Source organism: Schistocerca gregaria, chromosome 2 (assembly GCF_023897955.1).
Source record: "Schistocerca gregaria isolate iqSchGreg1 chromosome 2, iqSchGreg1.2, whole genome shotgun sequence".
Classification (NCBI taxonomy): Eukaryota; Metazoa; Arthropoda; class Insecta; order Orthoptera; family Acrididae; genus Schistocerca; species Schistocerca gregaria.
The window spans coordinates 671,413,540-671,485,628 of NC_064921.1; the positions used below are offsets into that span (position 1 = coordinate 671,413,540).

At 38.8% G+C, this 72,089-nt stretch overlaps 1 protein-coding gene across 2 annotated transcripts; it reads left to right on the plus strand.

Annotated features, from left to right (window-relative positions):
- The first annotated feature begins 12,348 nt into the window (after nucleotides 1–12,348).
- Nucleotides 12,349–53,491, plus strand: LOC126334719 (dual specificity mitogen-activated protein kinase kinase 6). 2 transcript variants are annotated; one of them, XM_049997241.1, is made up of 7 exons: nucleotides 12,349–13,224; nucleotides 13,336–13,387; nucleotides 14,615–14,780; nucleotides 36,797–37,033; nucleotides 49,584–49,763; nucleotides 51,692–51,909; nucleotides 52,541–53,491. In XM_049997241.1, exons 1-7 carry the CDS (start codon nucleotides 13,218–13,220, stop codon nucleotides 52,677–52,679), a joined length of 999 nt encoding a protein of 332 aa, XP_049853198.1. In that variant the 5' UTR covers nucleotides 12,349–13,217; the 3' UTR covers nucleotides 52,680–53,491. The 2 variants fall into 2 exon arrangements, with proteins under 2 accessions (XP_049853198.1, XP_049853199.1); XM_049997242.1 differs by lacking the exons at nucleotides 12,349–13,224; nucleotides 13,336–13,387; nucleotides 14,615–14,780 and adding an exon at nucleotides 21,616–21,739.
- Nucleotides 53,492–72,089: the final 18,598 nt, after the last annotated feature.

The following is a 72,089-nucleotide window of genomic DNA, read 5'->3' on the forward strand; positions in this document are numbered from 1 at the left end:
CACCTAGTAGAGCCCTTGCCTGCAAAAGGTAAAAGGTTCTGAGTTCGAATTTCATACCAGCACACTGTTTCAATCTAGTGTGATGTTTCATATCAGTGGGCAATCCGCTGCACAGTCAGAATCTCATTCTGGAACCCCCCCCCCACACACCCCAAGGCCGTGGCTAAGCCACGTCTTTGCAATATTCTTTCTTCCAGGAATGCTAGTCCCTTACATTCCATAGAACAGATTCTTTGAAGTTTGAAAGGTAGGAGATGAGGTATTGGCACAAGTAGAGCTGTGAAGATGGGTCATGAATCATGCTTGGCTAATTAAGTTGGTAGTACATTTTCCAGCTAAAGGGAACGACCCCAAGTTCGAGTCTTGGTCTGACACATATGTTTAATCTGCCAGCAAGTTTCATATCAACACACAAACCACTGCAGAGTTAAAATCGCATTCTGAATATTTATACACTTCTAGATGTGTTTTGGACTCCATATATTTTAATAAATTATAGGAGTGGTCAGTGAGGTACCTTTCATTTTGTTACTAAGTATATGGGAGTTTCAAATTCCCTGTCTGAAATCTATCAACAATCTGTTATAGTCTTTTACATCATAATGCAGAACTGCATTCTGAGCTATAGGTAAGGATTCATTGTTGTATGAAAAGTTTTAACATTGTGGTAGCAAACTGTACAGTTTACCTTTAATTAATTCTTGTTATGAACCACAATATTCCATTATGAAGTAAATGTTTTGTCATATATCCAGGAGCTGCCTTAGCGCTGGTGGTGGTTCTGCAATGTTATCGGCTGTGAAAACATTGTCACGAGAAATTCCAGAAGAAACTTTGTTTAAGGTACATAATTTACGTACCAATGTAGATGTATCAGAATGTGACAAGTGATATATTGATAGTGGCGCGATACATCACGTTACAAATCGTCAAGACTGGTATGTTTTATACACTCCTTTTGACGTAAACAGAAAATGGGCAGTGCTAAAAATGATGTGTATATCGAAGCACTTGGGAGTAGTCATATTGAAGTTGAAACTTTTAATGGAAGAGAGTGGACCAGACGATATTTTGGAGATGTATGTTATTGTCCATATGGTTCTTGTAATTTATTTTCTGTTAAAAAGGCTGGAGAAAAAGTTATTGATCAAAGTATCAAAAATGATGGTAAAATATGGTCATTTTACAGAGACAATATTCCAATTGCTATTGCTCTATCAAAAGCGAGAATGAACTTTATCACTTGGCAGTGAAAGTGATTAAGCAAGGAAAGTCCTGTGTAGTATAGGAAACACTTCAATTGTGGCATGCTCATAATATCAATGTAAGGCTAGACAATGAAATATGTGAAGATTGTATGCTAGGTTAACATCATAGGCTACTTTTTGGTTCATGAGTTGACAAGTCAACTAGCCCAGGTGAATTAATCTTCGCTGATGTCTGTGGCCCAATGGAAGAAAGTGATTTAACTGGCCATCGATATTTTCTTGTTTTTAAAGATAACTTCTCAGCTTCAGAGTGACATATCTTTTACAGAAAAAGGATGAGTTAAAGGAGAAGTTGCCAATATTTATTGAGATGGCGAAAACACAAGCTCAATGTACCATTAAAGAACTGTGGACTGATGGTGGCAAGGAGTCTGACAATAAAGATGTGAGAAGATATACTGAGTCAATTGGATTGAGACATTCTTTGACTGTATGAAATATTGAAGCAATCATTGAAGAGTGATGTTACGAAATTAGTTGTTTTATCGACTATGAATGATACAGAAACAACTAATTCTAATGATGACGAAATATCAAAAGAAAATATTACAGGACTGGATTATCAAGATCATGTAGAAGAGAATGAAAATGCACATGGTAATCACGTTTTGAGGGACAGGAAACAATTTGAAGGCCGATGCGTTATCTAGATGAACCTGAGCGACCCAAGATGATGATGCTGAGAGAAGTTCCAAGGAACTATGATGAAGCAGTGAAATATTCAGATGTAGAAAATTGGAAAGCTGTAATGGATGAAGAAATGGACTCACATCAAAAGGTTGGTACTTGGAAATTAGTTTATTTACCAGCTGGAAGGAAGGCTATTGGAAATCGATGGGTGTTTGCAATTAAATTGGATAATAACAATGACATTGTACAGCACCAAGCAAGGCTATTTGCAAAAGGGTTTAGCCAAAGGCCAGGGCTTGATTTTTCTGAAACTTTCAGCCCTGTCATTAGGTTTGAAAGTCTGAGAGTTCTCTTGTATGTTGCTGTGCAACGAAATTGGAACATCAAACAATCTGACATTAAAACAGCATTCTTGAATGGTAAACTGGAAGAAGAAATTTACATGCAACAACCACAAGGTTATGATGATGGCACAGGCCGTTTTTGCAGATTGCTTCGAAGCTTGTATGGACTGAAGCAAGGAACAGAATCTTGGTGTGAGTGTTTAAAGTTATATCTTAAGAAATCAAATTTGCGAGAGAGTAGTGCTGATCCTTGTTTGTATTTTAATGAAAATTTAATCCTTTTATTTCAAGTGGATGATGGATTGATAATGGGACCTGCTGAAATAGTTCATAATTACACAAAACAATTACATGACGAGTTTGATATGGTAGTATGTGAAGTGGATTGTTATCTTGGCTTGCAAGTCCAAAGATTTAATGATTGTATGAAGATTAATCAGACTGCATATGTGAAAAGTGTTAGCCAGGTATCATATGACTGATGCAAAGCCAATATCATTACCAACTGAGCCTAGATGGATACCTGGTAATTCACCACCAGCTACTGATACCGACACTTACCGAGAAATTATAGGCAGTCTCACATATTTAACACTGGGAACACGTCCAGATCTAGTTTATGCTGTAAATGTTGCTTCAAGAGCACAAGATTCGCCTACTGTAGCACACCTAAAATTAATTAAACGAATTCTTCGCTATTTGAAGGGTACAATAAATGATGGAATTCAGTATAGGAAAACGAACAAATCTGCTATAGAAGGTTATAGCGATGCTGATTATGCAGGTGAAACATTGACTAGACGTTCATCAAGTGGAGTTTTAATGAAGTTATATTGTGGACCAGTAATGTGGAAAAGTAAATTACAGAAATGGAAGCTGAATTTGTTGCTGCCAGTGAGGCAAGTAAATCTTTAGTATGGCTTGATCTTTTATTGAAAGAAATTGACATTGTTGAAAAGATTTAAGTTCCTACTTCACACAATGACAATCAAAGTGCTATTAAATATATCAAAGGCGCAGGATTCTATGAATGCTCTGAGCATATTCAAACATGCTATCAATATGTATGACAGTTAGCCAATGAGAAGAAGATCAATGTCGAGTACGTTTCAGCACAAGTTCAGGTAGCTGACATTCTTACTAAGGGCTATCAGCAAAGAAGCTATCAAGAATGAAAACTTTGACTAATGAAAGTAAAGACTGAGTTAAATTCTTGATTTTGTGATGAAATATGAACTTGTGGGAGAGTGTTAAGGGATTGTAAATAATATTACAAGTTCATGTCTGTTTCTGTTATATGTGTACAAGTATCTTTGATGTATTTGTTCTTTATATTAGAGATCTGTGAAGTTTTAAAAATTTTTAGTTGTTCTGTTTCTGATATTACGTTAAGTTCTGGCACTTTAACATATCTTTGCGCAGTCATTTAGAGGTTGGATATATATTGTTAACGTAAGAAATACATGTCCAAATTCTTCAACTCTCCATATAAAGAGAGCAACCTTTTATGTTCTTGGACACGCACTGATCAGACTATGCAAATTTCTTTGCTTGCTGCAAATTGCTGTAAATGTCGTGTGTGCATACGACACTAGTTCCAATCTACTGCTCGCCTACCATCTGTCGGTCTGAGAAAGAAACTTCAGCGACAATCGATTACATTCTCACAGCCTCAGAGTGTAAATTTGCAATGGAGAAAATTTGTTGTGGTTTGTGTTGCACAAAATTGAAGAAACAGAAATACCGATCAAAATTATCTAGACAGTGGGTGCTTCAGTGAAGGTAATTTTCGCACCTAAATTTACCTCTTAGGTTTCATGGCGTACCCGACGACTGACGAACTTACTTTCGGATGGACTGGGATGTAAGGTGTCAGGCAAATCCAACACCTTACATGAAAACCCTGACATAATAAGCAAATCTACTAGTATGTCACATAGCTCCGAATAAATCGTGACATTAAATTAACCAAAGTAATACAAGTAACGAGTGAGCAAATGGAATGCCACAGACTAACACAAGAATGCCTAAATGCATGTCGTACCTTCCCACCGTGAGGCAGACGCAGTTCCGAGGGGAGAAACGAGGACAGAAGCCGAGAGCAGAACCGTGTTAAGCTAGATAAGGGAGGGGCTGGGCACCCACCCCGTGAGCCTATCTGTACGACTATACAACCCGCACGTTTTAGCGTGAGGCTTTTTCGCGTCTCAGGTACGTCAAGGATCACCCCCAGCCCATGTTAAAAGCTAGAGCCCTCCAGAAAAGCAGTATAGATCTTACGATAACACAAAAAGGGCCACTACCACCCGCAAGTTTTAGCGTGAGACTTTTTCGCGTGTCTGTTACATTAGGAACACTCCCCAGCCCATGTTAAAAGATAGAGCCCTCCAGAAGAGCAGTATAGATCTTACGATAACGCTAAAAGGACCACACCAGCTGCAGGTTTTAGCGTGAGACTTTTTAGCGTCTCTGTTACGTTGCAAACTTTAAAAAACATTGCTCCACCACGAAAAGTATAACGTTTCTCATTGGATAGACAGAATTTTTGTAGGCGGAGCTTAAGGTTAACATTGAGACCCTGATTGGTCAGATGAAAACATAGCCAGATAGTTTTTTTAAACTAACTTCGGTAAATTGTAGTAAGGAGAAGTTAAGAGAGAGTTGGTTCCGAGACGGCGAGCTGGACGGCTGGTGCGCCGGCCGCTGCCGCCCTGACGCTGCCTAAACACCGACAAGGTAATGAACGCACGCGATGCCGCATTTTTGAGCGCATAAGGCTTCACTCAGAACTGCAGAAGACTCATCTGTTACGCCCCCTTTTTGCGTAATACTAGTGTTGATCGTTAATTAAAACTAATGGTGTTCTCATTTGCCACTTGAAGTAAAGATCTGAAACGCGATGATTTTTCTATTTTATATTTATTGAGAAGCCACATCAGCCACTGTAATTTACGACGGGTTAGATAAGTAATTAAAGATAATTGAGGGTCACTGTAGACCATTTTGATAGTTTTCTCTTTTGTGAAACTTAATTTAAACCTAGATTATAGATGTGATATGGCATAGGTCATCCTTCGATCGCTTGTAGAACTTGGAAACCCATTTAGGGAATATTCGTTCACATTTTTGTTGAACGCTTTTGGTTTTTACCATCCTGTATTAAAACATTTCCTTTTATCAATAGTGCAATTTATAAACGATGTTTTGTGATTAGAATAAATTTCCAATGGTAAACTTAACTGCTTTTTCGACGTTATTTTACCAGCTAACTAAAAATAGGAAAGCCTTGAACCCTTTCCACTATATTTAGTTAGAATTAAGATTCTTTTACAGGGAATGCAGTGGAGCTGACGCTGAGATCATTTAGTATTTGGTTATACCATCGCTAGTCTCACTGAACTCTTCTGAATTCTACATGTCATGTGTGGTCTGGCGTCTCCTTACCAGCAACAGGTCCCAGGTTCAAACTAGTCAATTCCCTAAAAAACACGGTCAGAGCGTCGTTGCGCGAAAGTGGTTGGGAGACACGATATAGTACAATCAGACACCACCATGAATGTTTAGAGGGAAACGTATAATTATCTCTTAACATTCACAATTTCTCGTATGATATGAAAAAATACTTCTTTGACGACTGCAATTTCTCCACATGAGAGGCTGGCGATGACAAAGTTCTTGGTAGCCAGAGACACACCAAGGATCTAGAATTTTGTAGCACAGTTTCGAAACAAGTATGGAGTGAAATCATACCCTACATATGCGAAGCTATTTAGGCTGTTCTGAAAGAGGACTTTATGTAGCCATGTAACGCACCTCAATCTCGTAATATATCAATTCTGACATGTTAAACATGATACTTTTACAATTTCAGACATATTTGAGACGTATAATTCGTGTTCTTGTCTCGATCGCTGTAATCCTTGCGCTTAATTTTCCGGAAACATGCATGATTCGTAGATCTTTTACTCAGTTCAAAAATAAACTCTCTAGAGCACTAACGTGTATCTGCCAATTTCAAATTCGCTGTGGAGACACGGACAAGAAACACTAGACTGAACAAACAGCTGACTCAAACTCGTTCTGCACATCAGATTTGCGGGGATCGCCTGTTCACTCGCTACGATTTATCTGCGCAGATGTGATTGGTGCCCTAATATTTGAGTAGTTTTGTTCAAATCTACAACTCCCACAGCCAAGTCTACGCGTCTCTTATATCTGAGCAAATCTTCTGTGCACATTTAACAATCTGTTTGCCAAGTTGTGATGTTTGCCTTCCTTGGATAAATTTCTGTGAACTCCCAAGGCTTTTAGCCATTTATTAATTTATTATTGGAATTTGCGCAGCTCAATAAGTATTATGGAGAAAAAATGACATTTTACTAATAACAATATTTGCACATTCAAGAACAAAAAAATTTACAGCGAACACAACAGAATAATTAGCGCACACAAAGAGTGTTAGACAATGCCAAATTGGTCTATTTTACACAGTGCACTTAGTGCCATCACACACGAAATATATTGTTCACACAATTCCCAAGATAAACCAAATAGTCCCACAATCTTCTCAAACTTCTCCCTTTCCAAGGGTTTGGTCAGAAGGTCAGCTAACATGTCTTCTGTGTGCAGATAGTCCACGGCAATGTTCTGTCGCTCTATGTGGTCCCGAATGAAATGGTGCCGTATATCAATATGCTTTGTCCTAGCACTAGTAGCATCATTTTTAGCTAGGTTTATGGCTCTGTTATTGTCACAGAAGATGGTTGTAGGTTCCTCAATTAAATTGGGTTCTATTTCACTTATTAATGTTCGTAGCCATAATGCTTCCTGTGTGGTGTAAGATAGTGCCATATACTCGGCCTCTACGGTGCTCAATCCAACAGTTTTTTGCTTCTGACCGGACCATGATGTGAGGCCTCCTATTAATTTAAAGCAGCAGCCAGTGGTGGAGTATCTGTCTCCCAATTCACTCCCCCAATCCACACCGCTATATGCCTCTAGTTTTGCGTTACCATCTCTCTGGTATTTTAACTCATAGTTTGAGGTTCCTCTTAGATATCGGAATATCCCCTTTACAGCTTTCCAGTGCTTTTCCTTTGGGTCTCTGCAATATCTGCTCACTGCATTGGTGGCAAAAGCAATGTCAGGTTGCGACATTTGAGACAAATATAACAGACTACCTACTGCTTCTAAATGAGGAACATTCTTGTCACATTCCACATCAGTCTCATTTACACTTAACTTATCTCCTACTTCCATTGGAGTACTTATTGGTTTGCAGTCACTCATGCCAAATTTCTTTAATATTTTTTTGGTGTATGATGATTAACTTATGCTCAATTCTTGTCTTTCTTCATCCTTAGTAATCTGCATACCTAAATAACGACTGATTTCTCCCAAATCATGCACCTTAAATTTGGTTTGCAGCTGTTTCTTGAAAATTCTCATTTGGCCTTCACTTTCAGTCAGGATAAAGAAATCGTCCACCCATATCGCCATTAGTATTATTTCTTCTCTTCTCCCTTTATATTAAATGCTGGGATCTGCCTTGGATTGCTTCATATTAATATTTATTAGAGTTTCGTGTAGACATCGATTCCAGCAACATCCACTTTGTTTAAGTTCATAAATACTTTTTCTCAAACGCTAAATCTTTTTACTTTCTTATCTGGTTTTTATGGCTTCCCTTGGTGGAATGACATATATCTCCTCTTCCAATTTCCAATTTAAATATGCCGTTTTAACATCCATATGATGAATTATTAAATTTAGTTTTACTGCCAAGGCTAAAAGATATCTCAATGATGCATACTTGACTACAGGTGAAAAAGTTTCTTCGTAATCTACCCCTTGTTTTTGTGAATATCCTTTTACCACAAGTCTTGCTTTGTATTTTGGTGATGAGCTTTCAGGGTTCTTCAAATTGAATACCCATCTTGCCTGCAGTGGTTTCATATCTCCTGGCATATCTACCCATTCAAAGGTTTTGTTCTGATATAAAGATTCTAATTCTCTCTTCATCGCTTCTTTCCATTCTTGAGAGTTTGGGCCACTCATTGCTTCTTCTGCTGTTCTTGGCTTATCATTAAAAGACCTGTGCTGTATACATCTCAAAATCCGGATATTCCTTCAGTTTTGGTACACGAGAAGAACGCCTTACATTGTTTTCTTCATTTTTTTCATCCTCTAACTCATTGTCATCATAAATTGTATCCATTTGTCCTTGGCTGGCGTCTTCCTCTTCTTCACTTTCTATTTCCTCACACAAGAGTTCACCCTCTGAACTAGGCGCAGTTGACTTAGTGGTTTTACTCTCTTTAGAGTCCTTTCTACACTCCTGGAAATTGAAATAAGAACACCGTGAATTCATTGTCCCAGGAAGCGGAAACTTTATTGACACATTCCTGGGGTCAGATACATCACATGATCACACTGACAGAACCACAGGCACATAGACACAGGCAACAGAGCATGCACAATGTCGGCACTAGTACAGTGTATATCCACCTTTCGCAGCAATGCAGGCTGCTATTCTCCCATGGAGACGATCGTAGAGATGCTGGATGTAGTCCTGTGGAACGGCTTGCCATGCCATTTCCACCTGGCGCCTCAGTTGGACCAGCGTTCGTGCTGGACGTGCAGACCGCGTGAGACGACGCTTCATCCAGTCCCAAACATGCTCAATGGGGGACAGATCCGGAGATCTTGCTGGCCAGGGTAGTTGCCTTACACCTTCTAGAGCACGTTGGGTGGCATGGGATACATGCGGACGTGCATTGACCTGTTGGAACAGCAAGTTCCCTTGCCGGTCTAGGAATGGTAGAACGATGGGTTCGATGACGGTTTGGATGTACCGTGCACTATTCAGTGTCCCCTCGACGATCACCAGAGGTGTACGACCAGTGTAGGAGATCGCTCCCCACACCATGATGCCGGGTGTTGGCCCTGTGTGCCTCAGTCGTATGCAGTCCTGATTGTGGCGCTCACCTGCACGGCGCCAAACACGCATACGACCATCATTGGCACCAAGGCAGAAGCGACTCTCATCGCTGAAGACGACACGTCTCCATTCGTCCCTCCATTCACGCCTGTCACGACACCACTGGAGGCGGGCTGCACGATGTTGGGGCGTGAGCGAAAGACGGCCTAACGGTGTGCGGGACCATAGCCCAGCTTCATGGAGACGGTTGCGAATGGTCCTCGCCGATACCCCAGGAGCAACAGTGTCCCTAATTTGCTGGGAAGTGGCGGTGTGGTCCCCTACGTCACTGCGTAGGATCCTACGGTCTTGGCGTGCATCCGTTCGTCGCTGCGGTCCGGTCCCAGGTCGACGGGCACGTGCACCTACCGCCGACCACTGGCGACAACATCGATGTACTGTGGAGACCTCACGCCCCACGTGTTGAGCAATTCAGCGGTACGTCCACCCGGCCTCCCGCATGCCCACTATACGCCCTCGCTCAAAGTCCGTCAACTGCACATACGGTTCACGTCCACGCTGTCGCGGCATGCTACCAGTGTTAAAGACTGCGATGGAGCTCCGTATGCCACGGCAAACTGGCTGACACTGACGGTGGCGGTGCACAAATGCTGCGCAGCTAGCGCCATTCGACGGCCAACACCGCGGTTCCTGGTGTGTCCGCTGTGCCGTGCGTGTTATCATTGCTTGTACATCCCTCTCGCAGTGTCTGGAGCAAGTATGGTGGGTCTGACACACCGGTGTCAATGTGTTCTTTTTTCCATTTCCAGGAGTGTATTTTCAAAGAATATTACATCTCTACTTGTGACAATCCTTTTAGTCAATGGATCCATTAATCGGTAGCCCTTTGAATTTTCACAATAGCCTACAAAAATATACTTTTTAGCTTTCGGATCCCATTTTCCTCTTAGCTGTTTTGGAATATGTGCCATTGCATCACACTCAAAAACCCTTATATTGCTTAGATCAGGTTTCTTTCCTAACCATATCTCATAAGGGGTTGTATTCTTTAATGCTTTTGTAGGTGATCTATTGTTCAAATATACAGCTCTTGACACTGCCTCTGCCCAAAATTCTTTGGATAATTCAACGTCAGTCATCATGCTCCTTGCTTCCTCAACAATGGTCCTATTAGCCCTCTCAGCAACCCCATTTTGAGATGGGCTATAACTTATGGTTGTTTGATGCCTGATTCCCTTTTCTGCCAGATGTTTCTTCAATTTCTGGTTAATATATTCTCTCCCATTATCAGACCTAATGATCTTGATCTTCTTTTCCATCCACCTTTCAACCATATTGCAATATTCCTCAAAGATATCACTCATTTGGTCTTTAGAACTAAGAAAATAAACATGAGTATATCGTGAGTAATCATCAATAAATATAAGAAAATAATTACTCCCACCTATGGATTCACACTGCATCGGGCCACATACATCTGTGTGGATTAACTGTAAGACTTCTGTGGATTTACTCTTACTAGTCTTGAAGGGTAACCTTGCTTCTTTTCCCTTCATACATGTCTCACAATGATCCTTGGACACACTAAAATTCTGTATTCCCTTTACCATATCCTTTATTATAGACATACTCTTTCTATTTAGATGTCCAAGCCTCCAGTGCCATAAAAAACCTTCTGCTGGATGTACTGAATCACTAATATTTTTATGTTTACTGTCAATTGTATCCAGCTTAAAAATACCCCATTCGTTAGTTGCTGTAGCTATAACTTCACCACTTTCACTGATTACTCTTGCACCCTGCGTGTCAAAAGTGACTATTTCCTTTCTTGACAAGTTCCTCTACAGACAGTAGGTTAGTTGTCACAGTTTTCACATAGTGAACATTGTGTGCTGTAACCATATCTGATTCACCATTTACACTTACATGTAGATCTAGTTTCCCAGCCAGGTGACACTGGAGCTTGTTGCCATCAACAGTAGATATTCCCATATGAGACTTATCTTTGATGTCATAAAGAAATGATTTATCTTTAACAATATACACAGATGCGCCTGAGTCTAAAATCCATTTCATATCACGATTACTCATACCACCAAAAGAATAAAAACATTAGAGTGCCTTACCTTTGTTATTGGTTCTTTTCTCTGGGCTATCAGTAACATAACTCTTTTGCTGAGTGTCTGATCTTGGTCTCACTTTTTCTTTGCACTGAGACGCAATATGTCCCATCTTCTGACATTTATAGCACCTACCGATTTCTTCTTTTTGTTTTTCAAGTAGAGAGCAGACGCACCTTCCTTCTCCAATGTACAACAGCTTGGAGCACTCTTTACGTCCTGCAGGATTTTCACCTTAACACAGTCGCCTGTGATTGGTATACCCGAGCTTTCAAGTCCCATAATCACAGGTGCATACTTTTCGGGCAGTCCTGCCAACAGCAATGTTCCTATCCATTCGTCAGCGTTCTCGAATCTGATGTTTCTCAGTTGGTTCGACGTGGTTATTATTTTGTTAACGTATTCGTCTACACTCTTACATTTGTCCAGACTAGTGGTAATTAACTCGCGTAATAATCCTACTTTTCTCGTAAGACCACCATCCTCGAATGCACTTCGTAAATTGTCCCAGACTTCTTTCGCTGCAGCAGCTTTTTCAACATGAACATAATTCACCGAATCAATCAGTAATATCAATTTTGATTTTGCTTTCCTATCCTTACTTGAATAATTCTGATCTGTGGATTTCATTGTCCCATCTACCACGTACCATAGGTCGTCTAAACGTAAATACGCTTCTACTGCGAACTTCCAGGTTGCATAGTTTTCGCGACCTATAAGTCTTTCAATCTGTGGAATTTGTGTCGCACTCATTCTTAACGGTAACTTCCTTTTTATTGCCAAAAAGAACACCGAAAAGTGGCGCGAAAAAAAAATTTCGATCGTCTTGTAAGGATAACTTGCACTTCACGTAAATTGGAACTTTTCCAATACTTTCTCCCTACTATTGGAATTTGCGCAGCTGAATAAGTATTAAGGAGAAAAAAGGACATTTTACTAATAACTATATTTGCACATTCTAGAACAAAAAAGTTTACAGTGAACACAACAGAATAATTAGCGCACACAAAGAGTGTTAGACAAAGCCAAAGAGGTCTATTTTACACAGTGCACTTAGCGCCGTCACACACGAAATATATTGTTCACACAATTCCAACAATTGTCAACTACCATATGGTCTATTAGCCTAAGTGATCAGTTGATTATGAGAAAAATGTTCTTAACATAAATCCAGGTTGGCAATATAGTTAGCTGTTCTTTGAGTTTCGAGGTATTCAGTAACATAAATGAAAGAGTAAAGGTTCCATACTTCACTGCTTTTCATTACCTCAGCGTTAGATATGCAATGTGATTATTATTACTATAATAACTTACCATTTGTTTTTTAAAAGTGAAAAAATTCCTATTTTGTATTTGTGATTCCGACTTCAATTGGCACCAAGAAACTTGAAAATAATAAAAGACTATTCAAGAAATGTGTTGCCTTGTGATATGCTGCACTGCAAAAATGTTCTGTGCCACGGCTGCCTGGGCAGTCGGTCATGATTCCGCGCTAGAAGCTTATCTCTGGCCACAGATTTGACATTGAAATATAATAAGTGGAGGCTTGTTAATGGCGGTGAAAATAGTGGCGGTGTATATTCGCGTACCCTTATTTGTTGTTATGTGAGGATGTAGATGTTGGTGGTTGTTAAAGTTCTGTGTTCGTGAGGAAAAGACTGTGTATTTCTACTACTACATGCATGGAATGTTTGTCACAATATTCTGGTAGTGAAAATTTGGCGTTTTTCTTTATATTTTACTGTGACTCGTTTGTTATGGTTGATTAGAAAACGTACTTGGTATTGACCAAAACGTAGGCAGGAGAGCTACGCATGTAGAAAATCGCAAAATTTACGAGAAATTTGAGGGTTGCTGTTTATAACGGAAGTAACGAGGCTCCAGTTTACGTCGCTGCCAGACGAAAAAATAAATCATGACAGGTGTAGTAATTTATCTAAATACATTTATAGATTTTAGTAACTTAGTCTCGAAAAGACACATTTTCATAAAAAAAAGCTCCCATACTAAATTTATCTTGTTATTGTTTCTAGCTCGAAGAAAGACGGTTTTGAAAGTAGTTGTACCCGATTCACCGCCAGTATTGTAAGTGCCCTATATTTGTAAGGGAAATTTGTTTAGTCATATTGTTTTTAAGTTTAATGAATTTTTCGATGCATTAGTTTCGTACATCTCATCAATAAATTGTCAGGCTTGTCATAATACATTGAGAACACTGACGATGCCTCTTTTAACAGCAGTGTTATCGTTGTCCGAATAACTGAATCTGATTTGACTTAATAGTAATGTTAGGTGCGCCCTCCCCCCCCCCCCCCCCTCATTCAGAATAATGTATGATGTTATCAAGATATCCTATATCCTTAAATTTTTTATCAGTCATTAATTTTACCTTTCATGGCAGAGGTTAGGTTTAACTTCATTAAACTGGTGTTAAGTGTGAGCTGATATTAGGAATTAAGCTAGTCCAGTAATATTTATGACTGAAGACTCCCTTAAATTGTCTGACAGGGAATTGAGGATTTACTGACAGTAGCCTTCCCATCATGTTAATCTCGTGTGTAATACATGATACATTTCATGTGAAATTATAATTTGTTTGAGACTGTTAGTTTTGTGATACAGTATTATAGCTCAAGAGTGCTCAGTCGCAAAACTAGATCTTTTGCATATTATTGATATCTGTGGAACACACACAGTTATTTTTCAAAGTAAATGTGTATTGCGGCATGTGTACTGTTTTCAACAAATTCCTTTCGGAGATACAGCAGGCTATGTGTTATGCAGAACACAGTGCTTACTCCTAGTGTTGAAATTCTGACGGCAAATATTCTAAGACAGTTTAAAAAATCCCCTTTGTGTCGTGTGTATATCTTGTATAATGACAGACATTTAAATGAGATTTTACTGCTTGTATAATGACTGACATTTAAATGAGATTTTGCTGCTCACACTTGTAATAGAAGGGACTAGAAGATACTGATGTATAATTTCTGTCCTTTGACACAGACCTACATCATTTGATGGTTTAAGTACAAATGCAGATGCAAATACTTCCAATTAGGTGTATTTCTCAGTTGGATGCTTAATGTCCACACAAGAATTTTCTAGAAATTCTTCATTAGACATTCAGCAGATTACTGTATGCTGTATATTTTCTCTTTTAGGTATTATTAAGGGCTTGCATTGTAGAGTTTCATGGAAGGCCCCAAATAAAATTTAACTACTTATTTGTTATGGTCAAATGTTTGTTCCTAGTTGATATGATGATTAAAAATATGATGAATGTATGGATGATTTGAGTTTTTGATGTAGAACCCCGCCACGAAACCTTGATAAAAGAACAACAATTACTATTGGAGAGAAGACTTTTGTTGTAGAGGCTGATGATCTAGAGAAAATTTCTGACCTTGGCAGTGGTGCCTATGGTGTTGTTGAGAAAATGCGTCATATTCCTAGTGGAACAATCATGGCAGTAAAGGTAAGTCATAGTTCAGATTTTTCTGGAATTGCCTCTGAGACTGGAAAAATATCATTTTTTCGTGGGATGACTTATGTAATGTATGCGCCAAAATTTTTCTGCAGTTTCATTTATGCATCATATGCTTATAGATATACAGTAAAATTGAGTTGTTGAGGTGTGCACATTGTTTTATGTATAGAAATGATATGGTTATGAAGGAGAGTGAATGTATTACTAATAGCCCTATATTTTTAATTTGCAAAATGTGTGTACCATTGAGTTAATGTTTACTGAGAAAAAAACAATAATTGACACTGTTTATTGTGGACGGAGCTGGCTGATGAGCAAGATCCTGGCTAGTGTGTAGTACTGCCCCCCCCCCCCCTCTCTCTCTCTCTCTCTCTCTCTCTCTCTCTCTCTCTCTCTCTCTCTCTCTCTCTTTCTCTCTCTCTCTCTCTCATATGTTGGTTTGTGGTCAGTGATTTGTAGTGTAGCTTGGTGTCATGTTATGCTGTGAAGTGAAAGTGTGGTTAGAGTTGGCAAAGCCAATGAATGTGTGTGTGTGTGTGTGTGTGTGTGTGTGTGTGTGTGTGTGTGTGAAATGACAGTTGTAACTGGTCTCTAGTATTGGCTAATGTCTAAATTCACCCATATTTAACACACTTTTCAGTGTAAAAACCAAAACTACAGGATAATTAGGAATGTGTCTTAAGTAGTGAACAATTTTGATGCACACTTTTTGTATGTTATTCATAAAGTATGAAAAATATGTGGGCTCCACTATGTGTATAGAACTTTTGCCAAGTATTGCTTACATATTAAGGATTTCATTTGCAAAAAGTAAACATGTCACTGCCAGCACATTATTATTAATAATAATAATAATAAAATAATAATAATAATAATAATAATAATAATAATAATAATAATAATAATAATAATTAGTTTGTGTTAATAGTCTGCTTTGTAGTGTAACATAAAGCCAGATTAGATTGAAAGGTGACAGTTTGAGAGATGGTGTTGCCCACAAATATCTTCACTCATTTTTAAAATACGTTGCACAGTCCTTAGTTACATTTATATCCCTGATAAAACTATTTTCTCGCAGTGGTTTGTTATTTTATCAAGTTTTTATTGTGCTTGAAAGCATTAACAAGACCACCCCTGCCTTTGTCCTCCATATTCCCGTGGGAGTGGTGCTAGTTTGTTGGTTTTTGTTTTGCTATTGGTTTGCATGCTTTGATGTCATTCATTGGTAACGTCTTGAAGTTCATGTCCTATGTTAATACTAGCATCACTTTGTTTACTAACCTCATCCTTCAAAAATATTACAACTGATACTTTGCTTTCTTGTGTCAAAGTTGTTTTTCTTCAGAGTCTCTCCGATGTGTATGTAAATGACTTCTCTGCAATCATTTCTGGACTCTGTCCAAAAGACATTTTGAAGGGAGGAAACAAAATTGTATACATGATTCACTCAATAATCGTTTTATGATACTACACTTCCATCTCCTCCATAGGTTGTTTGGCCATTTGGTAACGGTATATGGGAATATAAATTGTAAAGAGTAGACCACAATAATTGGACCAGATTTCTCTTGCATGAGTAAAGTAAGCAAGGATGGTCAGCCACGTTTACCTACCGCCTAGTTTTGTGTCTTTTGAGTAGTTAAATTTTCTAACCGTCTGCCGATGCCTTAGTAATGGTGATTTATAAAGTATGGAAGTAACTTCACAAAATTTGTGAAATGGAGTTAGAGTACCTTAAAGGATATGATCATAATTACTTACCAGTCGCTTTGTCAAAATATTATGAAAACGTAATTAAAATGTTTTTAAATACCCTAGCACCTACCTCCCTACTATGGAACCTGGAACACCCACTACTGAGTGGTAGGAACCAGGTTGACTACAACTTATGTACAATATAGTCTCAAAGGTCTGATGTCACTATTAGGTCATTGACAAACTAGTGTCTGCACTCCCTATCTCCTTGCTGACCACTGAATTTTCTTGGTTCTTCTGGACTCCACCAATGTGATGTTGCACCAAAATTTCATGAAACATTTTTGTCTGTCTGCATATACAGTCTATTGTGTGGAATTGTGCGTACTAAATTGGTGCGGCTAGGAGATGAGGCGCTCGTACATCCCATTGTTCCATTAGCTGTGAGAAAGTACATTCTCAGATCTTCTGACAGTTTTGGCTGGTCACAGATGACAGTGGTAGCATATGTTTGGTGTTGGTTTCTGTCACTAACACTTACCTGATTGGAATAATATTCCACAATTATCCTTCATGGCTCATTATTAGAGACTTGTTTTTACATGACAACATAACTTATTGCAGTGAATTATATTTTCTATCATGTACAGAAAATGAATTAATAACTCATAAAACCATAGTTATATATCTGTATTGTTAACAGTAAGTCTTGTATCACCACCCAAAAAGGAAAAGAAAATAGATTTCTTGCAGTCAAATCATCTAGGATCTATAGTTGTAGTTGCTGAAGTGCAACTATTGAGAGCGAGCGAGCGCACTGTGATTTGGTGGAGACTCGTCTGTGCAAACTGAACTTCCTTTCTACCCAGGCAGACAAGTGTATCAGTTCAGTGTCAGTAAGAAGCCAGAACATTTTATGGGTACTGACCAGTAGAAGAGCACACCTAAAATCATTTCGTCAGAAAATCGCAAAACTATTTTGTCATTCACTGCAAGACGTCTGTTAGTGGTGCCACTCCCCAGCCCCCTCTGTCCCTCTGCTCCACCTTTCACCAGCTGAGGTCCTGAGCGCACACTGGATGATGGTGGCTTGTTATCACAAGACAAGTGTGTGCTATAGATGTACAGATCCAAGATGCTAAAACTAAGGGCTATTACAGGGTGTCTCCCGAAAGACACCCAGGAGGGACCGCAAGTTGCGGAGCGCATTTGCTGGCTGTTGCTGCTGCATCTGCGTAGTTCTCTGATACAAATACTTAGCATGTGCCCCCTACACTGTGTGATTGAGTGTACTGGTGTTTTCTTTTGAGTTTTTTGTCAACATTTCAAATATTGTTTCTAGGCGTCATTATTGCAATTGCGTTGAATCTACGTGCACATTGACATTCTGCAAGCCTCCATACAGTGTGTGGTGGAGAGTACCCTGTACCACCACCAGTTATTTCTCTTCATGTTCTGTTTGTAAATAGTGAGAGAAAAAGGCTATCTATATGCCTCCATATGAGCCCTAATTTCTTGTATCTTATCTTAATGGTCTTTGTGCACAAGATGTGTTCACAGCAGTAGAATTGTTCGGCACTCAGCTCCAGATGCCTGTCTCTCTAAATTTTCTCAGTAGTATTTTTCGAAAGAAATGTTGCCTTTGATCCAGGGATTCCCATTTGATTTCCCTAGCATCTCCCTAAGACTTAAATGTTGTTCAAACCTACAGGTAACAAATCTAGCAGCCTGCCTCTGAATTGCTTTGATGTCTTTCTTCAATCCAACCTCGGATAGATCCCAAACACTTGAGCAGTACTCAAGAATAGGTTTCAACATCATCCTAAATGCAGTGTCCTTTACAGGTGAACCATTCGTTCCTAAAATTCTCCCAATAATCTGAAGTTGGCCGTTCACCTTCCTACCACAGTTCCCTCATGCTCATTCCACCTCATATTGTCCTGCAGTGTTACACTCAGATATTTAAACGACTTGACTGTGTTGATGAAGACACTAGTATTACTGTATCCAACATTACAGGTTTGATCTTTGTTCTCATCCACATTAACTTACATTTTTCCACACTTGCGGCTAGCAGCCATTCATCACACCAACTGGAAATTTTGTCTTGAGTTATGTTGTATGTTCTTAAGGTCATTCAACTTCAACATTTTACTGTACACCACGGCATCAGTAGCAAACAGTGACAGATAGCTGCCCAAATCATTTATGTGTATAGAGTAAAACAGTAGTTCTTCCACATTTCCCTAGGGCACTCTTGACGATACCCATGTCTCTGATGAGCATTCGCCTTAAAGGATAACATACTGGGTTTTATTATTTAACAAGTCTTAAAGTCGCTCACACATCTCTGAACTTACTCCACATTCTCTTAACTTCAACAACAGCCTGCAATGCGGCATTGTCAAATGCTTTCTGGAAATATGGAGTCTGTCCGTTGCCCTTCATCCATAGTTTTCGGTACATCGTGAAAAAAGGGTAAGCTGAGTTTGCAGAAGTGATGCTTTCTAAAACATGCTGATTCATGGACATAAGCTTCTCAGTGTCGAGGAAGATTATTATATTTGATCAGAGTATACGTTAAAGTATTCTGCAGCAAACGGAAGTTAGGGGTATTGGTCTGCAATTTTGCTTGTCGGTTCTTTTACCCTTCTTTTATACTGTAGTCACCTGCACTTTCTTCCAGTTGATTGGGGTTTTGTGCTGGGCAAGAGACTGACAATAAATGCAAGCTGGATAATGGGCCAGTGCTGTAGAGTACCCTTCGTGAAATCTGAGATTCTGTCTGAACCTAGTGATTTATTTGCTTTCAGTTGTTTTGCTATGCAAGGTATGCTTATTACTATGTCGTCCATGCAGGAGTCTGTCCGGTGGTCAAAAGACAGTATGTTTGTACAATTCTCCTGTGTGAACGATTTCTTGAATGTGAAATTGAAAATGGGACTGAATAGTTGCCTTAGACCTACCTAGCGATTTTACATAGTCTGGGACTTTCCTTGTCAGTGTGTCAGTGGGCCCAGTCCTTGGACAGAAACACTGTGTGCTTGTCTTCTATAATGTGCGAATGAATGTTCGGATGTTCTGTATAGCGTTTCCTGTCAGCTTGAATCCATACAAAATATCTTGGTGTGCAATGTCCCCCAATGATTTAGTGACACACAGATTAGGGAAGTAATTTCAAGAGACTGTATATGTTACACAAACAAAGGCCTAGAAAACCTAGTGTTTTAAATGAAAATAAATTAATGAATAGGGCAGGCCTTGAAAAGAAGTCAGAGAAAATCACTGCACCTTTTGGCACTTCAGACTGGTGAGTCAAAAGCACCTGCTCACGGAGCTGTGCGCAAACTGAAATAGAAACCATACAAAATAACAGTAGTGCATCAACTGAGGAACTCGGATACTGCTGCTTTTCAACGTTATTGCAACTGGCTGTTACAGTCTGTATGACGGGCAAGTTGGTCCTGACATACTTTGCTTCTTCTGAAGAAGCATGGCTGCATTGTCAGGATATGCAAATTCTCAGAACAAATGATGTAGCTCTGAAAATACTCATGAATTACATCAACAATCTCAGCATGATGTGAAAATAGGAGCATGGTGTGCAATTAGGGCAAGACAAATTATTGGACCACTCTTTTACCATGAAACAATTCATTCTGACAGGTATTCAATCAATCATTCTTTCCATGTTCCACATGTGAATGGAACAGGAAGAAACCCTAATAACTGTTACAATGGGGTGTACCCTTTGCCATGCATCTCGCAGGGGGTGCAGAGTTTAGTTGTAGATGTAATGAAAAGATGCAGGTTATTTCATGCAGGACAGTGCAAGACCACACTCATCGCCAATGCTTCTGTGAAAGCAATTCAAATTAGTTTTGATGATAGAAGGGTTGTCACACCATCTCATTTTCTAGATCTGAATCCAAGTGATATTTGTTTTTGGGGAATGTTAAAAGACAAGATATATACAACCAATCCCCACACGCTCAAAGAGTTGGAAGACAGGGTTCAGGTAGTTATGTCCCAGATTTCGGCAGCCAAAATTTGTCGAGTGTTTGCTAATGTGTTCAGGAGATGTCAGGCTGCTCTCACCACAGAGGAACATCGTTTTGAGCGCATACTGTAAATAAAGGTAAGCTTAAGTTAATCAGATTGTAACATTGTTTGTGCTTAACTCTGGGGAAGCCTACCTGCAGCTGACTACCAGTAGGTTAGTGTCAGGTTATTGGGCGCAGTGGCGGTGGTCATGCTGCGAAGCCTGCGTACCTGTCCTCGGTGTCTTTTGTGAGACACCCTGTGTATATACATTGCTGAATAGAGGTCAATTTTGACTTTAGTTCAGAAATTGAAATCTGTTCTCGAGTCCACTCTAATGTGTAACACTAAACATAACTCCACTGAAGGAGTTTGTGTTGATCTAAAGTAGCACAAAAAAAAGCTTGGCAAAACCACAGAAATCATCTAACATCATGACACTTTGGCCACAGATTGTAATGCAAAGGTGGTCGTTTTATAATAGAGAAATGTAAGCAGAAAAAAGGGTAATCATCAAACTTCCCTTCAGCCACAGAAGATTTACTGCCGGAACTCATATTTGGTCGGTATAAAGAATATTATAAGGTAAAAAATGGGTAGTTGCTATGGCCAGCAAAGAAAAGTAGTGAAAAGAAGTTGCTGTTGACTTTAATTCACGGAACATAGGACAAATAGTGACCGAAAATGTTTGAAAATGTTCTAACAATATTAAGAAGAGGAACAAGGAAGCATTCACACATGTCTGTATAATTTTAAAATGAAATTCACAATTATTACATTATATGGAGATAAGAAAGTGTCAAAACATTTGAGTGTTGAAACGCATGAAACTTGAAGCACTTATTTTATGAGGCTTGTAGTGTTACAGAAAATAGACAGATGCTAATTGGATGCCTGAAACCACAATTTATGCCTATTTGAAACCTGTACGATGACAATACATATTTATCCCGAAGTTGTATGCGGTGGTTTGTATAAATTTTAATGCGCTTAAATAATTTTTTGAAATGAATTTGCTGTGTAAATGGTAGTTTATAATATTTGTTACGTTCTTGTTCATTTCTTGTTCCAATACAGATTTAAATAACACTGAAGATAGCAGTTAATTCACATCATCAATGAGTAGACAACTGTAACTTCAAGTGAACAATATTGTTCACTTCGTTGATGACAAGAAAATGGAGGAAGAAAGAGTAGCTTATGTTAAGTTGGTAAGAACGATAGTGTAAGTTAACTATGGCAGTAATACACCCTACTGGAATTTCTTCATAGACTCTTCTCCTAACAAACATAGTGTCATCCATTTTGTGCTCATTGTCTGACACACCGATAGCTATACATTATTGGGCAAGTAAAATGCTGCAACTATAACAACTGCCACACAATTTAGTTTAACTCTTAAGTCTTGAACATTGCCAGAGGTGTGAGAAATGACAAGTGGGAAAAAAATTCTGAGAACTGGCTGGGATCACACCTATTATCTTCCAGAGTATATTCTAGGCCACAACTACTGAGCCGCCACCTGTTTACTACAAATTCACTTATGTGTACTTTTTACCAGTTCTCTTCGTCAGCATATGTGCAGTTGTCATAGCATTTTCTGTATTTATTGCTATTAAAGCCTATAGAACATTTTTTTTTTTCTAAGTAGTGCTCAGTTGCTATTGCATGCTGTGAGACTCCATGTACGAAACTTTTAACTACAAATATTTAGAATTTACATTTCTTCCTCTACCGCTAAGTATCTGTAAAATGCTTTAAACTAATAACATTAATTAAGTTGTCTCAATGAACTGTTGTGAAATCAGTTTTATCTGCACTCATTAGATACATAGCTGATAATTGCCTTACGTTACAGCTGAAAAATGCTATTTAGAGCTTCAGCAGCTTGAGAGTGATGTATTCTTAACATTTTTCGTGTATTGTGGTGGGAGGTCAAACTGACTGACTGAGAGCAGGAAAGGCATCACAGGACATTTTAATTTCCACTGCCAGTACCTTTCTGAATAAATTTATATTTTTTTCTCAGCATGACTAGGAAGGATTCCATGTTCACACTCGTAGCAGTGAAAGTTCAGAAACCTAACAGATATTTTTTTCACCCTCAAGTAAAACTCTTCATTTTTTTCACTGACTTTTGGATGCACCTGATGATGCAGGTACCCTTCTCTTCATACGTAAGAGTTTCTTCGATGTATACAAAGCATACTTGCAGATACAGGGTGTTTCAAAAATGACCGGTATATTTGAAACGGCAATACAAACTAAACGAGCAGCGATAGAAATACACCGTTTGTTGCAATACGCTTGGGACAACAGTACATTTTCAGGCAGACAAACTTTTGAAATTACAGTAGTTACAATTGTCAACAACAGATGGCGCTGCGGTCTGGGAAACTCTATAGTACGATATTTTCCACATATCTATCATGTGTAGCAATAACATGGCGTAGTCTCTGAATGAAATTACCCGAAACCTTTGACAACGTGTCTGGCGGAATGGCTTCACATGCAGATGAGATGTACTGCTTCAGCTGTTCAATTGTTTCTGGATTCTGGCGGTACACCTGGTCTTTCAAGTGTCCCCACAGAAAGAAGTCACAGGGGTTCATGTCTGGCGAATAGGGAGGCCAATCCACGCCGCCTCCTGTATGTTTCGGATAGCCCAAAGCAATCGCACGATCATCGAAATATTCATTCAGGAAATTAAAGACGTCGGCCATGCGATGTGGCCGGGCACCATCTTGCATAAACCACGAGGTGTTTGCAGTGTCGTCTAAGGCAGTTTGTACCGCCACAAATTCACGAAGAATGTCCAGATAGCGTGATGCAGTAATCGTTTCGGATCTGAAAAATGGGCCAATGATTCCTTTGGAAGAAATGGCGTCCCAGACCAGTACTTTTTGAGGATGCAGGGACGATGGGACTGCAACATGGGGCTTTTCGGTTCCCCATATGCGCCAGTTCTGTTTATTGACGAAGCCGTCCAGGTAAAAATAAGCTTCGTCAGTAAACCAAATGCTGCCCACATGCATATCGCCGTCATCAATCCTGTGCACTATATCGTTAGCGAATGTCTCTCGTGCAGCAATGGTAGCGGCGCTGAGGGGTTGCCGCGTTTGAATTTTGTGGGGATAGAGGTGTAAACTCTGGCGCATGAGACGATACGTGGACGTTGGCGTCATTTGGACCGCAGCTGCAACACGGCGAACGGAAACCCTAGGCCGCTGTTGGATCACCTGCTGCACTAGCTGCGCGTTGCCCTCTGTGGTTGCCGTACGCGGTTGAGCTACCTTTCCAGCACATTCATCCGTCACATTCCCAGTCCGTTGAAATTTTTCAAACAGATGCTTTATTGTATCGCTTTTCGGTCCTTTGGTTACATTAAACCTCCGTTGAAAACTTTGTCTTGTTGCAACAACACTGTGTTCTAGGCGGTGGAATTCCAACACCAGAAAAATCCTCTGTTCTAAGGAATAAACCATGTTGTCCACAGCACACTTGCATGTTGTGAACAGCACATGCTTACATCAGAAAGACGACGTACAGAATGGCGCACCCACAGACTGCGTTGTCTTCTATATCTTTCACATCACTTGCAGCGCCATCTGTTGTTGAAAATTGTAACTACTGTAATTTCGAAAGTTTGTCTGCCTGAAAATGTGTTGTCCCAAGCATATTGCAACAAACGGTGTATTTCTATCACTGCTTGTTTAGTTTTTATTGTCATTTCAAATATACCGGTCATTTTTGAAACACCCTGTATTTGAAACTCTGGAATTTATTTAATTGATGAAGAAATAAATGAACACTTACATTTTAAGCTTGGTGTTCAGAAAATCTTAGAATTTGTTGTTAATTATTTTAATTATTTCAATTTCTGCTCCATTTTTAATAGATTCGGAAAATTCTATTTTGCATTGAGGAGGTTGGGTTTTGTAAGCATACCAAGTTTGGAAGTAACATGACTTATACTTTGTTATATGTACCTATATACACAAATTTGTGTTTTGCATGAAATGCCCGTTAACGTTTCTGCTTGTGTTTTGGATTCTTTTAGAACTGTCCAGCACCATAAGCTGCTTCTCTTTTCACTTTGTGTATCAGTTTTCTTCCTTTTCACATTTTTATGAAACTCTTCTTGATTATGTCGCCTCCAAAAACTACGCCCTCTCTATCACACACAAAGCTTTCGTATCATTCACTTCAGGCTTAGTTGTATTTACTCTAAAAGATATTTTCTGCTTTGCACACCATCGTTAAAAACATGAAACTGCATCATAAACACCAATAGCAACTGCATTTGTTCCCACAAAAATGCTTTTTGGCATTGCACTTGATCTGTCAAAGACAAGTGGATGCAAAGGTCGCACTAAACACATTGACACCAGGCATCATTTCATCAGGGAAAAGAGATACAAGAGAAATCAGTCGAGCAAATTTCCGCAAATTGAATGCTTGCAGATATGATGACAAAGCTATTGCCAAGAACCAGACGTCAGCAACTAACACAAGAATTTGGACTCGGAGAATGAAGTACTGAGAGACATCGCTTCTAGTGGGGGCGTTGGAATTTAGAATTGATGCCCCTGCTACATATTTATCTTTGCCGCAGTTGCTACAGACGCTTATAGATGTTCCTATTAACATGGATGGGTTTTGCCTACCCTTGTGTTACATTCGTTATGTGCATGTTAATAAAAGCATTTATTTTCACTTTCGAATCGTAACCCCATGTGTATTTAAAGTTCAATAACAACATCTACCAATACAGCACATGCCATGCACTATCCTCACTTTTACATTGTATCCTTTGTTTATAATTGTAGATGTCATGCAAGATGCATCCCTGTATTCAGTGTGCTGCTACATATCAACGTGTTTTCATATCAGAGAAGTTAATTTTTGATTTATTAAATAGCGTGCAAATGAAATTTGCCCGAATGCTACCAAAATTAAATTGGCTGTTTAGATGAAAATGATTGCAACATTTTCTAACAGTTACTTATGATTAATAGAATATCATCCTTCCATTGAACTCGAAGGAGAATCAGTTCTTTTGTTCCTAGAATAGTATTTCTGTTCAGTAAGCAAGCAAAATGAGAACTGATTTGTTACTGACAACTTTTGGCCTTTGCATGCCATTTTGTGCAGTTGGTAAGTTCTCATTTGCAGTATTAGTTTTATGTAGGGAAAGGTAGTAAGTAAAAAGGGAAATTTTTCAGGAGAAGCAATAAATAGTTTGTGATGACGCTGATACCAAACGAAAGTGCTGACATGTTGATACACGCAAATAATCACACAAAATTCAAGCTTTCGCAACCAACAGTTGCTTCTTCAGGAAAGAGGGAAAGACGAATGGATGTGGGTTTTAAGGGAGAGGGTAAGGAGTCATTCCAATCTCGGGAGTAGAAATTAGTTCATACATCCACAGAATAGAAAGTTCAATTCGGTCAATTCTCCTACATTAAACACTTTGTTAGGTACAAGTTCGCTGTAAAATAGAAGACACTTTTCATCCACAAAGTCCGTTATTAGTAATAAGTCTTTTCGTTTTCCACATTCAGGAATATTCTTTCAGTAAGGACTGCAAACTCTGAAGATTGATGATGGCCTTGATAACTGATGGCTTTTGAATGTGTTGTTCTTTCCATATTTCAAGCTGATTGAATGGCTGCCTCACTTTAATCATAAGGAAATGTTCTCTTGAAATTTGAATCTAGCTGTGAGTGCTTATCTTAAGAGAAGTCACATTCAGACATTTATTGGCTACAGCAGGAGAGTCAAAAAGTCTTCTGATGTCAGTATCATTACTTCATATCCTGGAACCATATTCCTACACTACTTTTTGTCTTTTCAGTTATGTAAAAATCCTGTTAAATGGGCACATGGAATTATTCAGAAACCCGGAATTTAAATATTTTTTGCAACAGCTTAATCATAACAATTGATATTATTTGATTCTTATTCTGCCCTGCACATTATCACACATTATTTGCAAATTTCATTTCTCATTGATACCGGAAGAAAGAACTTTCAGCACATAAGAAGTGATCCCGTTCACACCACATTCAGCAATGCTCCATGCCACAGCACATGAAATTTTGCCCTGTGTCATCAATGTGAAGGTGCAAGCTATAATTTGAAAGTTGCTGACAGTAAAACAAGTTGGAATGTATTAGTATAGGAATGAAAATAACTTATTGCATGTACTCAAGGGCATACATGATTCGGTGTTGTCAGAGTTGAGAGCTTTTGTAGCCTTTCCAGCTTTGTATGGATGTAGTTTTGCCATAGTGTAGAAGAAAACTTTTCTGATCCAACTGCACATTTGATTTTCATCTTTGTCAGTCCCAAATCATACAAGTATTATCATGATACCTACGAAATAACAAGCTATGATCATTGTTTTTGTTGAGTTTGAACACCCTTTACATCCTGTAAATGTTGAGGCCATTACTAAACTAATGTTTTGAAGAGTTTGGAGAGGAGAATAGCTTTCTTTTTACAAGTTTAAGTTCAAGGTTACTTCACTTTGTGACTGTGTGTGTTAGGTTTATTTCACTGGTGTTTCGGAAGACATGTTCTCTCCCTTCAGTTTTTCAATCGCAGTGAACACACATTTGTGTGTTTGTTCTAACATGTCTTTAAATGATCTGCTGCACACCTCCACGTTTCATTGTCAGAGGGTAAACAGTAGGTTACCAAAACTTGCGTTTTACTTGACTCTTGATCATTGTGTTTCATGTTCAGTCTTGTCCGAATGTTGCTTATGTTAATCAGACATAGTAGAGATGTGCCTTCAACATTAGTCATTTGCCTCAAGAACTTAACGTGGACTTTTCTTAAAGTGTCTTGAGTGAAACTGTGGCACTTTTAATGACATTTAAAGAGCAAAATATAAGTTCGTTTGCAAAGTAGTTCCTTATAACCCCATCTACAAAAACAGCAATAATATAGTGATAATATAAATTTCCAAAACAGTGCTATTTGAACTTACCATTTTAAAAGAAAAGGCCTTGGGCAAGGTGATTTGCAACAATACATTATCACTTCCAAGCATCACACTACCAGCTCCCATACCCAAACTTAGAGATCTAGTTTCAGGCATCATAGGCGTACAGATTAAACAGCAATGAAGCAAGGACAGATCTCTGATGTAGTTTGCCATTTAATATCTTTGAAGAGCTTATCTTGTTGCCAGTATGACCCTGAATGACCTGCCAGATAAGCTCTTCAGACACTAAATGATAGGCTACCTCATGGATTTGTCCTCACCCAATGTTGTTTAACATTTACATCTCCAATATGCCTGTAATTAGATGTCAAAAACTTTGATACACCGGTGAATAGGTGCTGGCAGTGCGACATCAAAATTTTGAAGAAATGGAAGCAGTCTTAACATGATGGGCAATAAATGGGAACGTACTTTCCAGTATGGAGACAGAAATCAAACCCCACCAGAGTTGTGAATAGTTAGCTCCATGTCTATTTTGGTGACAAAGTGCTTCACCACAATCACTAGCCTCATTCTGACTGAATTGTGGTTGTCAGGTTTATGGCTCTGTGGCACCTCCAGCTTTGAAATTGTATGACCCAGTCTACCATCATAGTGTTTAACTGGCCACTGGTCACTGGTACCTTACAAATTAGTCCTGTAGACAGTCGCCTTGCTGTAGTGGAAGTCTTCTCTCTTCAGCTCTGATGGTACCAACTGTTGTTATATGCAACACCATCTGACAATTTCATCATCATCCAACGTATCATGTTTGTTTTGCATAACAGGGGCATTGCCCCTGCCGTCTGCCCTCGACGGAGTCACCAGTTGGAATGCATCCTGCAGCCATCTGCTGATATCTCTGTCAAAGCACCTTGAAATCTACTCCTTGCGTTTTTCCGCACAACCCCCCTTGGTTGGTACCAAGGCCATGAGTTGGGGCCTGAATATTTCACAGTCCTCAAATTCTGATCGCCCCCTGACCTTTAGACACGTGACCCTTTCAGTTCTCCTAGAGTAGCAAGGTGCTCTAAAACCATGGATAAGGTGGAATATTTTTTTCTTATCTCACTAGTCAGGTGCAACATTGGATGCTGGAAAAACAGTGTTTCTATTTTGGAGCTGATAGCCATTAACAAAGCCCTGCATTTTATTAAACAAGCTGCCATTGACTGTGTTTTAATTTGCAATGACTCACTAAGCAATCTCAATGTTGACCACTGTTTCTGTCATCACTCCGTGATATCTGTTACTCACGTCCTCTGTTATTAGTCATACTGCCTGCTCAGCTGTTTTTTCTCTAGGTCACAGGTCATGTTGGTATTCCATAGGAATGAACTGACTGACCATTTGGCTAAAGAGGTGATAATCCACCACACATTTGTTTTGATGATCACAGGTGTGGATGCGTGGGTGCAATTACGGCCTTTTCTCATCCAGAGAGGGAACATTATACACTGGGCTACTGCCCTTCTAATAAAACTCTGTACTATCAAGGAGACTACTGTTGCATGGCGTTCCTCCTCCTGTTCCAAATGGAGTCCACCTGCATTGGTCATACCAGACTAACTCATAGTTTTATTATACGCAACAAGCTACATCCTTACAGATGGTAGCTCCTGTCCTAGTGGAATGGCTCCCTCCTCCTGGCCCTCCATGCTAAACATTGTTTTCCATATTTTATTTTTCTAATATCAATGAACGATTCATGGGCAGTTGAACTGTCTGTGTTTTCTCCATGCAAGGTGTCTTTATTCTCAATATAAGGCTTTAAACTAAGTTTAGGATGGGGTGGTTGGGGTATCTCCCATTACATGCTGGGTGTGGGAATACCCTCAACCCTACTACTTTTGACAGCTGCCTCTTTCATCCCTTTTTTACTCTGTTTTAATTGCTTTTAGCTGTGGTTTGCCTCTTTCTACTGCACCCAGTTTCCCCTCTTAGGGATTGCACTCTGTTGAATAGTGGGAGCTGTTAAATGCCGTGATTGTATGGATCAGGGATGGGACAGCTCTTGTCATATACAGAGCCCTAGGGACATCCATCTGCTGCCATTGTTTTATTCTCGACAGTCCAACTTGATATCCACTACATTTTTAGCTTCCTCACTGTTCTGAATGTCCCACCTAGAATGCAATCTATGCTATATTACTGTCTTAACCTGTAATGGGGTTGGTAGGAGTCAGATGCATGTGGGGTTTCTCTCACCATAATTGAGTTCTGAACACACACACACACACACACACACACACACACACACACACACACACACACACACCCTCTGCTCCCTCAATCTATGTATTAGCCCAGCCCACATATATCTCTCTAAATTATTTCTCAGCCATGATATCAGTGTTGTCTTCAGTGCTTAGATTTTACTGCTCCTGTACGTCAGAACATGACCCTGGTAGACGTCACAAAATCCAGATGAACTATCCCTGGTCCAAAGGAATTATGACCTCACTGTTTAGTCCCTTAATCCTCATCCAAAAAACCATCCAATTCAGAATAATGTTGGTCAAATACTTTATATATAGATGGTATCAGTAGCTGCTGTGTTGATATCTATTAATACTAGTACTGTGTATGCAGCAACTGAAATGATTCTCGCCTCACTGTCCTCCAACCCTTGCAATAAATGTTGTTTAATTCAAGTCAAGAGTTTTTTATGAGCGTTTGTTTGATGAACACGAGCCCAAAGTTGTTACAACAACATTTCTGTTTGTGTCTTGAAAGTCTAATTTCTGTCTATCCTTTATACTCCAACTAGGCGTTGAGCCAGTAATGGTTATGTAAAGGCATGGCAAACTTGGATTTCCTGAGCTGGAGGATACTAAGTGCTGTCAGTCCCCTACCACTGGGGTGTGGCAGTGGAATGTTGCATATCTCGGACAAGAAGTTTTGGCTTAAATACTCAGTCCATGGGAGGGTGCAATAAATGTCTTCGTGTGTTCTGAGCTGATGTGATAATTGTCTATTGAGTTGAAGTAGTGGTTAGCGGAAAATGTCTCTTGGACCATTTACACCAAAGTTATATTAGGCTTTTCAGGTATGCAGGACCTTAAGCTCTTAGTATTTACTGTTGATAAAAGATCAGGTGGACGGGTTTTATGCTTTCTCAAAGAGTGTGCCTTTTCTTCAATGATAAGACAGTACTCAAGTTGGCAAATGGAATGGTAGTGTAAGGGATACCTCCTGCTGCATGTTGAGTCACGGGGGAACCTTCGACTGTGCCTAACCCACTTGCCAAACAGATAATTCTCTTTTACCTTCTATTGTATTTCACATTTCTGATACTTGCTATGCTCACAACTCTCTTACACAGGAGCCCAATTTTCCTTGCATTTTTACATTTCTTAAAAGAGCCTTTAAATCTTAGTGTCACCAGTATTCTAAACATTTGTTATACTATTTTCCCTTCGGTGAGGTACAACCCGTAGATGATTATTATTTTTGGTTTGCAGTTGTGTTCTCAATGAATTTGTACCATAAATCATACTTTTGTCTCCTAATCTCCATACTTTCAACCAATCTGTTCCTGTAGAGATGGAAAGAACAATTGATTATACAATACATACTTTCACAGCTCATATTTATAAACATGTTGCCATTGGTTTTATGGGCATTAGACCATGGTCTAAGGCATGTTTTTGTGCCCAATGTTCGTCTGAGGATGTTACCACAAAGATGAAATGAGGCACAGAAGCAAGGCTTAGACTACTGTCCTAGTTCCGCATGGGGAAAAAAATATATAAAAACAAAGAAGCTTTAACTTACCGAACGAGAAAGCGTGGGTATGTTGATAGACGCAATAAAATAAAAACACACACACAAATGTTAAAGCTTTCACAACCCATGAAGCAACCATGGGTTGCGAAAGCTTGAATTTGTGTGTGTGTGTGTGTGTGTGTGTGTGTGTGTGTGTGTGTGTGTCAACATACCAACGCTTTAGTTTGGTAAGTTATATCATCTTTGTTTTTAGATATATTTTTCCCACGCGGAATGTTTTCTTCTATACACACACAAATCAGTTGGTATCAATGGAGTAAGAGGAGTTGGCCACCAGTAAATCCTTTAGGCTTCTCTTAAACTGAATTTCATTGGTTGTTAAGCTTTTCATGGCTGCTGGCAAGTTATTGAAAATGTGTGTTACTGAATAATGCACACATTTTTGTACAAGACTGTGAATTAAATCCTTGTGAAGATTATTATTATTTATAGTATTGATCCCATGAATTGAGCTGTTGGTTTGAAAAAGTGATATATTTTTAATGACAAATTTCATTGAGGAGTAAATATATTGGGAAGCAGTAGTTAGTATCCCTAGTTCCCTAAACAAGCTTCTGCAGGATGTTTTTGAGTTCACACCACACACAACTCTTACTGCACGTTTTTGTGCCCGGAAAACTTTAGCTTGGCTTGATGAATTACCCCAAACAATAATCCCATGACATTATGGAATGAAAGTAAGCATAGTATGCCAGCTTTTTCATTTTTATCCCCTATGTCACACAATTCACATTGCAAATAGATTTGTTAAGACGCTTCAGCAGTTATGTGGTGTGTTCCTCCCATTTGAATTTATTATAAAGCTGTAATCCCATGAATTTAGCACTGTTCACCACTTCTAGCTGCTTGTCATCGTACGTTAGGCATATACTCATGGGGCACCCCTTAGAAGTTCTGAACTGCATGTAGTGTGTTTTTTCAAAGTTTAGTGACAAAGAATTGGCTAGGAAACAGTGATTAATTTCCACAAGTATTTGATTAGCTCATTTTCCTAAGACTACACTTTAGTTGCTATTTATTGCAATGTTTGTATCATCTGCAGACAAAAAGAACTTGGTATCTGGTAATATTACTGATGAGAGTTTATTGATATTCATGAGAAAAAGTAAGGGCCATAAGATGGAACCTTGTGGGACCCCACATGTAACTAGTTCCTAGTTGGATGATTCCTGATAGTTTAATACATGTCTCTTTCCTATTAACGCCCTTTGTTTCCTGCCAGAGATATAAGATTTGAACCATTTTGCAGCATTTCCTGTTACACTATAATAGTCTAATTTACTTAAAAGGATATTGTGATTTACACAGTCAAATGCCTTTGACAGATCACAAAATATGCCAGTTGCTTACAATTTTTTGTCTAATGAATTAAGCACATTTTCACTGTAGGTATAGATAACCTTCTCAATATCAGAACCCTTTAGAAATCGGAACTGTGACTTTGAAAGTATGTTATTTGAGATAAGGTTGTTATAAAGCTGATTGTACATAGCTTTTTCTAAAATTTTTGAGAATAGTGGCAAAAGTTAAATTGGACGGAAATTTGATGCTATTTCTTTATCTTCCTTCTTAAACAGTGGCTTAACTTCAGCATATTTCAGCCATTCAGAAAATATTCCACTGATAAATGACTGGTTACACAGATAGCTTAATATGTTACTTAATGCAGAATCACATTTTTTAATTAACTTTGTTGATATTTCATCATACCCACTAGATGTTTTTGATTTTAAAGATTTTATGGTGGACATTACTTCTGCTGGGGTAGTGAGGGTCAAATTCATATTATGGAAGTTACTTGAAATGTCTGGTCTGAGATATTCCATAGCATCATTCAGCAAACCTGACAACCCCCATCTTTTCAGTAACAGTTATAAAATGTTTGTTAAAAAGTTCTGCAACACTATACACATCTGCCACCAATGTATCATTTACACTTAATGATGTTTGTTCCTCTTCATGTTTGGTTCTACTGGTCTCCTCCTCCACTGTATCCCATATTGCCTTTATTTTGTTATCTGATATGACTATCTTTTCCTTATAATATATTTGCTTTGATGTCCGTATTACAGTCTTTAATATTTTTCAGTATTTTTTGTAATGTGCTATAGCATCAACATCGGAACTGTTTCGGATTGACAGATACAGTTTTCTTTTTGTTTTACAAGATACCCCTATTCCTTGAGTAATCTATGGCTTCTTTGTAGACTTTGCTCTAACCTTGGTAAGTTTTGGGGGAAAACAGTGTGCGAATAAGGCAAGATAGAATACTGTCTAGAATAAAAGAATTGGAGTAAAGACAATAATTTACTATGTGGAAAAAGCCACTGTGTTGCAGCTTGGCATCATTTTCTTCATACTAAATTGTAGTATTACTGATAGTATTGGTAGCACTGGTAGGAAAAGAAACCTAACTGAAAGTGTGAGAGAGAGAAGGTTGGAGTTGACGACTTCTTATCTTTTGTTTGTTTTACACATAATTAGAATCGCACATCATTCAGTATTAGTAGATTGTGTATTTTGTATCGTCCATTCAAAATTTTTAAGTATTTTTATTTTATATTTTATAAGTAATCAAAATTAGTTGGTTGCATAACTTCCACCCTTTTTTGAAATGAAAGCAATTACTTTTGATGCAAGCACAGTTCACAATCACAAACCCAAAAATGTCTACATGATTGTTGCTGTTATTTTGTACTCAATAGAATATTCCTAATATCAAAGGCAAGTGTTTCCTGTTATTGTTTATAAGTATGAAAGTTGTTTATGAAAACCAGAAACATGTTTTAAATAAGCTCAACAAAATATTGAAGTGATGTTTGACGTGTGTTTTGAGAATTTTTTCTTTACTAAAGTATCCCTTTGTTTCACATTTCAAATCCAGTTTTCAAATAAAACCTGAATTAAACATTGTCAGTTTCAATTTTGCTATAAATACTGTTTATTTTTAAGGAACAGACAGAAGGATAATTATGTATAACAAAAATGTTTCATAGGTTATGGAACACTTTCTATATCCTCACTCAGTTTCTAGATGATTCACCACTTCCAGTCTCTAGATGAGTTGAGTAACGGACTGATCACATGCGCAAACAAGGGGATTGAAATGAGGTGACATGATAGGTATGCAACACACCTAATGTATAGGTAATGTGGTTACAATCTTAACTGGCCAAAGCTACTAGGAAAACTACCTTCCATCTATGCTTGCGTATGGTAGTCTACTATAGCCTTCAATAGTTTTGCAGATTTACACAACATTGTAATAGTGGCATCTGCTTTTACATCAAACCCACTTATTTCATCTCAGGGAAAATTCTGAACTGATATATGTGATAATAATTTGATTTAGTGAATCAGAACTATAAAATATTCTTCACCCTTTTCGTGTATGTCACTTCTGTTATTCATGCGTGGAGTAATAGAGACTTTTTTGGAGGAAGCTGTTTGTGCATGAAAAGTTTCAGCAACTGAAAATTAAGTTTATTTCTCAGGTCATTCAGAGTAATTGAAACTTGCGTGAATAAAATGTAGCCTCTAATTGAAGAAACAGTGAGGAGGAAAATTCACTTAAGGGGACTGGTTCATGAACACAAGGGAAAATCTTGAAAAAGTTGTCAGTTTCCTAATAATTGTAGCTTAAAGAAGTTGTAAGCCTATGCAATATTTACCATCTTTTTAACAGATCTTTTGGGAAATACTTGCTGTATGAACCACAGCTTTTGGTCTCTCACTTTTTTGTGAATTGGATTTTGTATTACAAGTGAAATAAAGCATGTTAAAAGGGGGTAGGATGACAAACGGGCCAACTTAGAGCAGGAGAGGCACCACAGGGCATTTTAATTTCCAGTGTCTATACTTTTACAAATAAATTCATAAAACTTTGTCAGGGTGACCAGGAAGAATTCAGGATCCACTCTCATAGAAGTGGAAGTTCAAAAACATAACAAAATAAATATTTTTAATTGTGGAATTTCTTCAATTTTTTTCACTTACCATTGGCTGCATTTGTTGCTACAGGTACACTTTTCTTTATAAGTAAGAGAGATTCTTCAATGAATTTTGCATAGCATCCAAGCCATACTTACAGGTGCATGAACTCTAGATTTATCCAAATCTGTTAAAAACGGTGGTAAAAATTCAGATAATTAAATATAAAATTCGCGTTTTTTCTAACGCGAAGTTTAAAATGTAGCAGCTCATTCATTTTTTTCCCTAAATTAAATAAATTCTAGAGTTCCTTACACCTGTAAGGAAGGACAGTCTTTCATTTTCATCCTGTATGGTAAGTCTCTCCTGACCTGTGGTTCTGGGTTACTTTCCCAAAATCTACACCTTTTCCTAGACCTCTCCATTCCTTTTCCTTCACCCCTGTTCCTTTCCCTTCAACCCTTCTGCCAGAAAAAGGAGCCGCTGGCTCCAAAAGCTTGACAGTTACAACTGTCTTTTATGTGTGTCTTCTACCACCACTTGGTGAAGTACTATTTTGCTTTATAAAACTGAAAATGAGTTTCCTTACCTTTGGTTGTAAAATTATCCTCCCTCCCTCTTTCCCCCTCCCTCACTCCCCCCCTTCCCCTGCCCCCCTCTCCTTCTTTCAAAATAGCGGTATGTATGAACATGCATAGCAAAAGCCATTCATTGCCAGAGAAACAGATTGTGATTAACTTTTATTAGTGTCAGATATGTGCAAAACAAAATTGATGCTTAATATAGAGTGGTTATAAAGTTTTAGGCAACATACAGAGTTGTTTTGTGTAACTAAAGCTAAAAGTGCCCTGTGATTTGATGGGTGGTCAGAATCTTGGTAGTATGAAAACGTATCAGTTCTCACAAAATATTAAATTAAAGATAGCAAATATCATGTACATCCATATCTACATTTACATGATTACTCTGCAATTCACACTTAAGTGCTTGGCAGAGGGTTCATCGAACCACAATCATACTATCTCTCTACCATTCCACTCCCGAACAGCGTGCTTTGTGAACATGGTGCTCCATTCCTGGCTAGAGGAAGGGGTTTTGAAGGTGCTGGGGGGGGGGGGGGGGGTGTTATTGTGGTTAAAGGAAATATGACTTTCCAAGGAGTAGGTGTGAAAGTTGCCCAGGGACCAATGGTATGACCAGACAGGATCACACTGTGTTTTGTTCAGTTGTCTGGCTTATGCGAATTGAAGACTAGAGACAGAGGAAAATATGTTGCATGTAAATATTATTTGGCAATTTGAATAAGACTTTGGACATAAACTCCAATGATTTTTTAATTGCAGTGAAAAAATATGAAAATCAAAATTTGCTTTAGATGCCTTAAATGAATTTATTTAGTTCTGATGTTGTAAATGGAATTCTGTTCATAGCTTCGTGATTTTCTTTTAGACATTATTAATTTATTTAGATTTGAGATACATTACCTGTATAAAAGCAGTTAATTTGTTGTTAATTTAAGTCAGTTTATTTACTTTTCGTGTCTGTTTTCCAGAGAATAGCTGCTACTGTGAATACCCAAGAACAGAAAAGACTGCTTATGGATCTAGATATCTCGATGCGCTCTTCTGATTGCCCATATACAGTCCAATTCTATGGTGCATTATTTCGAGAGGGTGACGTATGGATTTGCATGGAGGTTATGGACACAAGTCTTGACAAATTTTATGTCAAAGTGTACAAGCATGATCGCACAATCCCAGAAGATATCCTTTGCAAGATAACATTTGCAGTAAGTATCTACATCTAAGTTTGTTTATAATTGTTTTGAAAATTAGTAGTTGCTTAAAAATGAACTGTTGAATCTGTATTTTATTTCATACATACATGCACTGTCAATTGCAACGTAGGCAATGTTATCAGACTAGAGTGTGTAAGTTACAAGGGAATAAATAGGATAAAGTCTACTTACTGATAAAACAGATTGACAAATGTGTATAGAAGTGGATAAGTGGATTGATAAATATATGTAGAATTGATCTTCTTTTGTAGCTTTGTGAACATGGTGCTCCGTTCCTAGCTAGAGAAAGGTTTTGAAGGTGCTGGGTGGGGGGGGGGGGGGGGGTGGTATTATGGTTAAAGGAAATAAGACTTTCCAAGTAGTAGGAGTGGAAGTTAGCCAGGAACCAATGGTATGACCAGACAGGATGACACTGAAGTATTAACAACATGAAATATCTAAAAACCAGAGAAATAACACATTAAAAGTGAAAGACGAGGTAAAACGTGATAGAAGTGTAGAAGAATCAGAAATGGGGAAATGAGGTTCTTTGCATGTTTGCATGCATGCAGATTACCTGCAACCTTTTTCTGATTACTTATAATTAGTTACTTACAATTTGAAAGGGAAGAAAATTTGAAACACATCATTTGAGACTCTCCATAGATCTATGCTACTTAATGCTGTGTTCCACTTTCTTTTATCTGCTTGATGATTTGGGAATGTAGTTTGCCATCATTTTGTACCATGCACAACATTTCATCTGGGCATCTGCCAGACATCTTCATATTAGCTGTCAGAGATGGTTTGATAAGAAACAATTTTGGTAATTCTCGTTATTTAGACATTACACGCTACCTTTATTCATACATAAAAGATGAGGAAATGAGCATTGAAGAGGCATGTAGCTTCAGTACTTGATAACTGCCTTTCTTATCAGGCATATGTAGGGAACAGTGGAAGTCCTCCTCCACCTCTAATAATAATAATGATGATGATTAAAGCCAAACCCGATACATGCAAAATTTGTTGGTTGACGGTGTGTCAAATATTTTAAGTGATCCCCTATTTAATTTGTCCACTGTACTTTAATAGTACCAAAATTTTTCATAACTTCAGCCTCAAAGATTCAAATTCACCAAAACTACTTTTTGTTTTTTTGTAGTTCCTCCTGTTTTATATAATTGTCGTGCCCTGTTTGTCTTCAGTCCATTTAAATCGAGGTTCTACTGTCGGATATTTTTTTCTGTTCTTGATGGAGAAGTTTATACTTAGACACTTTTCAGTCACAAAATAGAAATTCAAAATATTTAGAGAAATGTTACACTGAAAGACTACCATAATGTCATTGTGTTGTGTAATTCTTGAATACAGCTAATCAGTTATTGATGTCAGTGATACTAGTCATCTTCTCAGCATTTGGTTTTCCACACTTAGCAACATTCATCATACCAAATAGTGGCATGTTGTAGAGGGCACAAGTGAAAGATGGGACAATTTGTGGAAGAAATTGAGATGAAAATATAAAAGGGATTCATGTCAATAAGACTAGCAGCACCACAACTTCAAAAAATTTATTGTAGGGCCAGTTTTTTTATCATTTTTGTTTTTGAATCATCTACATTATTCAAGTTCATGTTCATAAATCTCATTAGTGACAAATAGTAGGTGCAAGAAGTCCAGGAGAAATTAACCATGAATAATGTATAATTTTGCCCTCTGCAGCAAGCAAAACAATGAGAGACCAAAATGATATGTAATTTGAACACCATTGAAAATTTGAGATATATATAAATTCACAAGATTTCTTTAAAGTTGCGTGAAAAAAGTCTGGGATCAAATTTCATGTCTTCAATTTGAGTTTAGTTATTGTCTCGTGCTCTTGAAGTATTTGAAGCATTGGAACGTGTCTTCTTTCACGTTACAGCCTTTGATGACCCTTGGTCTCCTCAACAAGCTGCCTACATACTTCACTCTTCTCTGGTTTTCTCATCCTTGAATTTTCATCTTGGTGAGATCAGCCAACACATTGTCCAGCCATCCAGCACTTGGTTGGTCCTTCCTTCTGGTGGAATACAGTGTGCCTCTTATTAATCATTTAGGCATCCTGTCATCTCTCATCTTCTCCACATGCCCTAACTACTGTATTGTTAGAGATTCAACCAACTTCAATATGTCCTTCACTTGCATAACACCTTGTATTTCATGGTTGTAACTTAATCTCAAACATTCAGCATTGTATAAAGCCCTGAAAGTCTTCGGGACCTAAGATGAGCAAAGGAGGGTAGGTGAATTTACATTGAAGGCCACAAAGGCAAAAGTAAAGGTGAACAACAAAATGACAGAGCTTTTAACGTTAAAGATGAGTGAAACAGGCTGATGGTCTCCCTGCAGTCCTGTTTAACTTACCACTGCTTGTCTGATAGGGGGGAAAAAAGAAAAATAGACGAGAGGAACGGTAATGATGAAGTACAATCAGATATGTGCATATGCAGGCAATATTGCAATTGTGGTAAGAGATGTAAAAATCCTTAGAGAAATGTATGAAATAATGGAAACCAAAGGCATGTCGTCGTCGTCGTCTTCAGTCCAGAGACGGGTTCGTTGCAGCTCTCCATGCTACTCTATCCTGTGCAAGCTTCATCTCCCAGTATCCACTGCAGCCCACATCCTTCTGAATCTGCTTAGTGTATTCATCTCTTGGTCTCCCTCTACAATTTTTGCCCTCCACACTGCCCTCCAACACTAAATTGATGATCCCTTGATGCCTCAGAATATGCCCTTCCAACCGATCCCTTCTTCTTGTCAAGTTGTGCCACAAATGTCTCTTCTTTCCAATTCTATTCAATACCTCCTCATTAGTTATGTGATCTACCCATCTAATCTTCAGCATTCTTCCGTAACACCACATTTTGAAAGCTTCTATTCTCTTCTTGTCCAAACTATTTATCGTACATGTTTCACTTACATACATGGCTACACTCCATACAAATACTTTCAGAAATGACTTCCTGTTACTATACTCGATGTTAACAAATTTCTCTTCTTCAGAGACGCTTTTCTTGCCATTGCCAGACTACATTTTATATCCTCTCTGCTTCAACCATCATGAGTTATTTTGTTCCCTAAACAGCAAAACTCCTTTTCTACTTTAAGCGTCTCATTTCCTAATCTAATTCCCACAGCATCACCCGATTTAATTCGACTACATTCCATTATCCTTGCTTAGGTTTTATTGATGTTCATCTTATACCCTCCTTTCAAGATAACTGTCCATTCTGTTCAGCTGCTCTTCCAGGTCCTTTGCTGTCTCTGACATGAATACAATGTCATCGGTGAACCTCAAAGTTTTTATTTCTTCTCCAAGGAACACATTTTTTTTTGTTTCCTCCAAAAAAAAAAAAAAAAATTCTGCTCTGAGTTACAGCCCTCCAAAGATAATGCTGCGCATACCATTTTAAAGATGTGGTTTTTGGAAATTTTTTAAAAATGCTGTGTCTCTGGGACAGTTCTAGATATTTTATTGTAAAGTTCTTTTACTATAGTGTTCCTAACTTTTTTATAATTTATGGAAAATTTTAAAAATGCAAATCAACAAAATTTTGATTTTTTCTTTTTTTCTGTTGACTAGTAGTATATGGTTCTGCATTTGCTGAAAAGGAGAGCTTCCACTTTTTGGTTGAACAGGGTTTATAAACAATCGAATTTTTTGTCGTACATAAAACCTCTTTTACTACCACATTATTACATGACAGGCTCATAAAAAATCAAAACCTAGCCTTATTCAACATAATTCTAGTTTTGAAAGATAAGTAAGGGACTCATTTTTAAAGCATTTTAAGTGGTTCCAAGAATCAAATTTCAATTTATACAACTTCTTTGCACTCTGTTTTGTACTGAAATTAGCCAGTCAATGAACTGAAAATGTGCTCCATTGCTTCAGTATCTTCCTTTGATATAGTGATGCTGTCCTATTGAACCAATACGAACTGGAGCAATTATAATCTTCAAAACATTGTGAACAGGAATTGAGTACTGATAGTATTGTTGCTGTCCTTCAGCTGGAAACCTATATCCAGCAGCTGGTACCCATGGTAGCATAAAGTTCACTACAATTTCGTTTAACTGGTGTCTATAATACCTGAAATCTACCAGTCACACACACACACACACACACACACACACACACACACACACACACACACATCCCCCTTCTCAGGTTGTGAATCAGAATATTACCCTGCTGTTCCTGAGATGTTGGCCAAACGAACGAAATTTCTTCTTTCTTGGTCTTTAAAGTGTGTGCAATATGAGTTTGCCCATCACTTTGAGTCCAAAAATGTGTCTTTTGAATTCCTTTCAGAGGAGTAGCTTGTTTGGACCATTCTTCTTTTTCCTGCTCACGAAATTCTTCGATTTCAGCTTTGTACAAAAGCATGAGGGATGTGGATGTGTAAGACTTTACGACTCTTGTAAAATCCTCAGCATTCTGAATTGCAGCTGTATTTGGTCTTAAAAGATTGTTTTGTAGCATGGTGCTTCAGCAGGCCTCATACACCATCACAAGGCTCCTTTCTGTGACCAGTGGCACCGTACACCCAGTCAGCACAAGTGACTTAACTCAATTCAAACATCTGGTAATGATTTTTAAAATGATTAGGAGCACCATGAGAAATAATGATGATCTTATCTGCCTCTGTTTGCAGTTGAAGAATTTTGCGCATTTCTAGCAAAGCATGTGCTGAGTCATGTCGTGTGTCATCACCTGTAACTGCAACACTTGGGGTCTTGTTTTGAAAATGTGTCAGTTGCTCCTTTAAAAAATTGAAACCTGGTCAGTACTCCAAAGATAACCTTGTACTTCTTGTGGCAGAATTACAGACCTGTTCTCAGCAAAATTACAGTGAAGCACTAAAAGTAGTTCTTCAGCCTGTACACACCCTTTCACTTCTGCAATGTGCTGTTGTTGCAATTTCTTCAGATGCTGGTGTGTTACTGCTGTCACTGATCATTTGCCAAGTTGATCAATGAAACTGTCAAAGGCAACAGTTTTCTTAATTAGTTTATTTTCCTTCCATGCCGCATATATAATTTATGCAGAGTTATCTGCTATGTCTTCCAGGCCAAGTGTCTGTGAAGACAGTCCTCCCTTTCCAGGACAGTCACCACATTCGCGAAACAAACAAGTCTCTCCATCAGCACATTCGTGAAACAAACAAGTCTCCCTCTTTGCGTCACAGACTACTAATCACTTCACACGCCAAATCAGTGCTGGTCACTTGCTTCAGTGAGTTCTTCGAAGTTACCACACGAATTTCAAAATTAGCACAGTACAAACATAAATTTTTTTCTCTAGGTGGGTGTGGAAATACCCACTTAGGTCGTAGTACACAAAATTTTGATCTTCTAATATCTGAAGTTCTATAGCTGCTCTTATAAATTGCAAAAGTTTCTTTAATATTGCGAGTCATGTACTTCTTCACTCTGACAACTTTTTGGCTATCAACTGTTACAGTTATAGTGTCTTTTTTGTTGGCGCTCTGGTGAGAGCAGTCCCATTTGTCTTCCAGATAAAATGACTGCACTATTTGAACATGAGCTGCTTCTGCAGAATGATCATAATAGGGATCTGGTCTTCAAAAGACCCCTTTTACAGATCTCACATTTCTTGATTTGTCTGCCATGTACTTTGATACTGATGAAATGTGTTTGAAAATGGTGTTTTTTGAAAATACCTCTGGAATAATCGTCCATGTTTCACTTCCGTACATGGCTACACTCCATACAAATACTTTCAGAAACGACTTCCTGACACTTAAATCTATACTCGATGTTAACAAATTTCTCTTCTTCAGAAACGCTTTCCTTGCCATTGCCAGTCTACATTTTATATCCTCTCTACTTCAACCATCATCAGTTATTTTGCTCCCCAAATAGCAAAACTCCTTTACTGCTTTAAGTGTCTCATTTCCTAATCTACTTCCCTCAGCATCACCCAACTTAATTAGACTACATTCCATTATCCTCATTTTGCTTTTGTTGATGTTCATTGTATATCCTCCTTTCAAGACACTGTCCGTTCCGTTCAACTGCTCTACCAAGTCCTTTGCTGTCTCTGACAGAATTACAATGTCATCGGCGAACCTCAAAATTTTTATTTCTTCTCCATGGATTTTAATACCTACTCCAAATTTTTCTTTTGTTACCTTTACTGCTTGCTCAATATACAGATTGAATAATATCGGGGAGAGGCTACAACCCTGTCCTCACTCCCTTCCCAACTGCTGCTTCCCTTTCATGCCCCTTGACTCGTACAACTGCCATCTGGTTTCTGTACAAATTGAAAATAGCCTTTCGCTCCCTGTATTTTACCCCTGCCACCTTCAGAATTTGAAAGAGAGTATTCCAGTCAACATTCTCAAAAGCTTTCTCTAAGTCTACAAATGCTAGAAATGTAAGTTTTCCTTTCCTTATCTATCTTCTACGAGAAGTCGTAAGGTCAGTATTGCCTCACGTGTTCCAATATTTCTGTGGAATCCAAACTGATCCTCCCCAAGGTTGGCTTCTACTACTTTTTCCATTCGTTTGTAAAGAATTCGCGTTAGTATTTTGCAGCTGTGACTTATTAAACTGATTGTTTGTAATTTTCACATCTGTCAATGCCTGCTTTCTTTGTGATTGGAATTATTATATTCTTCTTGAAGTCTGAGGGTATTTCCCCTGTCTCATACATCTTGCTCACCAGATGCCAGAGTTTTGTCTGGATTGGTTCTCCCAAGGCCGTCAGTAGTTCTAATGGAATGTTGTCTACTCTCGGGGCCTTGTTTCAACTCAGGTCTTTCATTGCTCTGTCAAACTCTTCATACAGTCTAGTATCTCCCATTTCATCTTCATCTAGATTCTCTTCCATTTCCATAATATTGTCCTCAAGTACGTCGCCCCTGTATAGACCCTCTATATACTCCTTCCACCTTTCTGCTTTCCCTCCTTTGCTTGGAACGGGGTTTCCATCTGAGTTCTTGATGTTCATACAAGTGGTTCTCTTCTCTCCCAAGGTCTCTTTAATTTTCATGTAGGCTGTATCTATCTTACCCCTAGTGAGATAAGCTTCTACATCGTTACATTTGTCCTCTAGCCATCCCTGCTTAGCCACTTTGCACTTCCTGTCGATCTCATTTGTGAGACATTCGTATTCCTTTTTGCCTGCTTCATTTACTGCATTTTTATATTTTCTCCTTTCAGCAATTAAATTCAATATTTCTTCAGTTACCCAAGGATTTCTACTAGCCCTCGTCTTTTTACCTACTTGATCCTCTGTTGCCTTCACTACTTCATCCTTCAGAGCTACCCATTCTTCTTCTACTGTATTTCTTTCCCCCATTTGTGACAATTGTTCTCATTGTCTCATATAATCATTTAATATTCTTCTATAAATGGCCCTGCACTTTTTCAATGGTGGATTAATACAAAAGACTATCAAAATACACTTGCACTTCGCTACGGCTAAATCTTTTCAAGTCTTGTAAATCTCTGTATTTCACAGCAGATATTTTAAGATCACGGGATCCGGCTGCATACCCGGAAATTATTAGAAGCACCTGCATAAAATCAGAATCTCTTAATTTAAATAGCTATATGCCTAATACTAAAAAAATACATACTTCTGTAAATAATAAAAACTTTGAAATCATATTGCTGTAAAAGAATTACTATACCTTCATATTTAGCAGTGTGTAGGCTGAACTTACCTTCTTTCAGACTGGAATCTTACCCTTTTTTTCCACAAAGAAGTAATGAAGCTTGCTCATATGCTCCATTATAGCTTCCTCTATACTGAACCAGTGCTGCATGGTGTCGCGTGACTTCCAAAAATGGTTCAAATGGCTCTGAGCTCTATGGGACTTGACACCTAGAACTTAGAACTACTTAAACCTAACTAACCTAAGGACATCACACACATCCATGCCCGAGGCAGGATTCAAACATGTGACCGTAGTGGACGTGCGGTTCCAGGCTGAACTGCTTAGAACCGCTCGGCCATACCGGCCGGCTCGTGTGACTTCCAGTTCTCTTATTGGCCTGTACAGGATAGGGAGTTTCTTCTTGTATATTGTATTATCCAGATGCTCTGTCCAGCATTTGATTATTTCTGGTTGCTCCTCAACATCAATGATGACAAAAGGTGAAGGGGGTGTGTGTGTGTGTGTGTGTGTGTGTGTGTGTGTGTGTGTGTGTGTGTGTGTGTGTGTGTGTGTGTAAATTCTGTAAAACCTGACACCAGTCCTTTGGAATTTGACATTCCTGAGTTTGGTCTATCATACCAATATTTTTATCACATTCGAGGTACGAATGACCTCTTATGGTGAATGTCATCTTTACATAGTTCAATCGGTTTTCCTGTATCGACCAGATGATGAAGGAATCTGAACACAGTGACATTCTTGTTTTGCCCTCTGCTAAAGTCACAGATCATCCCCAGATCTCTGACTTCTGGATTTAGAAAATTGTGCACAAAATGATGAAGGAACGATGGAACTTCGTCTGCTCCTTTTCGGCATATGCTCTCTAGATACATGTAAAAATAGCTGTCCCCTGTTGCCAAAACATGAACATTGAATATAAATACAGAAAGCTGTCGTTTATTATAATCTTCATTTGTCATCATATTTGGACAAAGAAAGTCATCGTAATTGCAACCTTTGATGGATTTTTTGACATTCCATCCTTGACTTTTTTTTTCCTGTCATAGAACACTTTTTGTTTTCTGAGATGCAACTCATAGGCTGTTTCATTGGATTGAAGTTCGGAATGAAGCCTTACTTTATTTTCAACAGATGATGTTAGTCGGTTCCTTCTCCACATTTTTCTTCTTGGCTGGATAGTCATTGCAGGAGCCATAAGTATCAGATCGTGGATACCCAAAACTTATATTGAAATCTGAATTGAATATAGTGTGGTATGTTCTGATCCTGATACGTCTCCTTGAACATATGGAAAATTTTTTTTTTTAATATTCAAAGACTCTGGTAGATAAATTTTTTCTTACTTCGTCAAACTGTAGTGGCTGTTACGACCTTTAAATGATTTAATGTGCCCTGTTACTATTGCACATGCTTCAGCTTTCAAAGCCTGTGGGCGGGATCTGTGTTTCCTTTGGCTGTCTCGTAGAGGTTGGTCTCCGGATTTAAGTTTCTTCAGTAAATGATCTGCACTGCCCTTCTTTATTCTATGTAATGACATAAATGCTTGCTTGCACACATGTACTTCTTGGACACTTCCATTAATGGTAATACAAACACTGAATTTATATGATGCATCACGAAACTTTGCTTCCTGCTCTTCTCTTCCAGGGCGCCTGTGCTGTACAGGGACCACTGTGATTAAACCACTTAAATAGAGGTTTAGTTCGTGATTTTGAAAGTGATTCATGTTATTAATAATAATCCTTTTATTTTCATCACTGTCAATATCAAAACAATTGGTTTTGCTCTTTACATGGTTCTCCTGTTTCATATGACTGCGATCTTAAACATTTGGCGGCATCTCTAATGTGACCATCCTTCTTCCTTTTCTTTGTCAGTTTCTTTGATGACATTCTATGTTTTCTTTGCAAGTAATCATTTTACACATACGGAATAGAATGCTAGATCTAACTTCCTTCACTAGCTCCACAAAGCTAACAAAAGTGGTCAACTTACACACAACAATGACTGTGGTAACAATGATAAGACGTCGATAACATTAGTGAAAACAAACCTGTGCAGGCTGGGAATCATTAAGTCATAAAATTTTATTGTTGCATTCTCTGGACCTGTCGGGATATTCCCATTTTGCATGGACTTATAATGTTTTTCGCCTGCATGTGCTTAAAAGATATCAGAATATACCTTGACTCATCAGGTTTTTGACCAGTTCTGTAAAACCAGCTGAAACTACACTGGCTGGTCTATTAAATTGTGAAAAAAAAAAACAGAAATTTTGGAATTTTAGACTTATAAGGTTTTTCCCCTGGACTCGTCATATGCTAAGTTCAATGACATTGGAGACTATGAAGGTAACCCCCTGGCTGAAATGATTATGCTACAAGAAGCCGAAGTTGGACTTGCTGTAAATGAAAACAAGACAGAATAAATTGTAATGACTGATTCTAAGGCCAAAAAACCATCACATGACCTGAAGGCATGTAATAAATGTTTCAAGGTTGTCAGTTGCTCCCATCATTGATCAGTGATACTAATGTTGAAGAAAAGATAAAAGCGGGAAACAAAGCCTGTAACAGTATTCGAACTTATAGGTATTTAAGAATTGTCTACTTTCAAAAACAACCAAGTTACAAATATACTATTCCTTTGTTCAGACTGTTGTTGCATACAGGGCATGAGTGTGTATGAACAACCAAAGAGCATTCTCTTGCAAGAAATTTTATTAAATTCCACAGCAAAATATGCATTTGGCATCCATACAATTTGCTGAAATCTGTAGTGGAGTTTGCACTGGTAGAAACTCTTCATTCACAATAAGAGGTAGCAAATGAAGTATCCAAGTCTTCTATCATAAGTTAATACTAAGACTTCAGTGTGAAGACAAATGCATTTACATCTAGAAAGCATTCAAAACAGCCCCAAATGGTTACAGTAAATGTCAGAGTACGGTGGAGGTTGATTGACGATGTGGGCAGACTTCAGCATTAGCTGACATATCGACCTCCTCATGGACCAGATGGTTTTAGACATCTGAGGCATATAAAAATGTTCATTTCGTTTTGTGAACAAACAATGGGTTCAATATGGAGGTGAGGCAGTGAATGAAATATTGCTAAATTTGGACATGATTAAAATTAGTGTTGGTCATGGAGTGGTTTTCATAAGGTGAAGCATTTGTGTTATTTGTCTGAGGTGCTCCAGTTGAATTTCAAGCAAGCAGTCTCATTAGCCTTAGAGGAGTATCAGTCCAAAGTCCCACATATGATAGGGAGTGAAGCATCTGTTTCAAGGGTTGCTAATGTGTTCGAATTTCGATGAATAGTCACTATGGCCTCACAAAACAGAAAAGTGTGATGTTATAATTTTATTAACAAGTGAGTTGAATATTGAATTACTTCTTTCAAATGAAACTGCCTTTTCAGTTCCAGAATAGTAATTCCATCCAAGCTCTTGGGATCTTCGCATATTCTCAACATATTACTACATAGTTACCTAATTGTTCTTTAACTAAAGATCGTCATCCTAAAAACATTTACAGATTTATACTGCTAAGACACTAAATAGCTTATGAGCAGCATAAATTAGCTGAACTTCTGTATGTTCTCATGTTGTAACCACAGTAGAGTCCAAATCGGAAAACTGGGTCGTCAATGTTAAGTACAGCACTTAGCTCTGAAAGCACGTTTATTATGGATGCAAATATTCAGACAGAACAGAATTACCTCCTGGACATACAACACTGTTATTTATAGAAACATAAAATATTCCAAAATATGCAAATATTACAAACACAAGAAATTTTGGGTACCTTCAACAAATGATAAATAACAAGTAATTGCTCAGGATTGGATTTGAACTGGCAACTTGCAGCATGCCAGCCAGTGACACTAACCATTACTCGAACATTGCATGCAGCACAACTCGTGGCATTGCTGCTCCTTCTGGAGAAATGTTTCAGAAGTTCTCTCTGGAACTGACTACAGCATCCTAGATCTAGCTCACGTCAGTTTCCTCTGTATGGCGCTGCTGTAGGGTACTTGCATTTGAGGCTTGTCACATCCTCTTCACTATGGGGAGCATCAAATGTAGTCCCTCCCATCGAGTCTTTGTGATTGTTGGATGGGCTGTCAGTTTCCTTAAACAAGATGCCGCCATCATTAGTATGCTCATCAGGACTATAATAGGGCGTCATACAGAGGTCATGGGTGATCTCTTTGCACTTTTGTCTTCTTGATGAAGGGTCATAACCTTAGATGTCTGTCATGGAAAATCCACAGTCCATACTACTGAACAAATCCATACCAAGTCTCCTGGACAGTACCTCAGTGGCAGGTGCTTAGCATTAGAGTGCATTCAGTCCTTCTCCTGACTGTCCAGGATCCATCTTTGATCCTGATGATGTGGTGTTTCACATTGTCATCTCGAGTATTGCCCCGTTGAAATGGGGGCAGTATATCCAGTGTTGTCATTTCGGCTGCAGGGTGGTGAATCAGAATGAGACACCTTTAGTGTCATTGATGGGCATTATTGTATTCCAACCTCTCCATATAACTTCAATGTACACAGAGAATATCTACACCAACATCTTATGAAAGTATCTTGTGAGGCCAGTTGTCTGTGGATGGTAGACATTTGTCAACCTGTGTGTGACATCATAATGATAAATTCTCTTATACTAGTCTTAGCTGGAAAAGTTTCCTGTGATCAGAGATCAGCGCGTGGTGTACTCAGTGCTTCAGAATGATGTCTTCAACAAGAAACAATTAATAAATCAATTTAGTGTAAGTGAAATACTTTAGCAGTATTGCTATTCATTTTAGTTTTGTTGTTTTCTAATTTGTTTATTTCCTTTTATTTAGGTTGTTAGTGCATTGCATTATCTGCACTCGAAGCTGCGCGTGATTCATCGTGATGTAAAACCATCCAACATTTTAATCAACAGGAAGGGCGAAGTGAAAATGTGTGACTTTGGAATTTCTGGTTACCTTGTTGATTCAGTTGCAAAGACTATTGACGCAGGATGTAAACCCTACATGGCTGTGAGTACAAAGATCCTTACTGTATAAGTTGTCAATTCTGTATTTAGTGTTCAGAAATAGCTGGGCCTTGATCATTGAAAGCATAGTGCACTCCAAATTTTTTAACCTTGATATTTAGGTTATTTGTGACTTCAGTAAAGAGGACCACCCCTAATGCAGTTAATTCAACATTCATTAGAAGCTACACATTTTTCTCTATGGATAACTAATTTCTTTATAGTATGTTTTCAGATATACCAAGTGTTAGCTAAAATATGTACATGCAAAATTTTACAATTGAAGAAATTTGCAGTAATTGTGTCTTATTTTCTGGAAAATCTAACTTTCATTTATCTCAAGGACATCCCAAAACAAATACCCCAATTCAGAGCTTTCTACAATTACTTCAGGAAATAATTCTACCTGACCTTTGAACATTTTCCATTACAGTGTAACTTCCTGATAACTTTGAATGTTTTTGGTACAGTGAATACTTCTAAACCTTTTACAACCCACAATATTGAACTAGTATACCAATTATCAGGGATGTATGTAAGCCATTTTGTGAAAGGCACCACCTGAAGAATGATGAAAACATTTGCATCTTCTTCTGAAATTGCTACAGTTCTCATGTAAGCAGCCCCTAAGGACAAGTATGGCATAGTGAGAGCCAAGTATTTGTTTTAATTACCTATAACACTTTTAGGGAACTTGACACATTGTATAAACATAATCGGAGGTGGTAAGGTGGGATTGTTCCAAAATCTGGCCACTTCACATGGAATGACCAATACATTTCTTTTGTCATTCACTCATTAGTTTGATTTGTGTGATCTGATGCTTTCGCGGCACAGAGATTACTTGAAAATGCCCTTTGTAGTATGTGAACGTGGAAATGTGCGATAGCAATATCAGCTTTGGTTGCTAGTCAGATGGGTGGCAAGTGCAGAGTTTCATCAGAAGTACTGGAGCACAGGAGCAAAGGGACCAAATATTAATATTTTTGTTGCATAATACTTCCATTTTGTTTTATTTTGAAAATATTTTAATCTCAAAACTAGTTTCTAGTGTCCTCATTTGCTGTTATCTCATTCAAATTAGCCTAAATTTGATAGTCACTATTTAAAGCACCACAGCTGGCACATCTCATCTCATGGTGTCCTAAATTTTCTCAGTAAATAGAATAAAATCAAAATTACTTTTTTTCTGAAGTAAAACTAGGCAAACAACTCTGATGGACGAGTTCTTTTGAGTGGAGATATAATGACTTAATACACACGTAATGTCGTGTAAACAGTTAAAAGAAAAATTCGGATTCTGTCAGCCAGATAGTACCACTAATTACCCATGCAGCCCCACCCCCCTTTCCCTTACTGCATTGAGAATCTTACGTGGTGTGAAACAATGAGGTTACTGCCAGGGCAAGAACATGATTGGCATGAGTATATCCTTGACCTCCAAGCATGAAGTGTTAAATCTGCTGGTTGTATGGTATCATCCCATAGTCTCCAATTAAAACAGTAAATTTGATATATGCAACTGCTTTTCACGAATACAGTTACCTGAATTTACTGATTATACTGAAGAATAACTGTAGTGTGTGATCTAAAAGGATAATTTTTTCCAGTGTAAACAAATTGCGTGAATATTCATGTAATATGTAGAATTGTCCGGTAAAGTAAGCTTATAATTTTTGAATTTGTGGGTACTCTCAAATTCCTATCTGATGGCTGTGGGCTGCTTGTAAAGGACGTTTATGCCTAGAAAACATCGCTTTGTACCTTAAACAAGAATACAGTATCTATATAGAAGTTATTTTGTATCTTGATTGTGGGTGTATATAACACAGACTTTCATATTAGTAGTAAGTTCATTTGTGTGCAAATGTAAGAGTGCAAATTCCCTTACGTTTTCTGCACGCATAAATAAATATTATTTTTCGCTTGCAGCCAGAGCGCATTGACCCAACAGGCAATCCTTCGCAGTATGATATTCGCTCTGATGTTTGGAGCCTAGGCATCTCTCTTATTGAACTTGCCACAGGCAAATTTCCCTATAAAACATGGGGTACACCATTTGAACAATTGAAGCAAGTTGTGAAAGATGATGCACCAAGACTGCCTCCTGATACATTCTCACCAGAGTTCGAAGACTTCATCTGCCAGTGGTAAGAGAGAAGTTGTCACATTTTTGTATGTCAGGGAAAAAATCTTTATAAAAGTATTATTTCCTCTTTGAAAATAGTTATGTTATTAAATTGAAAATTTGCTTGAAAGATGTCTAGTTGTAGTATAATACAGAATTAAAATGCTTCTTTGAGAACCATAGACATTGTTGATAGTATGTGTGGATGCAACACAATGTTCATAAAGTGCACACAGGAGCACAGAGTGCATGCAGTGCTTTTCTCAGATCATAAGTGTCACTCCTCATGGATGCAGAAAAAGAAGAGAGTAGCTGCAAATCTGTAAATTTGCAATAGCAAAAGATATAATACTATTAAGTTATGTAAAATGTAGTAGTACATGTATTTGGAACACATTCCAAAATTGATATAACCTTTCTACGAAAGGCACTTATGCCTTCATAAGTAAAGTGTTCAGTGCTTTTGATTTTTACCTCATGCATAGAATAAATGGATTATTACATTCAGTATGCTTGGCAGCTATTTTTGTATTTTTGCATTAGTTTGATAGCTCCACTATCCATTGTTTAGATATCTTAAGGTTGTGGAAGAACCATTTTGGCGCGTACTAGTACAACCTTAAAAGTGAATGTGTTGTTTCATTGTGTTTCAGCTTGCAGAAAGACTTCACAGAGAGACCCAACTACGAAAAGCTGCTCAAGCATCCTTTCTTAACTCAGCATCAGAATGTGGACGTAAATGTTTCAGAGTTTGTGAGTGAGATTTTAGACCTGAAAGATGAGGAAGCATAGTAACTTCACTCAGGCACATAAAGTACAATATAGAAATACATTGTGCTCAGTATTCCTCAGTTTTTGGAAAACTGCATGTTGTTAAAAGTTTCTAGTATTGCACCACAGCAAAGATTCCAAAATTTTTCTACTGCCAGATGACACATTGGTGTTAACACTTTGTACATTTGATTCACCTTTGTTCAATAGCCTTGTAAATAATATAGAGGTATCTTCCTGTGTAGAAGTGTGCCTTTTGAGTCCAAGCAGTTTTAAACAGTGTTTGAACATCTAGAACGTAAAGTTGTCAGTGTTCTGAGCTGTGTACTGTGATACGCGTAATTTAAGCCATTACTGATTTTCAGTACTTCTTCATAACAGGTGCCTTTGCACGGTGAATTCTGTTGTGGGTTTAAAGTATGTGTTACTATCCTGCAACTGCCTGTTGAATCACTGTGGTGATCAAAGACAATTTGTAATTATCTATTGCAAATTCTCGAGGTTATCAAATTTTGTCTTGAACTTTGTAAAGCATCTATCTAAGAACATAAAATCCTAACTTTAAATGACTATCACACTGCAGAAACCAATATTATTATTGGTTATGTTGCAGGACAAAATTTAAGCATTTAGAAATTTGTTATTGGAAGTGTGCAGTTTTGACACCAGACAACTGTCTCATTGATTTATCAAATTTGTTTTTGTATACTAATATGTCAACTGTGGCAGCTGTGCCTGTCTGCAATGTACTAAGTGCAAAACATAAAGATGTATTTTCATTGTTGTTGTTGACAAATAAACTGGCATAATTATTGTAGCCAACATAAGAAATATACCACTTGCACCAGTCCATTAGCATGCGATTTCTATTCTGTAAAAAGATCTGCTTGTGCAGTTACTTGACTTATTAACTTCTTTTAATTGGAGCCAATTAAAGAAATGAATATCCATATTAAATATGGTTGAAATAGCATACTACTATTTTTCATGTCTTACAATTTGAATTGGTATACTTATTCGATCTTCAAAAGTTTTAATACTTCAGATCATTTTAATCAACCAGAAACACAAAAAAGTCATGTCTATACAAATTAGATGAATGCCTACTGGGACTCTCAAGTTAACAGTTAACAGTGAAAATACACACCACAAATTACTTTGTTTGGGACACAACTGCACATCTGACTCTTCAGTTATTAACTGGGTGAAATTCTTTATAAACACTGTATGTTGCAGAAAGTTGTACAATGAATGGAAAATGAAAACTAGTAAGGGGATCGGTGAAAATATGTTGGCTGTTCAGATTGCTAGACTGATAGTTGGAAGTAGGCTATTTTGCTGCTTTTCTTAGTTAACTGTGTGTGTCTATTTCATTATGATTTTGTTCTTCCAATACAACGTGCAAGTTTTTGGAATTTTGTCATATTTCATAGAGGTTTGAAGAGGTAGCACTATTTTCAGTGCCTTTATTTTGTTTGTGCTTAACAAAAGTAAAAATATCGTGACTTTTAAGCTCTTACAAAAGGGGTGCCTTATTTACTCTTCTTGGGTAAGGAGTCAAATTCAAATTAATTTATTAAAGACGAGTATCTCCTCCTTGGATGTATTATTCTGCTCATTCATTTTAAGTTTCAAACCAGTTATTTTTGCAACATTCTACATTGTCAACTTAAATGAATAATCCAAAAAAAAAGCATTCTGGCACTACTGATACATTTAATCTACCTGTATGTATTATATTTTTTAGTTAATAAATCAACACATACAGTAACGTTCTTTTAAAAGTAAGAGACCTACCTGCCTTGAGTTAAGACAAACAAGCACAGCCTAGAACAATGAGAGTCAAATTCTTAATCATATCCTTTCAACCATGCCTTTGAACATGCATAAACAAAAAATGATTGGATTCAAGTCAAAAGGACTAGTCTATAATTGATTTTTAAGTGTTGTTTTGTCTTGGATGCTTCGTATGTACTGAAGATAGGAATTCAGGTCTTTTACAGTATATGATGCGCATGCACGTGCACTTGCTTGCACCTCCCCCCCCCCCCCCCCCCCTCCTCTTTCCCCTCCCAGTCCCCCTCCCAACTAGACCAACTCGGAAGGCAGAGGAATGGGTGTGTGTGTGTGTGTGTGTGTGTGTGTGTGTGTGTGTGTGTGTGTCAGTCATTGAAGATGTTCTACCATTACCTGCAGTCTCATTTTCATTTGCTCCTATAATAGAATGAATTCCTCTTATTGTAGTACATCATTGTTGGATATGAAAATAAAAATTCTAAAATTGATATATGGTGGTTTCCCAATTTGTCGTCAGTAGAGAATAGTGGCAGTCTGCTTTAGTAAATCATGTGTGCTCCCAAAGATGAGCGAGAATATCAAAATACTAGCCGTTAATTGCCATGGTATTCACAGCAGTGTCACAGTTCACATGTAGTCATCCTTGCATGTACTTTTAGCTGCTAGAACATCATAATGTAGCAAAGGTGCTTTAAGATAATAGTGCTAAAGTGTCAAGCTTGTAGGTGTGATACCCTTACTTTAATAAACTTGTATTTCATCAAAATTTGTTCTTATACTGTTTCAGGTCATGACAGTCATAACAACATAGTACAGAAATTATGCACTAAGTGTCTTTTGGATCATACTTGGTGCAAAAAAATATTTCTTTTTATTTGTCAGGAAATAAGTTTTAGCTGGGTCATCAGTTCTACCAGTGCTGAGACACATACTGGATGTACATCATTTCAATGGTATTGAATCTTTCCTATTTGCATTGCATGTATTGAATCGGTCAGGACGTGTGTAACTCAGTTCACCGTCATTTGAGATTGGTGGCCATCTGCCTTATTAAATTATGTATTTTCCCAAAGATGAATGAGGATCTGAAAATATTAGTTAACTGTCAGGGTATTCACAGCAGCCCCAGAGCACTCATCTCGTAGAAAGCTGTTGCTTCACTTCTACTAGGAACTGAGTTCATTGAAACCCAAAGTTGAGAGTAGAAATTTTCTACAATATTTGGAACATACATTGGAAAGATAGAGATTCTCAAAGAGTAGTGCTTTAAAATAGCTTCAGCAATAGTAAGTATAGTGAGATCCAAATAAATCTGATTAAAAACTAATCCAACAATAGTTGGTGTTGGTGGACTTTTTAAGTCACGAAATGTCTACCGATCACCAGATTCAGCTGCAGCGGCAATAGAGTTAAACACTATCCTACAAAAATACCAGTACTGTACAGATGTAGTACGTGGTGACATTAACCTGCCAGCTCAACTGTGAAAACTAAGCATACATAACTGGTGGGTGTGAAGTAGTCTTGTGGAGTAGTACTAAGTATACTGGCTGATAAGTGCTCAAACAAGTAGTCTGATAATCCACAAAAAATAGTTTAGACCCGATGGTTACAAACATCTTTCTTTGAAGATGTCACCAATGAGCAAGAGGTTAGTGAACATGATGCTCTTAAAAGAACAAGTCACCAAAGGCAATAAGATCTCAAGAAATCTAAGAAACTTGGGTTTGAAGAAACTGAGATCTTTTTCTGTAAATCCATATAACACTCCCACCAACACAGTCAGCTGTGTGTATTAGTTTTATTTAATTGCAACTGGTTTCAGAGGTACGATCTACCAACTTCAGGCTCTTCTGATACAGATTGATCACACTTTCAATGGGAATCATCACTATATTTGTAGTAATAGGACCAGAAACCATTGGCTTCTGTGGAACTTATCATGTGTGGTGTGTCTGGTTAAAGTTCATTAGCTCAACTCAGTTGAGTTGATGTTCTCGCCTCAGTAAGCATGCCGCTTTGCTCTCTCCCCCCTACCACTTGAGATTTCCACCCTAACTGTTTCCTGTAAACTAGCGGCCAGCCCCTGGCTGCTTATGGCTCACATCAGTGGCCTGGCTGCTCTGCTGAGGGCCACACCTAACTAACTTATCTTGGCCACAACATGACATCTTGCTGGCCACAAACCACTTCCAGATATTTTGTGTTCATACAATCCTTAGCAGGCTGTTTGCTGTGTTCTGCGCGATGCCCCCATATGTCAGCCATTCATTTGAACCCAACACCTGCCGTTCCAAACTGAAACCGTCATGGATGGAGGATTGAAGTCCGCCATACCAAGTAATCCCCATGGAGCTGTGGGGAGTAAGTTCTGAAGTTGTAATGTTACATAGAGACATACCACGCTTAAATATATTATATATATTTATTCTGATTTTCAGCACCACAATACTGTACACAAAAGCATACTTAACAGCTGCTACACCACCACAACCCCCCCTCCTTCCCTCCCTCATTGTGTTGTGTGTTTGTTAAATTGACAAAATATTTAGCAAGAATTAATAAGTCTTTAAATGTCTTGTAACGCGAAAAGTTCTGTGTTATAAATTTTGTAAAATAAATCCATTTTACAGTTAAGATACACACATATAAGATTTCATAAAAAACTAATTATCATTCTAATAATTACAATAATACTAACGAGACTGCCAAATCTTTATTATTTTGTACAAAAAAATCTCTAGCACGTATCTAATACTACACTGGTGTGCTAAACTTCTGGATGCAAGAACTTGCACATGATGTGCCACTGCCAAGTAACATAGCTCAATGAAACTTGAACCATTCATTGCAGTACAGAAGGTAACTGAAACAAAAGCACAGTGAGAGGAATATAAATGACACTTTCCTTCAAAGATAATAAAAACACCGAAGACATCGTGATTTATAATGACCCCCTGGAGCTAACAAAAGGAAGGGCATAGTTCTTAATAGGATGTGTGATCACCATGGACAATAGTGCATACTCTATTAGCTGCTGCCATCCTGACAACAAGGTTAGTAAAGTGTTCTTATGGTAGGGCATTCCATTCATCCACCAACATGGTTGACAACTGCAGGATGGTCGTTGGTGCATGTGTACATACAGCAATACATCTCCCTAACGCATCCCACATGTGCTTGATGGGATTTAAGTCAGGGGATCGAGCAGGACAGTTACTTGATAAATTTCCTCTTGTTCCAGGAGCTGCTCCACATGGACTGTTAGACACAGCTCCACATTGTCATTCAGAAAAATAAAGCCATGGCCAAATTCAACCTTGAGAAATTGGTTATGGGGACGTACAGTGTCATGATGTTGCACAGTCAGTGTACTGTGTTCAAAGAATTGGTGTCAGTATGCCCGTGCAACATTAGGCCTCTTAACACCATAACAGTTGGATCACCAAAACAATCATGTTCGACAACGTGCCTGGGTGCATTGTGTGTTCCCACCTCTTTTGCCATATGACAGTACATCCAAAGCCACTGCTTGTACTGGATTTCTCTCATCCGAGAGCAGCACGCAACCCCACTTCTTGGTGGTCTGTTCCTCACAAGTGACTCCTAATCAGATTGCGTGCCTTTTTAGTATAGCTTCAGTTGTGTGGCTGGATTTGTGAATTCCCGTCGGAAAGGCCACCACACATAGTAATAGATGGAAAATTGGATATCACTTCTGTTTTATTCTGTGTTCCCTAATGAAGTGTTAATAGACCCCCAGCTGTTCCTAAACCATATAAACAATATGGAAAACACTCTGAGCAGCCCTCCTACATTGTTTGCAGATGATGATGTCATATACTATCTAAACATATCGGTTCTGAGTGTTCTGGGAACTGTATAGAAAATTGGAATAGAGATCAACATTAACATCATTTCTGCCCTTTTTATTGCTCATGAGAACCACATGTTGCATGTTGTACCACTACACAGAGAGACCTTCAGACGTGATGGTCCAGATTGCTGTACACACGGGTACCACTAATACCCAGTAGCATGTCCTCTTGCATTGATGCATGCCTGTATTCGTTGTGGCATACTATACACAAGTTCATCAAGGCACTGTTGGTCCAGATTGCCTCACTCCTCAATGGCGATTCAGTGTAGATCCCTCAGAGTGGTTGGTGGGTCCATAAACAGCACTTCTCAATCCGTCCCTGGCATGTTAGATAGTGTTCATGTCTGGAAAACGTGCTGGCCACTCTAGTCGAGTGATGTCGTTATCCTGCAGGAAGTCATTCACAGGATGTGGGTGCGAACTGTCGTCCATGAAGATGAATGCTTCGCCAATATGCTGCCGATATGGTTGCGCTATCGGTTGGAGGATGGCATTCACATATCGTACAGCCATTGGGGCACCTTGCATGACCTCCACCTTGCTGAACTCGTTGGACAGTGTGTCTAAGGCGTTCAGCCTGACCAGGTTGCTTCGAAACATGTCTCTGATGATTGTCTGGTTGAAGGCATATGTGACACCCATCGGTGAAGGGAACGTGATGCCAATCCTGAGTGGCCCATTCGGCGTGTTGTTGGGCCCATCTGTACTGCACTGCGTGCTGTCATGGTTGCAAAGATGGACCTCGCCATGGACATCGGGAGTGAAGTTGCGCATCACGCAGCATATAGCACGCAGTTTGAGTCATAACATGACATCCTGTGGCTGCATGAAAAGCATTATTCAACATGGTGGAGTTGCTGTCAAGGTTTCTCTGATCCATAATCTGTAGGTAGCGGTCACCCACTGAGCTGCCCGAGTGAGGCATGTTATCGACAGTTCCTATATCTCAACAACATCGCTTTGGTTCACTCAGAGGCGCCTGGACACTTCCCTTGTTGAGAGCCCTTTCCAGCAGAAAGTAACAATGCGGACAGGATTTAACTGCAGTATTGACCGTGATGGCATGGTTGAACTACAAACACAAGCTGTGTACCTCTTTCCTGGTGGAATGACTGGAACTGATCGGCTGTTGGGGTTTGGTCATCTGATGTTTTTAATACAAACTGTTTAGACACGATACCTGTATGGTGCAAAAAGTCGCAATTGTCTCTGAATAAGGAAAAGAGTGAGGCCATCCATATGATTATGAAAACAATTCCTTTAAATTTACGCAGTTTATTGTTTCACCAAAATTTAAAGTCTGTCAGTTCAACAAAATACCTAGGAATTGCAATTATCGCCAACTTAAACTGGAATGCTCACATTTGTAATGTTGTGAGGAAGGTAAATCAGAGATTACGTTTTGTTGGCAGAACCCTTAGAAGTTGCAACTAGTCTAGTACAGAGATTGCATACACTATGGTTGTTCATCCTGTGCTAGAGTATTGCTGTGCTGTATGGGACCTTCTCCACATAGGACTGTTGGAGGACAAAGACAGTCCAAAGAGGTGCACCTCATTTTGTGTTATTGCAAAATAGGGGAGAAAGTGTCATGGAAATGATAAGCAAATTGAGATGGCAATAATTAAGCAAAGACTTTTTGCATTGTGGCAAGATCTTTTCATGAAATTTCAATCACCAACTTCCTCACCAAAATGTGAAAATATTTTATTGTTGGCCATGTACGTAGGAAGAAGTGAGAAATCACAACTCGTACAAAAAGATTTGAGTGTTAATTTTTCCCAGTTACTATTAGAGTGTGGAATGATAGAGAAATAGAAGTTTGTTCGAAGAACCCTCTGCCAGGCACTTAATGTGAATTGCAGAGTAGTGATGTGGAGAAGATGGTCTAGTCCTTATACTCTTGGCATCATCACAAACTGTGCCATTGATGTGTGAGTGTGAATGGAACGCATGCTGGTTGTTGGGCAAAGAGACCACCCCAAGGCAGTAAATATGGAGTATGAGATTTTGTGTTGTGCAGTCCTGTTAAATGTGGTTACAAATAAACACCATTTGTCATGGGTCCCTTCTTGCCTATTGCACAATATAGTGGCCATCTGCTGCTGTAGTTGACCATAGTCGACTGCGTCCTCTCCTTTAAGCAGCAGTGCCTGCAGTTTGGAATATTCCTCTCGCACATGTAACAATGCTGTGAGCAGTAGAGATGGGCAAACATATTCATATTTGAAAACTAGTTTATTGGTGATCATGCCTTTTTGGGAACTGTTAGTTTTTACTCGCGCACCATCCCTGTTTTATCTTGATTGTGCATGCTACATGGATTTTAGATAAATTCCAAGAAAAATATCACGTACGCACATTGCGTCATGTTGACAGGTTGTTTGCCTAGATTTTCTAAGCTGAATGTGTCCCTAGAATGTATAACATTAATTACTTGACGCAACATGCCAGTGACTGCAGGCAGTAAAGAGAGGCCAGTACAGGCTGAATAGAAGTACGTATCACGGAACCTGTTTATGACAGCGTGGACCACCACAGCCATAATCCACTTTCGAAGCAAGCTTGTAATCGTAGAAAGTACAGTTTGTTTTCCATTCATTTACAGAAACTACTGTGTACTCACGTCTGCTTTACTAGCATGAAATAATTGAAAGTAAATTGTCAATCCAACATTAATAGTTTTCTTTTACAATTAACTACACATCCCCTGCAGGGGGCTCACAACTTTTTTTGTGAGCATGTGCTTGGCTACCACGAGGCCTCAGCCTTTGCAGCATTACTTGCTTTCTGTGCTGCAAGATTATACTTCCACTATCCTTTTCCCTTCTGCTCTCCATTGGATGGTTTCCTTGGTGCAGACCCTGCTTGGACGTGGCTTATGATTTGAGACTAGAGTTTCCACTTCTGGCATTTGCTACAACTCTACATTAAATAAATACATGTCGTCCCCCCCCCCCCCCCCCCAACCCTCCCCCCTCCCCACCCCCAATGTTTATTTGACCTGTCGAGGTGGGGCGGGTTAAAATATATGTCTTGAACATGCATCGTACTGTTCATATTAAATGTCCACCTACCTCAGTACGGCTTCCATTTGATGTCCCGTCACGTACTTATTAGACAGCAAAAAGGCAGCATTGAAGTAAATGTCACCTAATATCTACCCAGCAGAGTCCCCTTACTCTAGTGATGGAAACAATTCCTGAAAGTTCCTATTTATCGAGATTTCTTCAACTCACTTGACTGAACTACAACAGCCTTAATTTTATGTCATACTAGGTGAGGTACCTGGCATTGGCTAGATATGTATTTATTCCTATCGTATGTTCTTCTGTCTCTTCCTTCCCTCACTCTGTCGTCCATCTTGACTTTCTTCTCATTCATCATCTCTTCACCCCTTTATCTGTCCATTTCGCACTTCCTCTGCATGTATCCATGTCCTCCTAGATTTTCGTAATTTTGACTGGTAAGAACCCATACTCTAAGAAAGGATATTACTATATCCCGCTACTGCAGAATAATACTGCAGCAATAACGGATGGACCAGAGGGAAAAAAAAAAAAAAAAAAAAAACAAAAAACAAAAAACGAAATAAAAAATGGCTTCTGATGAACGTGATGTCACAACTGTTTACATTATAGAGTCGTTATAGCAGTTATAAGCAGGCTCATGCGCATGCGCTTCTGGCTACAGAAATGTGGCTGTTGGCTGTGTAATCAGTAGCAGTAAGCACCTAGATGCTATCAGAAAAATTTTACTGGCATGCCCAAGCTGCCAGCCTCACACATGCACAGAATCTAGGATGGGAGGGGGGTCAAACCGTGGAATCTGAACCAGTTGGCAGTTTCGGGAGGGAGGGGGTGGGCTGGGGGGCATATTCATATTCTTGAGGAAAAAACTTTGTTTCACAAAGCATACAGTGCACGTTGGTCTACCGATTATTCGTATGAATTTGAACGCATCCATGTTGGTTTTTTAACATTTTTGAACACCTTCTAACTTGATTTATGAATGAATCATAAGTTGATTTTTGAATGCGTGCCTAAGTGTACGTGATGTCTGTCAAGGGAATTCTCGTCGTACCTAGAAATAAACTTTCCTGCAGACAAAAGGGGACGGAGCTATGCGAGCTGAGCGGAATAAAGCAGAGCGAATGAATGCCAATTGCTGGTCTGATTACGCGGTTGATTGGGCTTGCAAATGATCAGTGTTGTTATATTAAGCAAAATCCATAGATTCAGACTACCAGAGTGGAAATGAATGACTAGCAGGTAAGAAAGGTTACGTATCATCTTCTCGGTGTATCCAAGAAAATGAAATTTATACAGAAATTTTTTGGCCAGACCCCAGTTGTACAGTCTGAGGCTAGCAGCCGCGTATGTTCTGTTCTAGAAGCAGTGCAGAAAACGTGTTCTATGAACATTTAACGCCTGACCGGAGAATAATCGTGGGCTAATGAAATCGATGATTCTGTCAGGGTTAGTGAAGTTAACCGGCGAAAAAGTTTTTACAGTGGCAAGAGTAGTTACAGAATTAGTGATAAGATTGATTGTTAGAACGAGGAAGGAGAAGAAAAGGTGACATCACACAAATTATGGAAAAATATCATGATTCCATATTTATATAAATATTTCGTACTTCTGCTTTTCTATCTTATGCTTGAGAAACTGGAGCGTATAATGAAATGTGAAATTATTTCCTAACGTAAAGCTTTTTGTTTGTAGCAGGCCTAACAGGCATTTGATATTGCTACTTCGTGAATTATATTCTGTCGTGTTATAAAAATGACCATTTGTTTCAAAACAGTCCCGGTTATTTGATGTGTGTTAAAATTGCTGCAATACTACAAAGGCCTATTTTGTTTTATCAAGCAGACAGTGACAAGATAGACATAGACGACGACATTTCGATTTTTCACGTAGAAAACGTTTGTTACTTCATCAAAGGTCATCAGATCGTTACGCAGAAAGGAAAGCATGCCGTGTAAAGCTGTAGCAAGATTACAAATATTTACATCCAATATTAATTGCGAGCTTCTTTAAAACAAATAAAAAAGAGGGGCAGGATGTCAAACCGGCCAACTGGAAGCAGGAGAGGCAACACAGGGCATTTTAATTTCCACTATCCTGAATATAGTTTGTTGGCATCCATTACAAAATATACACGTTTCAATTCCACAGAGCGAAATACAGTGACGTGTGATATAAGAATGCTGTGTGAAGAGGCACGTTGGCGCATTGTCTTAAATTTCCTCAAACACACATGTTTTACGTATCAGATTCTCCAGAAAGATGTGTGCTGTAAAACGAACATATTTTTGAAAATTCCATTTTTTACATCTTATCTCAATCCCTTGGGGGGGTGGGGGGTCGCTATCAACTATTGTCCCAGTTCAAAAATATCATTGATCTGGGGCTGATGCGCAGAGCAGTCCAAGTTATAGTGGGCAAGTAGGTAGTCTCCACGTAACCCGTGATTTTGCTGCTTCCTTTTCGTTTAATGCTGTCACATCAGATTAAAACAAAACGGATTTCTGTGGCTGGAAGCTATCAAGTGAATTAAAATACATTCACATAATTACGGAAGGCAAAATTTGTTATTAGTTTCAGATTTTATTTTATGTCTACCTTTTTGACAATCTAGCATTAATCTCCTGGCAGAACAATGAAGTTGTTTTTGTCGGTATGCTAAAGAAATTTGGCTTTTATTAATCTTTTCCACTGAGGCAGTCAGTGTATTTGAAACGAAGTGTTTAATTCCATACTGTTGGCTAGGTTCAACTGTTCGCTGCATTTCAAGTGCACGTTTTCATCTTCTAGCACGTGTGGCATTATGCCATAATAAATAACCAAACATGAGATAATACAGTACTGGTACTTCAAGAAACTTTACATCCCGAAAACCACACTGAAAAGCTTATAATATCAGGTCAAGGACTATTTCATTGGGAATCTGGACTTAGAATGTGCACTTTAAGTATGCACTTTAAATGTTCGCATTCCGATGCTTTTGGGGTATCCTCTGGTGTCTTGTTTCTTTTATGACTTAATGTAAGATCTTTTAATGTTTTGCAATTACTGACATGCGGGCCGCCTCTGTCATGCAAGATGAGATAGATGTATTGTTAAAATATTATAATTGCATTAATCTCAAACTTTTAAAAAATGGAGAAATAAATAAAAAATTTAAAAAATAAGAAAACGACAGATACACTACACATGCAACAGGCTTCATAAGAAAGCTACAGGTCTCTTATTGAAGCAGGTTGATAATTCGTTATAATTGCAAAACAAAAGTAAATAAAAAATATATAATTTTTCATTAATGTGACTTGTGATGTTGAACTTTTTCGGCTTTGTCGTCTATATCTGCATCATTTGGGCTGCATACAATCCTCATTGCGTCTTCTAAATGACTGAACAACCAATTACGATATTTATTTTTCAGGTATTTCAGTTTTCAGAATGAAGCTTCACAAAGGTAAGTTGAAGGAAATAGTGTTAAAATAAACTGTGCAAAGTCTTGCACATTTTTATGATTGTTAGGCACACATTTACAAAATTCAGTGTACTGTTGTTTTTCATGATGATCTATAAACAGAGCTTTAAGCTGGGTGTCATGCTGAAGTTCGATTATTTCATTTGGCAAATAAGTTTCAGGAAATCCAAATTGGCTGAATAATTTGAGATCATCATGTCCAACATGCCAAGGGTTCTCTATGAGAATGAAACAGCTTCGTATATTTCTAAAATCTGCAAATCTGTTTTTTATTTCTTCCAAATAGGCTTCAAAATATTCTTTCATATTTTGGTAAATAGTTTCAGCGATAGTTCAGCCTGACTGGAGCATAGCAACAGTCAGAAAATTAGACAGATCTTTTACTTTGAGTTCATTTATATATAATTGCAGTTTGGCTTCAAACGAAAATATTTTGTTAGTCATTTGACCAGTTATCTTGTTTGGTCCTTGGAATTCCAAGTTAAGTGTGTTGAATTTTTGTGTAATATAGGTCAAAAAAGCTGTAAGTATCCACCATTCATCATCATCGTCAAGTTCAGGATAATTTTTGCCTTTGTTGTAAGAATAAAATAATTTCAGATTGGCAAACCGTTCCAGCACTTCTCCTTTGCTCCATCTGACAGTAGTATGTAGGAGAACGTCACTGTAATAAGCTTGCAATTCCTGCAGAAGTTCTTTAAATTTTCGGTGATTAAGTTCACGGACACAAATGAAATTTATAACGCTTATAACCATTTGCATAACATTCTTCAATTTGGTATTCGAAATTTGACATGCCAGACTTTCTTCATGCAGTGAGCAGTGAATGGAGAGTAAATTTGGCAAATTCGATTCCTTCTCAATCAGTGTTTTCAAACCATTGTTGATGCCTGTCATTGATGGACACACATATGTACATACTGATATTAATTTGCTCATAGATAAATCATATTTGTTTACAAATTCTTTAATTGCATCCACAAAATCACATCTTTTTGTGTGACCTTCCATGGTTATAATTGCTGACAAATCTTCCTCTATTACCCCATCTTGTGCAGTAACACACAAATAATGAAAACTGAGCCATCGAAGCTAAAGCTAAAGCTAAATCTGTACTGGAATCACACGCAAGACTGAAGTATTTGCATAGTCTGACTTTATTAATTACTGCCTCAAACATATATTTTGAAATATCTTCTATACAACGTTGAAAGGTAGATCCTGAAAGTGTGAGCTTATTTATTTCAGCTGATATTTGTTTACTGTTTGATAAATTTTGAAACAAAGTTTCAGAAACAGTCATCATACATTGCTTCACTAATTCAGCATCAGTGAAAGCTTTAATATTTTTTTCCAGAATTGCTAACAAAGTTTTGTTGACGACGAATGGTAGATTTTAGATGAGCAATTTTTTTCCTTTCTTTCATTTGAACTCAAAGGAAAAGCTGCTGTAAATGAATTGTGCTTACTTGTGTAGTGGCAAATTAAATTGTATATCTTCAGTGCCACAATCATATCCCGGCATATTAAGCAAGTGCAGTACCTTCTGTGTGTCCACTTATAGAGCAAAACTCTTTTTCCCATATTTCTTGGTAACTTCATTTCTCTTCACTGATTTTCCTCTTAGTTACTGTTCTTGAGGGTACATCAGACATTATTTATTCCACTAATAATTATGTCACCAAATATGAGCACAAATACACTTAATACGCAACGAACGCTTAGTGGCACCGAAACTTAGTTCACGGCTGACACACTGACACGACAAAGCTGACAATGAGGCGGCTGCGGGACAAGCCTGCCGCAGACAAACGAGTGGCCATGGGCATGCGGTGCGTTCGATGCATGGGTCACATTGTTGGCCTGCACCCCACCCACACCTTTAGCGCTGCGGAACACCGGCAATTGGCGCATTAAATTAGAGTGGTGGATGGTTTTCAGTTACCTAATTACTTCCCCGACTTTAATCACAATTCTACGCAGTTTCCGTAAACAAAACACCACTATGCCAGACATGCAGATAACTAATGCTACCCGTGCGAAGCCGAGGAGGGTCGCGGGCCACACGAAAACATGATATGGGCTGCATGCGGTCCGCAGTTTGAATAACACTGTCTAGATAGTTCTAGCAGCAATACTTGCCTTAGCCAATCCCTAAACAGAAAGTCATTGACGTCATTATAAAATGCAAATATTAATATAATGTTTAAAAAAAGACTGAGAAGAAAAATAATCTTGAAATTAATTGAGAAACCGATTACACTTTAAGCTGATATTCTGGCTGCCTTCTTACAAAAGCTATCACACCTTGACATGCGTCATCAGCAATGTGGGTACAATACAGTTTACCAATGATCCGATTGCGTAATGTTTTACAGAAAGTAATACCAAATTTTACCTATGTCCCACATACATACACTCATTCATTCCCATAACAACATAATAAACAAATATTAATTTTTCATGAATTCCATACTATCAAATGCAAAAAAAGTTTTTGAAAATAAAAATTCCAATTAAATGATTGTACACATTGAGAACTTTGGTTATGATTTCAATTGATAAGAAAAGACAAACGGTTATTGTTCCTAACTGAATTTTATACCCTAAGTGTCGTTTTATGGTTTTTAGGTAATTTTCTCAATCTCTGAAACTGTAATAGTTAGAAAGCTGTAATTTTTATGAGATCTTCTACTGAATAACAAAAAGTAGTATACCAAGTTTAAAAACAATTGGTTAATATTTACTATGATTTATTTAGGTTCATAGGGGGTATGAGCATACAGACAATAAGAAATTCAGCCTTCAGTTGAAACGTAAAATTTTTTTAGTTTACCTAGGTTTCAATGCCAATAATGGTATCTTCTTCAGAAGCTTCTGGAGAAGGTACCATTATTGGCATTGAAACCTAGGTAAACAAAAAAAAATTTTACGTTGCAACTGAAGGCGGAATTTCTTATTGTCTGAACAATTCACGGTTGCTGAAATGCTGCATTATGTTAAAGATTTGTATGAATATATAATTGTACTACGTGACACGGTAGCCCGTTCGCACAGCCACATAGTGCCAGCTGCGCGGTGATTCATAGCTGAGGCGTCTTCCTGCAGCTTCCTCACAGCCACCGGCTCCACATCTACATATCTTACTGCAATAAATGTTATCCCGTAATAACTTGCAATGTCACACTGCCAACAATTTTCAAAATTCTCCAGAAGTGCGGATTGTGCAGCAAAGGTGTTCAATGCGGTGTATCCTCCACCTCTGTGCCTTTACATGTTTGCAACCTTCCCTTTAATAAGGTAATATGCCCAAAACCCAGCATGGTAGCCATCCCATTAGGCGGGGGGGGGGGGGGGGGGGGGGGGAGGGAGGGGTCATCATCAAGTACCTGCATGGTGGTAGCCCCCTGACCATGCAGGGATCACATTGTTGGTGCCTGAGCTGAATACTCCCCATGTATGCCAAGGAGTATGTGCCCGTCATGACTGGGGCACAGGGACTCTGAGCAACAGATTACTGGCCTGGCAGCTGCTGCTGAGGCTTGGTGGCGCTCATAGAGGAAGCCCCCCCCCCCCCCCCCCCCCCCCCATTCCAAGTGGGTGGCACCATGGTGGATGGCTGCAAATGAAAGGGATGAAGTTATCTCCCACAAGTGACCATGTGGCTCCCGAAGTCTCTGTGGAAGGAAAGTCCTCTTTCTTAATGCAGATAGATATGATCCTAAAATGTTCCCTTCCCTGGCTGCGCCATGGGAGGAACATAGAGCAAAGCAGAAACCAGAGAAATAGTCCCCCCAATACTTAGTTTGCATAATGACTGATGGAGATTACTTCTCAGTCACAAGCTCTTATTCTCTGTGAATAACTTATAAGACAAATTTGGGGAAGTGGCAGCCATTTCTAAAATAAAACGTGGGTTAATTTTGATCAAAACAGCATCCCCAGCCAGTCACAGGTGCTGCTTGTTTGTAACAAGCTGGGTACCATAACGGTGACTGTCACTTCCCATAGTAGTCTAAATATGGTTCATGGCATCATTTTCCACCAAGACCTGCTCTTGCAGTCTGATGATGAGCTACATGTCAACTTGGAGCAACAAGGCGTACATTTTGTCTGTCGTGTACATAGGGGGCCAAAGGACAATAGGGTTGCTACTGGTGCCTTACTCAAGGCCTTTCAGGGTGATTCATTGCTTGAAATGCTCAAGGTGATGGTATATCGATATAGCGCTTCAAGTGTTTGAAATTTGGGCACATGTCTTCACATTGGAATGGTAGATCCATCTGTAGAGATTGTGGATGAGCACTGCATGCGAGCACTTCATGTGCCCCTCCCACCATCTATGTGAAGCACCATTCTCCCTGCTCACCAGATTGCACTGTTTTTCAGAGAGAGAAGAAAATACAAGACTCTGGACAAGCTAACTTATCAAGTGGCCAAGTGGTAGCATGAGTGGTTGCAACCAGCTTGTCAAACATTGTCTTATGCTACAGCTAAAACGACATCACCCCTTTTGGAGAGGGTAGTCATGCCTGTTTCACCTCCTAAAGTGGACTCTCCGGACTACTCAACCATTCCTGCCATCCTCTTGGTTGGGGGCTCCCCTCTTGCTGTTCCCCCACACCTTCTTTGGGATCGATGGCTTCCCAACCACCAGAGCCATTGGTCCTCACCTCTCAGCTGGAGACAAATTCCTACAGCTTCTCTTGGCAGGAAGGGGTCCATCGTAGGGACACTTCCTCCCAAGGTTTCTGTCAGTCTACAACCATACACAAGCCCAATGATCGAAGGAGCCATCTTTGCCTGAAACTGAATCATCGAAATCCTCTAAGGAGAGGTAAGAGAAAAGAAAAAGTTATCCAGGAAGGTGGCTCCCATGCCAACAGATCCCGCCTGCCCCCTCCCCCTGCCCCACTTTCTCTCTGGCAGAGATTCTGATGGCCCCTGTGGCCGTGGTTTGCAACCCACATCAGAACTTGGAACCTATGTGTACTGATGCCATAACCCTTCAACCTGTGACAGCAGGTGACCAGTGGGCATAACCAGCCTGCTTAGTCCCTTCATGGTCTTGCAGTACAGTGACAACATTATTCTCCATTGGGATTGTAGCTGTTTTCCATATCACCTAGCTGACCTACGACATCTTTTGAGTACTTCCCCAGCCTTCTGCATTGCCCTTCAGGAGACATGGTTTCCAGCAATGTGGGCTCTGGCCCTTGGTGGACACCAGGGAAGTTATAAGAATTGTGCTACCTATGACAGGGTGTCTGGTGGAGTTTGCTCATATGTTCTGGACACTCCCTATAGTGAACTTGTGCCACTTAATATACCCCTGGAGGCTGTGGCTGTTTGGGTAAGGGCATTTCAGGATATTACCATTTGTAACATTTACCTCCCTCGATACTGACATGTCTCAGAACATACTGTCTGCATCGGTTTCTCAGCTACCCCCATCTTTCCTAATCTTGGGCGATTTCAATGCCCATAACCATTTGTGGTGTGGAGCCAAAAACTTACTGGTACAACTTGACCTTTGCCTCTTGAATACTGGTACCCTATACACTGCAATGCAGTGCACAGAGCTTTCTTGGCCAATGACCTTTCCTTTGGCAGCCCTTGTCATCTCCCATACATCAATTGGAGATTCCAGTACGACCTGCGTGGTAGTGACCACTTCCTCATCTTCCTGTCCCTCCCTCAGCATCACTCCTGTGGACGTATGCCCAGATGGGTTCTCCAATTGGTATTATTTCATTAAGTTTGAGGAATCTGGAATATGGAATAGCTCACACTGTCTTCAGAAAACTAATTACATGTGGTACAGCAGACTACAAATCTGTGGAGGTGGTCCTTGCAGGCCTCTTGCAAGGACTCTACCATCCTTTGCTAAATCCTCATCAGCCATACTTAGAGTCTCACAGTCATCCCTGTCATGAGGACCCACCCCACTGTCATTGTGGTCCTCATTTGTCAGTGATCCACACTTTCTTGGACTGTCTCAACCTAGCTGCCCCGTGGCAGACTCTTAATCTCCGTGACTTGCTACCCGTGGTGTTAGGAAATGATACCTCAATGATTGACATGGTTTTATGTTTTATTTATGAAGGGAGCTTTTACCACTCTCTTTACGGAAAGGCCACTTAACCTTTCCGGCCCATTGAGGGTCTTGTAGAACACACTGTTGCCTTCTGTGACCAGACCAGGCTGCAGCTGTCCGGATTGGTGGTCCAGCCCAGCTCTGACCCTGCCTGCTCTTTTACTCTTCTTCTACCCTCTCTCATGGTGCACTAGACTTGTCCATCTTTTGTCTCTCTGTGCTTCTCTTGCCTGTTCTGTATTACTAGTCTTCCGTCGGCCATTTCTGAGTGGGATACCTCTGGTAAGTGCCAGGGCTGGGGGGTGTATGTCACCTCATTGCACTCTGCTTTCAGGGGCTTCAGGCTGCTCCCTAGATGGGGCACCCTGCCCACCTTTCTTCCTCTGTCTCCCTTTCTTCTTATTGTCCCTTATCTCACCTTTGTTGACCTTTCATAGACCTTGGGGTTTTCTTCCCCTGAGTTTCACGCAGTAGGCCATCTCTGATCTACAGTCATGTAGACCTGTCTGTTCAAGGAAAAAAAAAAAAAGAGACTGATGGCTTAGTAGTTTGGTTCCTTTAATCAACCAACCAACTACACATCTTCCGACACAGAAGCAGAGAAATTGTGTACTAAAATTAGGAGCTTTATACAAGCAACTGGGGTGACAACATAAATATTCTTGGAGATAGTCAAAACTTACTAAGTGAAAAGAATTTTTTTTCAAAACCTTCTCAGTGTAGCACACATCATTGTGTTGAAGATCTTTACAGTTGAAAAAGATGACCAGGTTTTGATCAGTCACCTGCTGAAAGGAGCGCCAAGGTCCATGGTTAAAATCAATCATCAGTTATTTTGGAAAAAGCAGGCTGCCATTAACAGACAAGAGTGAAAAAAATATGAAATTCAACAAGTCATTAAATACATATTCATTATCACCAGTCATTGTGCTCATTGTTGAGCATTGTGACCCCATGAACTAAGCATTTCCCTCCAGGCCAGTTAACAGCTTCTCTAAGAACCTGTTTTAAGAGGTAGGTGAAGATGATCTAGATCTGATCTGTCCACCTGTTCGCTGCTCCTCCCCTAGGTCTTCCCCTCCATGATTATTTTCTCTAGGTTTTCTCCATCTGTTCTCACAATATAATCAAAGAAACTGGAGACTTTTTGAAGAAAGGT

Coding starts and splice junctions, on each gene's coding strand:
- LOC126334719 (XM_049997241.1), top strand. Junction 13,388..14,614: donor CCCGATTCACCGCCAGTATT/GTAAGTGCCCTA, acceptor TTTTTGATGTAG/AACCCCGCCACGAAACCTTG. Junction 51,910..52,540: donor GAAGACTTCATCTGCCAGTG/GTAAGAGAGAAG, acceptor ATTGTGTTTCAG/CTTGCAGAAAGACTTCACAG.